The sequence below is a fragment of the Helianthus annuus genome, chromosome 4, assembly GCF_002127325.2.
Source record: "Helianthus annuus cultivar XRQ/B chromosome 4, HanXRQr2.0-SUNRISE, whole genome shotgun sequence".
In the NCBI taxonomy this organism is placed as follows: domain Eukaryota; kingdom Viridiplantae; phylum Streptophyta; class Magnoliopsida; order Asterales; family Asteraceae; genus Helianthus; species Helianthus annuus.
In genome coordinates this window covers 4,931,960-5,001,707 of record NC_035436.2, presented here as the reverse complement: position 1 = coordinate 5,001,707, position 69,748 = coordinate 4,931,960, and the positions used below count along the sequence as shown (strand labels likewise).

Sequence of the window (69,748 nt, the reverse complement as noted above, 5' to 3'; positions counted from 1 at the left end):
GATGAAGATGTACACAAGACTGCATTTAGGACTCGTTATGGTCATTACGAGTTCCTAGTGATGCCTTTTGGGCTCACAAATGCACCGGCTGCATTCATGGATCTCATGAACCGCGTTTGCAAGCCGTACTTGGACAAATTCGTCATAGTCTTCATAGACGATATCCTGATCTATTCTAAAAGCCAAGATGACCACGAGAAGCACCTTCGTTGCATTCTCGAATTATTACAGCGTGAGAAACTCTACGCCAAATTCTCAAAGTGTGAATTCTGGCTACGAGAGGTTCAGTTTTTAGGACACGTTGTGAGTGAGCGTGGTATCCAAGTGGATCCCGCTAAGGTAGAGGCGGTCATGAACTGGCAAGAGCCAAAGACGCCTACCGAAATCCGTAGCTTCCTGGGGTTAGCAGGATACTACCGGAGATTTATTGAAAATTTTTCGAGGATTGCTGCGCCCTTGACTTCTTTGACCAAGAAGAAAGAAAAGTACATTTGGGGCCCAAAGCAGCAAGAGTCCTTTGAAATACTGAAGCAGAAGCTGAGCAACGCACCTGTGTTAACCTTACCTGAGGGTACAGATGAATTCGTAGTTTACTGCGATGCATCACACACGGGCATGGGGTGTGTGCTTATGCAAAAGGGCAAGGTGATTGCCTATGCTTCAAGGCAATTAAAGGTGCATGAAAAGAATTACACCACCCATGATTTGGAGTTGGGTGCCGTTGTATTTGCACTAAAGTTGTGGAGGCATTACCTTTATGGTATTAAATTTGTGATTTATTCTGATCACAAAAGCCTCCAGCACCTGTTCAACCAGAAGGAGTTGAACATGAGACAGCGCCGTTGGATGGAAACCCTGAATGATTATGACTGCGAAATCAGGTACCATCCCGGCAAGGCGAATGTAGTCGCCGATGCCTTGAGCAGGAAAGAAAGGGTAAAACCCATTCGAATCAATGTCAAGAGCATTGAGGTTAAGAATAATTTAATTGAAAAGATATTAGCTGCACAGCGAGAGGCTGTGTTGGAAGCTAATTATCCTAATGAAAAGCTGGGAGTAACTGAGGAGCAGTTGACTCTTAGCAAGGATGGAATTCTTAGACTGAACGGACGTATATGGGTTCCGATATATGGAGGACTACGAGATATTGTTCTCCAGGAAGCCCATAGTTCCAAATACTCAGTCCATCCTGGTGCTGACAAGATGTACCAAGACTTAAAGGCAAATTATTGGTGGATAGGCTTGAAAAAGTCTGTAGCCGCCCACGTAGCAAAGTGCTTGACTTGTGCTCAGGTCAAAGCCGAGCACCAAAAGCCATCTGGCTTGCTACAACAGCCTGAACTTCCCGAGTGGAAGTGGGAATGTGTAACTATGGACTTCATAACCAAGTTACCCAAAACCAGGAAAGGAAACGATACAATATGGGTCATAGTCGATAGGCTGACTAAATCAGCTCATTTTCTACCCATCAAGGAGACATATAGCTCCGATATGTTAGCCCAACTTTATGTTGATAAGATTGTAGCCTTGCACGGCATACCTGTGTCTATTATCTCTGACAGGGATACTAGATACACATCTCACTTCTGGAAAAGTTTCCAGCAATCTTTGGGCACGCGTTTAAACTTTAGTACGGCTTACCATCCACAGACGGACGGTCAAAGTGAGCGTACTATCCAAACGCTAGAAGACATGCTTCGTGCATGTGCGATCGATTTAGGTGGTAACTGGGATAAAAACCTGCCCCTGATCGAATTCTCCTACAATAATAGCTACCACACCAGCATAAAGGCTGCGCCTTTTGAGGCATTATATGGTAGGAAATGTAGATCGCCTGTTTGTTGGGCGGAAGTAGGAGAGGTCCAATTATCAGGACCAGAGATTGTTTTCCAGACGACGGACAAGATTGTCCAGATCCGGGAACGTCTCAAGGCTGCCCGCGATAGGCAGAAGAGCTACGCTGATCCAAAGCGTAAGGATTTTCACTTCGAAGTGGGTGAAAAGGTATTACTTAAGGTGTCACCCTGGAAGGGAGTGATGCGTTTCGGCAAGAAAGGCAAACTGAGTCCGAGATACATAGGACCTTTTGAGGTCATTGAACGGGTCGGATCAGTTGCCTATAAACTAAACTTGCCTGAAGAGCTCAATGGAATTCACAATGTGTTCCACATCTGCAATCTCAAAAACTGCTTCGCCGATGAATCATTGGTGATTCCACACACAGATGTGCATATAGATGAGAGCTTAAAGTTCATAGAAAAACCTTTGTCGATTGAAGATCGACAGGTGAAGAAGCTTCGCAGAAAGCACGTACCGATTGTAAAAGTCAAATGGGATGCTCGTAGAGGTCCTGAATATACGTGGGAAGTCGAAGCTACAATGAAAGAAAAAATACCCCTATTTATTTGAGTAAATCTCGGGTCGAGATTTATTTTAAGGGGGTGAGGATGTAACACCTCGAATTTTTGTGTCCAATGATGTGTTAACACGTGTCATTTGTTTACACGTGGCATCTATAATAAATAAAGGACTAATTTTGACAAACCTTGAAAGTATATAAATTCGAGGGTTATAAATGTCAACAAGGGTAAATATACTGTATAGTATCCCTAAATAATGCTTAAAACCTTCAAACGAATAAATTATAGATCGTACAAAAACAAAACGCGAAAGAAAGTGAGAGATTACAAACTACAGGGGTTAACTGTGTCAACATGTTTAATAATACCTCTGAGTGACCCTTTAACGTTCCAAAGACTTTGTAACGGTATTATACCCTCACTAAAGTAATATATATGAATTTCGCGAAGTTTCGATATGAAACGAGAAAGTTACGATCGAATTCGTAGAAGAAGGGTTAAAAGCGTCAACAGTGAAAGTTAAGGCTTTCCAATATAATTAATAAATAAACCGGGGACTTAATAATGCGGGTAAATAACACAAGGCCCCTATCGGTAAATAACCGAGGGCCAAACCGCAAAGTTACCCCTTCAAACCCGAAAGGTCAGGTAAATCATTACGAAAGATTTCGTTATTAATGGCCAGATTCTGTAATCATAACAAAAGATTTAAAAATTCTGAAATCTTAACCTCTCGCGACCCGCGTGAAGGTTAGGCTTAAGTGTAAGCGGGCCGCGAGCCTCCTAAATAACACGCCTGATATTTGAACTTTAGGCGACCCGCATTATAGTGCATGGGAACTCCCATGCGGGCCGCGTAAAGTGCCCAGATGCAGAATTGTTGTAACTACTTGGCTTTTGGAGCTTTTGAACGATCATGAGCCAATAAATGAGGCATGGGCACCCTACATTTGACCCATACACCTTAGGGACACCTGCCCATGATCCATGATCAGTATAGGCCAATGTGGAATGATCTTGAGGTTCATTTTGCACTATAAATAGCAATGTTGTAGTTACAACATTCACACAACTCAAAACACAACTACTGATCATTCTAAGAAGCTCCAAGCATCTTTCTCTGCTCTATAAGCAAGAACACAACTTCTGTAAGTGATCCAACCCTTTGTGGTTTCACATTTCCTTAGTAAATGGCTAAGAACCAAACCGTCGTAACTACGGTTTGACTTTACAATAAATCAGTAATGGTTCAGTCTTATGACGAATCAAAAGTGGTTATGAGTTGGTATTTATGTGGGTAATAAACCTCTAAAATGGTTCCCCCTGATCACCACTCTAACTATGTCAAATGTCGAGTCAAACGTGCGGTTAAAAAGTCAACAGAAAGCTATTTTAGCGATTTATGCATAATCTGTAATATATATGTTATGGAACCTGTTTTGATAATCATAAAACATGATAATAAGTATATAAACATGTTTGCGCTCGTTTGAATCGATCATTTACTATATAGAACCGGTTCGGAGCCGAAAGTCGCAAAAGTTTGACTTTTGCTTTGACTTCAGTTCTGACCCGTTTTAGTGAGGTATAAATATACCTTAGGACTCTCTTAGGACCAGGTCACATGTTGGTATAAACCTCTGTGGTCGGTTCATGAGTTATCCGAGTCTTTTGCGCAATTCCGTCATTCGCCTAAAAGTTGACCGTAACGGCCTTTTAAAATTAAAACGAGTATTTCAGACACATGAACGGACCAAAACCTTGCTTATTAAATTATAAGCATGTCCCTAAAGTTTCACGTCAATCCGAGGCCTAGAATGAGAGTTATGCTAAAAGGCGCACTTTTAAGAAAGTTTTGTAATTAACGGCGCAATTAGCATAACGCCCATCTAACCCAAGTTTTCGTCACCAAAACTTTTACCCACTGTGGTAAAATAATATTTTGGGAATTTTAAAGATTTTTAATAATTTTTACCTTGCTCATAACCTGCGGTTATGGCTACGGTTCGGTAAATACCGAATATGCCCTTTTTGGCCAAAACGGGAGTTCTATAAGGTCTTTTGACCCGATTCCAATTGCCACTGGTTTTAAATAATAAATAAAGTATTTTAAGCTTTATAAGCTGTTCGGGAAACTCAGATTTCCTGTAGAACTCGAAAAGCCCTTTTAAAGTCTTTAAATGACCGAAAAGCCCCTACGGGGCATAATATTAACTTAAACTCGTTACGGGCATTACGGAAGGTATCTTACTGATACCAAAATACTTTTAAGGCATATTGACTTAGGAAATAAGCGTAGGACACTTATGGTTAACCGTTTCGCCTATTTGCGCACACGGTACGGCTCATGGAACTAGTTTTCGTGCAATAGCCGATATGGGTCAAATTATATTATTTGAACCCCAAAATCCAGAGTATGAACTATTAACCCATATAAAACAAGTCACTGAACTTGTTGGGTCCAAATCATACTCCACTCTCGGTTTTCGCCTTTTCGTGCGAATTAACCATATCTATGTATCGGAATCAACCGGTTTAAGCTACGGCTAATATAAGGACCGTTAGGATTCTAAGAGGTTAATTAAAACCTTCGTTCCAGATTAGGAGCCCCAGTAAAAGCTATCGGTGACTTGATCTAAATTAAGGATTTATACTTGCAAAGGTAAATACTTTAACTTATTTCCCCTATATGGGCTTGGGTTACGGTATACTAATACCGCTTGATTGAGCATTATATAATTCCATCGCTTAGGTGGTTAATTGATTAAATATGATTGGCTCATTTAAATAGTTTTGTTGCTTATAAGCCTTTGGGGGGTTTAATAACCGTTGTCCCGGATATCCTTGGCATCATTTTACGAAATGGCCACGACCATCGACATCCCGGTGTAGGCGTACACCCGGTATAAAGTGTCGACATTAAATTTAAAAGACGTAGCCGTTGGTTTTTATACTACGGTTTTACGCAAACGTGGTGTGTCTATAAATCTTTAACCCGGCACGACCCGGGCTACTGAACGCATAAAAGAACATGTAAAACGTTCACAAGATCATTATGAATTTTCCCAAGTTATAAAAGAGTTTGTGCCTTGTGCATTCAAATCAATTTTTAATAAACATTTTTAAATGTGTCAGTTGAACGTATTTACCAGTGTAAACTGACGTATTTTCCCCAAAAAGATTAAGTGCAGGTACCTAAACGTAATTGGCTGGTATTAGCTCCCTAGCGTCGGGATAAGTCTCGCAAGCTTGATTGCAGTATCTGATGGAACAATACTTTATATCTATTTACGATCCACTGTGGATATATCCAACCCCTGTAATACATTTTGATATTACGATCAGAGGTTGAAATTTATATATTTATCTTATGCTTCCGCTGTGCATTATATAATTGTGTGGTTTGACTATATTGTTGCCAACATCGTCACGGTAATCCCCCACCGGGCCCACCGGTGAGACACGTGGAAATCGGGGTGTGACAACTGGGTCAGGGTAACGTGGTATTGGTTCTCCGTAAGGGTATGGGTTATTCAATATTTCTTGAATTGGCCTATTGTCATCCCACCACGGGTCATAGTCTAAAGGGTTTTGTGCGGGAATTCTAGGGATCTCACTTGGGTCAAAGGCTGGGATTTGTAGCTGATTCTCCTGGTTCTGTTCTAGTTCCATGGGTTGGTTAGGGAATAGAGGTAAAAGTTGTGGGTCTGCTACTTGGTTGAGATTAATTTCTCCCTCTACTTTTCCAACCATGTGAAAATCAGCTAGTTGCCTATCCAACTTTTCCTCCCATAAAGGTCTAGCTTCCTGGTTTTGGGTATTTCTCTCTATATTCGCTATCCTTTGTTGTTGGAGTTTTCCTATTCTTTTCCTCCTTTCATAAGTTGGCCTACTAAACCAACCTCTCTTTTTAGGTGGAAATGGTTCTTTGGATTTTGCTTTGAAAACAAAGACATCCTCAGAATCAGCAGTATATCATGGGTTTGACTGGGAAGTTCCTTCATTCTTTGGAGAATGAGGTAATTGACGGTAGGCGTCAGAGGTACCTTAATCACTCATACTGTAAACTAGAAAATTGTCAAATAACACAAAACTAGGGTTAAGACCCGCCCGCGTTGCGGCACGGGTACATCGTAAACATTGAATAGATTAGTCCAAACGTTATATAATGTATTAACCATATGAAAACACACATTTCGACGTATCCAGTTGAACTCAATGTAACATGTATGAGCATTGTGATTGGATCAAATGTAAAGTAAAACAAATTCATATCGAACAATCACAACATATTATATGTGAACCAACTCATACATAGAAAACGTAACGGGTATGAAGGAAAATATGCACATGTAATCGAAAGGGCTTAATTAGAGCTTTCGAAAAAAGGGAAGAGAAAGAAACCATAATTTGACTCCACTCGGTTCGAAACAAACTTTACGAAACATACATAAAATAAGCACGAAAACATATTATATATGCGTGAACCATTTCCCAAAAAAGTTTACGTCGAAACGTATAACTTGAATTTATACCAAAACGTACATAAAAATATGCACATAAAATGGTCTCTTTAAACGAAAACGTATTGTATTTGACCTGACTCGTCTATAAAAAAAAGTTTACATCGGAATGTGACCCGCCGCAATGCGGTGGGGATTCTTTAGTTATAACTAAGTCAATCTAGGACCCACACGTTATGTTAAACCTGTCAAACGGAAAAAATAGACGATGTAAAGACGTTCACCCACACACGCACGCATGTTGCGTCGTATTAACTCGCAAAATTTAGAACGAAACGTAAAAATGTTAAACCAAAGACGCACGTTACGATGTGTTAAGTCACAAAATTTAGAACCAAGCATAAAGCGAAAAATTTGCGGAAAATGAAAACTATAAAGGACAAAAGTTGAAAGTAAAAAAAGTTGTGAGGATAGATTGCAAAAGATAAAAAGTTTTGGGTTAAAAGTAAAAAAACAAATAGTTTTGGGTTAAAAGTAAAAAAAACAAATAGTTTTGGGTTAAAAGTAATTTATGAACTACTTTTGGGTAAAAAGTAAAGAAAAATCCATTTTTTTTGGAAAACCCCCAAAGCAAAGATTACGACAACCATATGCATAACCATTTTTTCTTTGAAAACCCCCCAAAGCACACCTCGCGTTGCGGCGGAGCGTAAAACGGTGTCAAATAGTACTAATGTCACACAACCGTCATCACCACCAACACTGACTCGACCTAGGATCTGCGTGTTACGACGAACCTGTCAAACATGAAAAATAGAGGTAAAAACGTTGAACCACACATGCACGTTGTGCCGTGTTAACTTGCAAAATTTGAAACAAAACATAAAAAAGTTGAAGCACACTCGTAAGTTGCGTCGTGTTAACTCGAAAAATTTAGAACTATACGTAAAACGAAAATTTGCGAGAAAACTATAAGTGACAAAAGTTGTGATGTTGAATTGAAAATAATGAAAAATTTTGGCTTAAAGTTAAAAAAACAAATTATGTAGGGTTAAAATTGTAAAAAAGTAAAAGCTTTTGGTTTAAAAGTAAAAAATTAAGGTTTTTTTTTTTGAAAAATGCTCAAAGCACAAGTTACAAGTTATTATGCATAAAAAACTTGCTAAGTTATATATGGAATAATAATAATATACATATTTACACAGATTAACACATAAGTTATTTCCTAACACAATTTCTTAAAATTTAGGTATTAAGAAAACACCTAAATGGCTTAAATCAGTGGCTCTGATACCACCTTCTGTCACAGCCCTCGACCCCTACCCCGGAAGCGGGAGCCGCGAACCAGTCGAGTGGTATCGGTGTTTATTAATTTGGCAGCGGAAATGAGACATCAGGATCGTAGTTAGGAAATAAATTTCAGAGTTTCAAAACACCAAACTTTTATCATAAATAAACGGGATAAAACCCATGTTTCATTCGTAATACATTTATAGGGATAAACCCTAATTGTTGAAAACATAATCTCCTTTTATTTAGGTAACTTTTATAGCCACTTTCTTTAAGCCTTCAGTGCTCCATAGCTGGCTTCTTATAGCTTCACATTAAGTTACCTATAACGCGTTTTAAAAAGATTTTATCAGCAAGAAATACTGGCGAGTACATCCCAGTTTAATCAAAATAAGCTTTTACAACTTTACAGTATTGAGAGCGATTACAATGTTTATATCTACCCAATTACTCATTCAGTACTTGTCACTCGACCGGATCTGTGACTATGGTCATATCATACATTGGCTAACCCGTTGTCCAATGGCGACGCTTATCAAGTAGTGTATACAAAACCCCATAATACCGGCAGCAATTGTAGAATGCAAAGACTCAATCACTGTAAATATACTTGAAAATATTCTTCGTGTTTTGTAATACAGTTTGGTAGAAAAAGAGAATGACTCACAAACGGTGAGAAAAAGAGAATGAACTCACAAACGGTGAGAAAAAGATAATGAACTCACTTCGTAGACTTATGTATTTCTATAGCTTACTGTTGCTTTTCCTGATTATTTTCTATTAAAAATACACAATGCACACGTGTTAGTAAGATAACCCAAATCACATTAGCCATACAACACGAGACAGAACCCCAACGAACTGAGTCAGGCAGAGCCTCGACATGCGTTACGGGGCCCTAGATCAATCGGGTAGGGTAATGAATTAGTGATCGGGGTTAAAATACTTACAACGAGGCAGAGCTTCATGTTTTAGGGGTATAATACCGAGCTGTTATACTTGCTCTATAGGGACTGAGAGAGAATGAGATTTGAACGAGAATGAAAGGCAGTCTGAAGCTCAATTTATAGGCTGAATCAGGGGTCTCTCGCGCCCCGCGACCCACTGCCTTGGTTCTCTCACGCCCCGTGAGGAATACCTAGCTACGGCTAGGTGTGGCAGATCACCACCGTAGATTTGACACGATATGTGACACGTGTCACATTTGTGTGTCCGGCAAGTAAGGGCTCTCGCGCCCTGTGAGACACCTAGGTGCATCCGATCGCGGCCCGCGAGCACAATAAAAATCTTATTTTATTCGATTTTTGTTAAAATTAGGGTTACACAGGTCCGGTTTTCGTATACGCGTGTATTTAGGGCGTTTTCGAGGGTTGTTATAGCTTCGCTCAGTGTTTCCATCTTAGCTTCTAACCACACTTTTTTTCTCTAACTCCTCTACTTTCCTACCCGACTCATCCCTACACTTGGGTTTTGACATCCTCTCTAACCTAGGATCACTCAACCACCTCTCTTCATTTCTCTCTTCTTCGATTTTATTTTTTGTCCCCTCCTTCTTTTCACTCCTTCCCACCGACGCTACTGCCTCTACCGAGCACTCGAACCTCTCGTCTTAGTGACTTTAAAGACTACTATTTCCTCACCTGCCCTAAGTGTGATAGTGCCTAAAAAGACATCTATAAGGGCTTTGGCAGTGCATAAAAATGGACATCCTAATATCAAAGGTACATTCTCGTCAGCTTCCATATTCAACACTACAAAGTCCACCAAGAAGACAAATTTGTCAACTTTCACTAGCAGGTTCTCAACTATTCCTCGGGGATACTTAACAGTTTTGTCGGCTAAGGCTAATGTTACAACCCGTACTTTCAAGGTTAGCATCGTCTGATCTCAATTTTCTTTCACGTTCCACTATACATTGTAATTGGGTGTATGTTATGTTAAACTTGTTAAACGTGATTGATTATACTTGATTGTTTATAATTGAATGGTATGTTGTCTTCACATTAATTGTCATCCAAAGAGAATTCCTTTTCTTTTCGTTGTCGTGATATGGAAGTGATTTAATACAACTTTCATCCATTTGTGCATTTATGGTCCCTCGACTTTAGTCTCATGTCACAATGAACTTTTCACTTTCCATTTATTTCATTTCAGGTCCCTTACCTTTATTCCAAACTTCGTTCTTTGTTTAAGCTCGTTTTAGTACTCGATCAAGTATCTTCAATATTTCTCTATTTTAGCTCCACACTTCACGAACACCTATAAATTAGTAAAACCGAACAAAACCGACTCGAATACTAATAAAAATACACTAAAATATTATACAAAATACATAAGATAAATAGTATGGTTTACACCATATCAGTGGTAGAGCCGAAGAGTGACTCAAAAGGTTTTGCAATGTTATGGACTGAAATGACAGTTGGAAGTGGGTGGTGGTGGTGGTGGTGGAAGGTGGGTGGTGATGGGGGTTTTTGTTGTGTTTGAATTTTGGGGGTTTGGTATCTTCAATCCGGATTGGGGGTTTGAATCTGGTGCGTTTGTTTGAATAAGGATCGGGGTTTGTTTGGTAACAGTGGTGACATGTGGGTGGTGGTGGTGGCGGCGGTGATACAGTAGTTAGAGGGGGAGAAAGTGTTGACATAGAGTAATAGGGTTTATTGAGTAAATTACAAAAATCGTTCTTTTTTGTTGACACAACGGTAAAATGACCAAAATACCCTCGTCTTGGGTCCTATTGGTCAAATTCAACCATGAAGACTAACCGGGTTGGGACTAAGAAACATAATGTGCAAGGGTTTGCAAATATCGAGTAATTTTTTGTACTAGAACACACTTCACAATATACAATATAGTGGAAAGAGAATTTTTGTAATTTACTCTCTCATTTAAGCATTGTATTCATTATGGCCATGACACCAGAAAGGGTGAAAAAAGTAGATATGTATCAATTTATCATAATTCAAAAGAATCTTCAATCTTCAATGTTGAAACACACACGTGTTTATTACACTTATTATTTAATACTTTGCAACATATTTCCTTTTTTTTTTTCCTTCGATATTTTCTATTCTTACTATTTAACCTTTATCTTAAACAAATTTTGATTTATATGACAGTGGTATCGTATAATTAATAATTAACTAAAATGTTTATAATTAATAATTAAATATTTATAAGGTCTTTAAATTAAAAAAATTAAACACTATGTAGTGATTGTTAATGGGTTTATTCATTTTTAATATAACTTTAGTTAATGTAATATTTAAATTATATATACTGTGACGTACACATATAAAATACAAGATAAATAAGTAAAAATAGTGTGTCACAAAATTGATTTTTTTTTTCATATTTAATATTATTATATATACATACTTTTAGCTAACAATACATTTCTATTTTAGCACCAACATATTCAATGTTAGGATTGTTATTATTAATAAAAGTTACTTAAAACATTATTAGGGTGTAAGGGGTGCTCACCTAAGAGGTGAGTCCCCTCTCTTACGCCCAACCAATCCTCGTGTGCCACGTCAACTCCCTTCTTAAACTCCCCTAACACCCTAAATTGATGGCGACACTCCCCTCTTAGGTGAATTGGTTTTTTTTTTTAAAAAAAAAAAAGAAGAAGAAAAGCATTGATTGGTCAAGCTCTCCCTCTCTCCTCCCCTCTCTTCGGCATCTCCCCACCGGTTCTCTCTCCTCTCTCTAACTCACCTAAGTGTTGGCAACGCTCACCTAATAGGTGACTTGAGTCCCCTAAGGGGTCACCGAAGGGTGTCCCGGACACCCTTATTATTGTCTACTGAAAAACAGAAAATATAATTTTGTTTTATGAAATCAATATAAATAACACTATGTTACCAAACAAAATAGCATCCGACACCACTTGAGTTTCCGTACAATAGAATTTGTTTCCCTACAAAAGGTTACCACCATTCATTATAAACCCCATCAATGGCTGCCAAGCCTCAAACTTCCGACCAAGATGTCAAAACCGCCGTGCCGGAGAGATACAAACACCCAGTTTTCCGGGGAGTTCGAAAGCGGACTTGGGGAAAATGGGTGTCGGAAATCCGTCAACCGCGAAAGAAGACCCGCATTTGGCTCGGAACCTTTTCCACCCCGGAGATGGCCGCTAGAGCTCATGATGCAGCCGCCTTATCGATCAAAGGTAATAAAACTTCTTTCATCGGGTCATCACAAGGCTCTCTCTTCTGTACCTAATGTAACCCTAGAGTCTAAAATATGTTTTTTTTCTAGAAAAAACATGAGATTTTATGTATAATAATCCAACATATTAATATTGTGGTCAGGGTCAGCGAACCTTCTTTACCCCTCTGGTTCTGTCGATTTGACGAAATGTTGAATAGAGAGTTGACCCAACATCGGCTCTGACATGTTTACTTTTTTTTTTTTTTTTTTTTTGAAAATTCTTATATTTTACATATAAGAATCTAACAAATTTCTATAGCGAGGGTTAGCAAACCTTCTTGACCCCTTCTGATTCCACTCTGACAAAAGTTGAATAATGACTTGATCCAACATTGGCATAGAAATATTTATTTTTTGGTGAAAATTTTTTAACAGGTCCTTCCGCTATTCTTAATTTCCCCGAACTCAAAGACTCATTACCTCGTCCTGTTTCTCTCTCTCCTCGTCACGTCCAAGAAGCGGCTGCAAAAGCAGCCGCTATGTTCAAGTTTAGCGAACCTCCAACGTCGCCATTACAACAACCGTTGGCTGATTCCACTCAAGTGGAAAAACTCGATGAGATCATCGAGTTACCAAGTTTAAAAGGGTGTTTGGACTCACCATACGAGTTGGACGGGTTTGACTCGGTGGACCGGTGGGTGTATCCGTCGTGGTCGGTGGCCGACATGGATGGTTTTCTTGATTATATTTCCGATCAGGTGACGGAGAACAATGGCAGTATGTTCATGTGGGATTGTTAGTGGCTGTTGTACTTGAAGATATAGTTACAATATACACTTTTTTAAACGTACTGTCAAATATATACATATATTTTTACTTTATTTTGTTTATTGTTCATATTTATTTTTTCCGCATGTTGTATATAACTTGTTATACATAAATAAGTGGTCTGTATATTTTTTGACGTTTAATAATTGATTTTTGTAATATTATTAATGTGTAATGTAATAGCATGTTTAGCTATATATATACAATACAAACAACACACAATTTTTTAGGGTTTTAAAGAGTTCAAGCTCCAACTCCACTCTCATTCACCGTCGCTCCTTCAAATTTTTGACGACGACGTAGTTGGTGCACTGAAGAAGATGAACATCATCGGGGTGTGACGATGGTGTTTATGGTAGAAAATATGGCCAAAAGAAGCATGGCTTTGTAACGATAAATTTCCATTATTTTTAATTAAAGTTCATTGCATTTTTGTCATAATTTGCTAATAGTTATAAGATAATACTAGTATCAACTAAAACATAATACTAACAGAAGTTGGATACAATGGTACATTAAACTAAGTTTTCAATGGTAGTGTTAGGGGAAAATTCATTTTTGAGTAGAAAATTTAATTGAGAAGAAAAAGAATAAAGGGTAATTTTATAAAACATTAAATAGTTTTTCTTCACTTATTTCATTAATTATCATTTTTTATTAATTAATTAGTCATAAAGACTATTATCCTCCACACTAACTTTTTTTCGCCTACACATATCAAAAGTTTTCCTACATATTTCAAAATTCATCCTACACGTTGAAATGTATCCTACACAACTCGCAATTTATCCTACACTTTAAATTATTTTATTTTTATTTTTTCGAAAAAAAATATATTTTGAAGATAAGTTACAAATTATTTAATGTAGTTCGCTATTAAAGAGAAAGACTACAAATTAATGACCTATGTAGATTTACCAATGTATCCTTATAGTAACATTTAATACTTATATTAAATGAAGTAAATTAAAGCATTTTTATTTGTTGAAATTTCTTCTTTTTTCTTCTTATAAAAAATTTCTTCTCATTTGAACTCTCCACGGTAGTGTTATACATGTATATATAAATTTTGAGTTTGATAGTTAATCAAGATTGATATATTTTGATTTAATTAATCTTTTGCTTTTGATACTTTTGGTTTCTTTGCGTCAGAGGCTATGAACCTTACTTAGTCGAGTTCAGAGAGTTATACATAGTAATGTTTTGATCATGAGATCTATGAACGTAGTTTTTAAAAGATTTAGTTTGTCTATTCAAAAAAAGGAAAGCAACGCAGCTTATTGCCCATTTACCTTGTATCTCGATATAATTAATTCTTTGATTATTATTGAAAATAAAAGTGAGTGTTCCTTTTAAAGATAAATTATAAGCTATTATGCACAGGGGCACACTTTAAGTAGGGTGGGAGGGGGCGGCCAACCCTACGCATTTTTCGCTCAGTAGTGGAGAGTGTGTAGTTTTCGTATAGAAATTTTTTGGTATATACGTTTTCGACCCCCAGTTCTATAGAAATTTTTTGGTATATACGTTTTTGACATCTCGTAGAAAATCTCTAAGTTTCAGCACTGATTATCCATACACAAAGTAACCTTTTATTTGTGAACGTCATGTCATAGATTGATGATAAGAGTGTGAGAATTTAATGGGGTAGGTAACAAAGTAACAAAACCAACTTTTCTTTTAATTGTTGGTATTTTTGTCAAAACTCTTTTGACACTTTATATTTATTTAGTTTAAGTAATGATCTATGATGTATCAAACTTTAAAATTTCGATCTTGATGTATCAAACTTTCAAAACTTACCTTAAATGCATCTGGTAACGTTTATAACAAGTAATCAACAACTTCTTTTAATTTAATTAATGTTAATTCATATATCAGACTTTACATAACTGTTATTATACGTAGACTGTAATGAAATAGATGTCAGGTCACCAACTTATAAAGTTTAACACTTGTGATAAAAAGAATAGTAATTTCTAAAGTTTATTAAACACAAGATAATTTGTTAATTGCTACGTGAAACAAATTATGTTAGAAGTCGATGCAAAAGCAGTCAATCAGCCACTATAATAGAGTTCACCGGAACTCCAACACCACCATTACAACAACCGTTGACTAACTCTAGTCAAATGGAGGAACTCGGTGAGATTATGAGTTGGTGCTGGTTGTAATTAAACAACATCAAAATTAAGCAACATTAGGGATTAGGAATCATTGACTCACGACAAATTTGCTATTTCGTTACATTAAATAATGAGGCTTAGGGACCATTAGATCCTGGGTTCGATTCCCACTAGAGGTTTTTGCCCAGATTTATTAGGTGGCACAATAATACTTTCAGTGGTCCGTCAGTGATCCAAAATTGTCATTAAAAAATAAGTTTCATCTTTTTTATATAAGTTTAATATATTTTGACATTTTTCGTAATTCGCAAATAATTATAAAATTATATTATTATGTATTAGAAAATAATACTGATAGAAGTTGGATACAATAACTGATGCCATGATAGATTGAAAAGTAATTTTAAATGTTTGTTAAATCACAAGATAATTTTAATCACTACATACAATTACATTTCATATTATGTTTGATACTTTTTGTTATGGTACAATTATTGTTACCTTTCTAGTACAACCATTAAGTAATTAAAGGCATTAAACAACTTTTTGGTCGAGGTGTGATGATCGTGTTGATAGAGGAAAGACACTATTTTTACAAGTGAAATTATTTAAGCGTTTATAAACATGTGAATATATTTTAATTCTTTCACACCATTAACATCTTTGTTCTTAAAACTATAAACTATAAGAACTATAACTTAAATTCATACATATATTAGAATTACTACTCTACTGATAGTAATCGATGTTATGGGTGTTTAACGAATCGAATTCCGGATACTCGAATTAATCGTAACGAATTGTTTGAATCATGAAATTTTGTACTTGGACTCGAATTTGATTACTGAGTGAAAGTTTTTAGTTGGATTCGAATCAATTCGGAGTTTGATTATGAGGTCGGATAGAATTTCAAGTCCGATTCAAATACTGAACACACCTAATTAACAAATTGCTCTAGAAATCAAAATCAAATGACAACCTATTAAACGAAGTAGCAAACAAAATGAACTACAAACCAAACACAAAAACTTAAAGACGGTTACTAAATTCGAGATTTAGAACTTTAATCATTTAATGATTTCAGGATGATTGCTTATTTAGTTGAGCATTGGATTTAATATTTGGCTCCCTAGCACCAGCTATCCAATTTCACTAGGATCCAACGGGTCATCCACAACAATTTCTCAGCCTTGGGGGGACGAGGTTTTGTCTTTGGTAGATTAGGGTTTGCAATTCAGAAAGAGGTGGCGGCGCAGCTTGTTGCCCGTCTACCTTTTGTTTTGATGTAACTGGGCAAGTTTTAAATTTGAATGAATGTTTATTAAAAAAAATTAACGTTAGAATTTTAAGTTTTAGAAGTCCTTTGTAACTTTTTGTGTGTATATAGTTATGTTGCAAAAATCGCGATTACTCGGCGATTAATCGCCGACTAGTCGCTAGTCGGCCTCCTACTGAGTAATTTCCGATCCGATTAATCCCGAGTATTCCCGAGTAGTTGCTAGTCCCCACCTCACCGGCCGACTAGCGACTAGCGAGTTCTCCAACCTTAGTTATGAGTATGCTGTTTGTGTGTAGTGACGCATTTAAATTTCGCATCAAATTGAAAATTACAAAGTCATATTTTTTTCGAATTTCGAATACTGACTTCAAATTCGAATCGAACTGAATTCGAATATTCAAAAACCGAATTCAAATATAGAATTTGAATTTAATTTGAATCAAATATCAAGTTTTTCAAGACCTATTCCAACACTCGATATATATAAGCTTAAAATAGCTGTAAATAAGCGAAAAGTCAAGATTATTAAATATCATTATTCCAGACATGATTGTTTTTGTTTTCTTATTAAATGTTTCCATTTAATTGGTGGCAAAAATGGGCTCAACGTAATGAAATGATTCCTCTAGGGCCCAATGGATTAAATGAAGTAGCATGTGAAACATGTGCGAATTAATTAACAACCATATCTCGTCTAGTAATTTATACTATACAATATAAAAAAAACCAATTATAGGGGACACTTGTCATCATATTATGACATGTGTTATGGATAATTTTTATTTTTGTTTAATCTCTTCTAATTAATTATAAATAATCCTTCTACTAAATATTATTTTTACTAAATATTATTTGATCAAATTATTACTTTTATATTTATCTATGTACTTCAAATTCAAACTTACTTAATTAATATGATCGGTTCGTGATTTCTATTTTGTCAAATCGTGTTTCTGAAATTTTAAACTTGTATATTATTGTTTCAAAGCTTCTTTGTTTATATATTAATATATTAATACACGTGTATTACACAATAATATTTAGTAGAATAGAATACACTAAATAATAAATATTAATATCAAGAGTAAATTACGATTTTGACCCCTATAGTTATATTACTTTTACCTTTTTAACCAAAAAATAATCTTTTAACATATGGGCCCTGAACGTCTTTTTTCTTACCCTTTTGGCCCCTAACACTAACCCCATCCATTTACTTTTAGGGGCCAAAGGGTTAGAAAAAAATACGTTGAGGACCAAAGGGGTTAAAAAAAAGACGTTAAGTGCTCAGATGTTAAAAAATTCCTTTTTGGGCCAAAAGAGTAAAAGTGATATAACCACAGTGGCCAAAATCGTAATTTACTCTAATATCAAATAAAAACTATCCATAAGACATGGCGTATCAAATAGATTTTACGAAACTCAAAATAAAATTAACTAATATTATTTATCATTTCTACATTTACAAGTTTTAAATAAAGGGTAAATTTATTGAGACTTCGTTACATTTACAAGTTTTAAATAAAGGGTTAAATTTACTAAGACTTCGTTAACAAATTTTAACTAGAATAGAATAATTTATTTATATCAATCTAAATATATATCTATACTATACTATATAATAAAACATTAATGTGTGACGCCTATCATTCATTGTACGCATTTATTTTATGATTTTTCTCGCCACACTTCCAAACTTTTCTTATATTAATTAAATAAATGAATAATGAGCTATATAAAGTTCATTTATTTCACTCGTGTAATACACGGGGTTATAACCTAGTTAAAGTATAAAACTACTGTATTCTTTTTAAAAAAGAGTAAACTTCCGTTTTACTCCCTGTGATTTGATCACTTTAACGGTTTTGCCCCAAACCTTTCAAAATAGCCATTTTACTCCCTGATCTTTGGAGGCCTTCGTGATTTTGCTCCCCGGCTCTTAACGTCATCCATTTAAACAGTTAAAGCATGTCACATGCAAAACACCTGAGGGGCAATTATGTCTTTTCCCAACCCTATTTAATGAGTAACATTTAAAACCCACCTATTATCTGCATCCCCATTTCATCTTCTTCCTCATCACATTCAAAACCCTAACTTTCAAAACTAATTAATTAAACTTTAAACATTATTTCATAATACAAACCACCATTATTCTCTGTTTTGTCTTCTAGTCCAAAACTAATAATCCAAAACAATCACATAAACTAATAATCTCACGGCAGTGGCACATAATCAATTCTTTAATGTCTTCCTTAAAATCTTAAGAATCAAAGGAACAAATTGATGGATTCAGACACGGACCAGAAATTCAGGTTCGATCTTCATTCATCATCTTCACATTTGTTTTTTCTTTGTCAGACACACAGGTATGTATGAGAGAGTAGAGTGAGAAACACGGGTTGAATTCCAGATCTGAAACTTAAATCTGTGTTAGATGTCTGAATTTGATGAGGAATGTCTAATATTGTCGATGATGAGATATATCGGAATCGTTGTTGGATCTGTTGGTTGTTGGTGGATTTCAGCAACCGGATGAAGGTGGTGGTGAATTTGGGTCTGTGATTTCAGATCTGAGAGAGAGAGAGAAAGAGATCAAGAGATGGGACCTGATGACGTGGTAGAGAGATAAAGTGTGTGAAAATAAATAGGGAAATATGTTTGAGTGGGAAAAGACTAAAATGCCCCTCATGTGAGGGGCATGTGACTAGGATTTAACAGTTGAATTGGATGACGTTAGGGGCGGGGAGTGAAATAAAGATAAACTTTATAGTTCAGGGAGTAAAATGACTATTTTTAAAGGTTTAAGGCAAAACCGTTAAAGTGACCAAACCACAGGGAGTAAAACGGAAGTTTACTCTAAAAAAAGAGTTGTTTTTGTTTTGATCCATCTATGATTTAGTTAAACTTTTTACTAAAAAATCATAAGCATATTAAACTCTAAATTGTGTTTAATCACTATCGTCTAAGAGATTTGAATTTAAGACCTCCCCCCTGATGTAGCGCGTGATACGGAAACGAAGATCAAACACGTTGATTCAAAGAATACCCGTGTAGTTCTTCCCCAACCCCAAGGTTCCACCCAAAAGGCACGGAATTTGAAGTGAAAAATGAGTTATGTCAAAATTCGAGTCTGCTTCTTCACATTACTAGAGGAACATATAAATAGAAACCGAAATTCGAAATGGCCCTCAAAAAGACTACGGGCCAAACATAAGCCCAAAAACAAAATGCCCAAAACACTTCAAAAAAACATAAAAATGCAAATAACTAATAGAAATAAGCGTTTTTTGGCCCGGACGATGACCTAAACCGCTGTAGGCTGTTTGCAGCAAGATGGAGCTCGTTCTCACGTTCGTTTTGCCTGGTCGCACGCCCAAAACGGACCCCCGTAACCCAAGTTAGAGCCATTTTATTGAAGCCCCTTTTGTTACGCGGTCTTGGGCCTCCAAATACGAGATAGCCCGCTCCTCCACACTTGGGCCTGCATCACCCCTCCCCTTTCAAACCAAGATGCTACCAAGATGCTTAAAGATTATGCCTTTACCAATGGACATTATTCACAACATATGTAACTCGTAAAGATGAATTAATCCATATACTTAAAATCACACAAATCAGTTTAGACTCAAATCGAACCCATTTGTTTCTATGTCGTGCCGGAAAGCTTATAAAGATCTCTTGATTTAGGCTTTTTGCATCTTCACAATCCTAAATTATCACATGTAGATTTACAAGTGATGAAATGGGTTAATGATCATACTAGTTGGTCAGCATTTAAAATTGTTATTTTCATCCTTTTTTGAGAAACTTTATTAATAATTAATAACTATGTAAATAAAGGAAATGCTAACAAGAGGTTAGGGTTTATTAAACTTATCTCTATCATAATTTCAAGATATAATTTAATTAGGTTTGTATTTGTAATTATCCTTATTGTATTTTAATTATGTTATTGAATCTCTATATATAGTATATAGTTGATATAGTTGATTAATAATACATAATATTTTATGAGGTTTATATTATTATGGTATCAGATTATTAGGGGTTTTGTCACCAAATATTGGTTGGACGATGATCCTCTTCACCCCGCTCATTGTGTGACAACTTTAGTTCTCTTCATCTCCTTATCGTCATGCCCAAGGGACACAATATACAAATATATTGATTAGGGTTTATATATTTTTCTTTTGTCATCGGCGTGGCATCACAATCATAACTTATGTCATCATAGCTTCCCTCAACGCCTCGTCGTAGCGACTATGTATAGTTTATTAGTTATAAATAATACTTAGGGGTGTCAATCACAACCCGAACTCTCGTTTCTGGGTTAGTTTGGGTTAAAATTATTTGTCTTTGGGTGTATCAAATGTAAATGACGGGTCAAAGTGGGCATCTAAAAAATTCAAGATCTGGAAGAGTGGGTGAAAACGGGTTGAGGCAAGTGACCAACGGGTCGGAATGGGTCAAGGCGGGTTATAAACGGGTTATTCGTTATTCATCTTGAAGACTAAAGAGTAGCTTCATTCATCTACCACCTTTGTCTTCCACCGTCATCCACCGCGGTCAACCACCGTCGTCCACCGCGGCCAACCACCGTCGTCCACCGCGGCCAAACACCGTCATTCACAGCGTTCGCTAGCCTGGGCAAAGAAAGGTCGCAAAATCGATTCTGAAACTGGAATAACCCATATGAAAAAACCAATTGAACTGAACACACATTCAGTTCTCTCATTGTTACTGAATGAATCACCAGCAAGAATTAACATCTTAAATAATTTTTAGAGTAAACTTTCATTTTGCTCCCTGTGGTTGGGTTACTTTAACGGTTTTGCCCCAAACCGTTAAAAATAGCCGTTTTGCTCCCTAATGTTTTGGTTTTGTTGCCAGTTTGCTCCCTGCTGGGAGCAAAATGGAAAAACAAACAATTTGGATGGAGTTAGAGGCGGGGAGCAAACTGGCAAAAAAAACCGAAACATCAGAGAGTAAAATGGCTATTTTTGAAGGTTTGGAGCAAAATCGTTAAAGTGACCAAACCATAGGGAGCAAAACGGAAGTCTACTCTAATTTTTTTATTCTTCACGATTTCTATATGTGAGACACCCAGGTTGAACCCTTTAGAAAGAAGTTAAGACTACGGGGTATGGTGGGGCTTGGGTTGGGCGTGGGTTGGGGCAATTGCTGACACGTGGATGTTAACCCAAACCCAAGTTTTAATGGGGTATGGTGGGGCTTGGGTTGGGCGTGGGTTGGGCCGGCGTGGCCTAGCCACATCACCATTTTTTTTAATATATATTTAAATTAATTAAAAACATAAAAAACATATTTTTTTTAAATACATAAACAAACATAATAATTATTAAAATAAAAAACAATCATTCTTCGTCGTCTTCGTCGGTTTCGAACCCAGGAATCGTTGAAACATGTTCCACCAAATCAGATCGAAGGTTGTGATGTACATCCCTTGACTTGATCCAAAATTCATTAACCGCTTTATCTTGGTCTGTTACGTTACCTGGTTGGGAATCATCGTCATCATAGTGGGTAACGACCGCTCTACCTTCGTCCTCCAAAATCATGTTGTGAAGAATGATACATGTGTACATCACGTTTCCAATCTGATCCTTGTCCAATAGTCGACAAGGCATTTGTAATATTCGCCACCTTTTCTTCAAAACACCGAATGCTCGCTCGACGTCTTTACGTGCAGCCATCTGTACCCTGTTAAACTTTAATCTCTTTGGATCTGTCGTACCGTGTTTTGTGAATGATTTTACAAAAACCCCCCACTCTGGGTAAATCCCATCAACTAGGTAGTACCCATACACGTACTCAACCCCGTTTACAAAGAAAGTTCATTTGGGTCCTATAACATTTATTCGATCATTGAAAAGGGGCGAGTGGTTTATGATGGTAATATCATTATGTGAACCTGGCATACCGAAGAACGCATGCCATAACCAAAGATCTTGGGACGCAACCGCTTCAAGCATGATGGCTGGACTCCCGTGAAATCCACTCGTGTGAGCGCCTTGCCATTGGGTAGGACAAAGTTCCCAAGCCCATTTCATACAATCTAAACTACCTAGCATCCTGGGTAGCCCATGATAATCTGCGTGATGTTCCAATAATTGTTGCATGTCACTGAACGAGGGCTTTCTCAAATATCTTTTCCTATAGAGTTCTAGAATACACGAACAAAAGTTGTGAAGACTATCTCTAGCTACACGTGCAGACATTTTTAAATAGTCATCCATAATGTCCGAACTATTACCGTACGCTAACTGCCTAAGTGCAGCCGTGACCTTTTGCCACGTAGTAAATCCTAATTGCCCGGTTACATCGGGTTTTTGTTGAAAATAAACATACTTCTCCTCAAGATCTCTAGATATCCTTAAAAATAAGTTTCTACTCATACGAAAACGACGCCTAAACATTTTTTCATCATACTTAGGTTCAGCTGAGAAGTAATTGCTTACCAACTAATCGTTAGCGGTAACCCGTTCACGAGCGATGTACCTTCTTCTGCGTTTAGGTTGTTGACTCTCTTCCTCCTCCTCTTCGTTTTCAACGATAACTTTCACCACCGTCGCGATCGTTTGTTGAAATATTTTCGCCCCATCGTCAGATGATGATGACGATTCAGTATAACTTGAAGAACTCATGGCGAGATTGTGTTTTATGTGTTTGATTTTGTGTGAGAAAAATGATAAATATTGTAAAGTATTTATAAAGGAAGAAAATTTTCTTTTTTTTTAAATAGACCAACGGCTAGCCTGGTTTGGCCATTCACAACCCGCCATGTCAGCTTGGCCAGACCGCCCCACGCCCGGCTTGAAACCCATGCCCCAAGGGCCACGCCGAAACCCATTCCCACCCGAGGTGGTGGCTTGGGCGTTTTCCCCCTACCCACGCCCAAACTCCCGCCCCATACCCCGCAGTCTAAGGAGGTGGCTGAGTATAAAGAAAACCTAAAAGGAATGAAAATATAATTCTTATTAATTTATAGTTTATTAAAATATTAAATAAGGTTTTTCAGATTTTCACTTTTATGCTGGATGTTTAGTGCTAATCGTTTCACATTCAAAATTTTATTTTCAATTTGCCTAACTCCTTATTTAAATAGGATATATTTTTGAACAACCCGTTTTTAACCCGTACTTCTAACCTGAAGTCCTGAACCAACAAAAACCTTTTTTGAATCCAATGGATTGCAATCTCTCTTTTTTCTAAAGAAAAATAAACGTTTTTAAACCAACGCGACCCGAAACGTGTTCCGATCCGAACCCGAATCCGTTCCGACCCGAGTTAAAACAACTCCTTTTTTTAGTTGACCTATTTTTACCCAAACCCGTTTCAACCCGAATCCGTTTTGAAATGCCACCGACCTAACCCGACCCACCCATTTTGCAAGGTATAATAATGATTAACAAGGTTTTCATTATTCAACACTTGGCAATTATCAACGGGAAGCATCACACACGCATTGTGTTGGAAAATATTTGAAAGAAGCAAGGTTTCACTTACTTTGAATCAAATAATTATATACATTAATTATTATATATTGGGTTTGAGGTCTCTTTGAAGATTTGAAGAGAGGTTCACAACAAGTTAAATAGTGTTCAAAATTGAGCTAAGATAAAACTAAGCGGTATGGGGGTTGGCTATGGCCCGGCGAGACCCGGCGTCGGTCCCCCACACCCCCCCCCCATCCCGTTCCGGCTAAACCAGCAGCCCACAGACGAAGTTGCCGTGCCTCTCTCCTATCTCCTTCTCTCACATATACCTACCTACCCATACATACATACATACATACATACATACATACATACATACATACATACATACATACATACATACATACATACATACATACATACCTACATACATACATACCTACATACATACATACATATATATATATATATATATATATATATATATATATATATATATATAAAGAGCTTCATCCCCTACCCCCTAGGTCCATCACCCTCAAGCCCTTCCTACGTGACGGTGACGTGACGGCCCATCCTCTTGAGGATGAGGCTCTCTATACCCTCTAGTCTAAATAGGTAATCAATGCTTAAAGTAGTGTATTTAAAATGAATGTTGTTTAAGAAATGGGACGGAAATTTGTTCTACATAGTGGGATGAATAAAGCCTGACGTGGTTCATACGTAAGGAGCAAACATGTTAGGATTTTTTTTTTAATTATTTTTACGAAAGAAACATATTGTCTTTAATTACATCGAAATAGAAGGTAAACGGGCAACAAGCTGCACCATCACTTTTTTTAATAGCAAAACTAACTGTTTTAAAAACTACATTTATAGATCTCGAGATCATAACATTACTATGCTGAAAATCTTTCGAAAGTTTGAATGAACATCTAAGCGGACCAAAAATCCTCCGGTTCACGCAGTCAAGTTTCAAATTGTAATTTTCCATGAACAAGCTTCTTCTCATTGTAACTAAGTTAAGTTTGGAAGCATTTAGAAGTAGAGGTTTTTGATTTAGAACCACTTACTGGGGGCAATCAGAAACATTCAACGTGAGTTCCTTCTAACTTGAGCTAGTGTTTAACTTTTTACGTGTAATGCACTATTTTTTATAATGTTTTTATATAATTGTAAAACTACGGTTTATACCTTAGTTGAGACATACAAAATACATACCAAGAAAATACCAACGACGATCGAAAGTTATGTGCAGCCACAAGTTTCAGTGTGATGTACATACCACTTCGACTAGTGTATCGTGAAAGACATACATGTTTTCTTAGAGGAGACGCACGATCTAATTTAAGACGCGCACGATCTAATTTAAGACGCGCCCATTAGTTATGACATATGACATGTATTGTGATGTGTTTTCATTTCGTACTTTCATACTAGATTCATTAATTATTATGAACTATATTCTTATACACATCAATCATACAACCATCTACATGCTACATCTACATCTCTATCATAATCTCCCACTCACATGTAAACATCTCTAGGCATGCCTTTCCCTTGGTTATGTTTTTCTCATGGACATATTAATATTATTCCTTTACAATCCTTTCCTCTAGCGGTCTAATCTCCCTTGGTCCCATGCCTACATGACTAATGGCCTAATCCCCTTGGTCCAAAAATGTTGGGAAACTTAGAGTGTTTAGCATAAGCACAATCAAACATCAAATAATTGTCTTTCTGCCGATCGCTTTATAGCCTAGTGGCATTTTGAGGATGGGATAAAGCTTTGCGACCAATAGGTCCTGGGTTCGATTCCCACAGGGGGTTTTCCCATATTTATTGGGTTTCCTTCTGAATTGGTGTATAGGCATTGCCTAGTGGAGATGGATATGATCAGGTGGTTCTGCTGGTGACACGATGATTCTCAAATGGTCCGTCAGTGATCCAGATTTACCGTTCAAAAAAAAAAATTGTCTTTTCTTAAGATCAAATTAATTCCTAACCAATTACAACAATAATAATCATCTTTCTCCTCCTAATTGACATTATACAATAATCAATGTATCTATAAAGTCAAGATCAAATTACTTCTTAACCAAGTATCTATCAAAGACAATTATGAGGATTTGACATATAAACAAATTTATAAAAACTTTCCTCATTATAAGTACACGGTCCGTATATGAGGATCCGGGATCCTTATTATTACTTATGTTATTTTGAAAACAATAATTTAACATTGATCGAAATTAAGGAATAAATCCCAAACAAGTTTTAAACCATAGTGAACATTGGTGTAACTAATCACATATAAGGATGGAGGGAGTGGGTTTGGCATCACCCCATCGGCATAAATGAAAAGTATCGGCATCATCAGCACTAACGCATGCGGAATGGTGTTTGCTTAATTTGCTGATTGGAATCGGCATGTATGTGTGTGATTTCCTTTGTCGTTTGCAGCATTGGGGTTTAAGATCTTATCCCTCTTGCCCGTGAGGGTGTGATTTCCTCATTCACTCTTCATTTGCCACCTAGACGCTGATGGCCATTTGCGGCAAGCACACCGTCCGGCCTAAGGAACATTTTTGTAATTTTTAGCAAATCACAATGACCATCTAGGTAGTTTAATATTTAAGTTAAGTCTTTATATCAGACCTTACGCAAATGTATACAAAATGTTAGTTTTAACCGATTCGATTTGTTAAATATGATGATATTCATTCGTTTTATTACGTTGTAGGTCAAGTATAGCGTTACAACACAAATCTATTTATCTACATATAAATAGATGGTAACTAAATCAAAATATAGTATAGATAAAATAATAAGATATAGTAGGTATAATAATATAATAATTGATACCAAATTTTGTCGATGAATGGATGATGGATTGCTGAATTTGTAACCCTTCACTCATATAAATAATGTGACAAAAGGGCGACAAGATGCCGATGGGTGCATCTAAAGAAGCATTCATATTATAACCATCATCGTCAATGAAATAGGAAACTTCATAGGAAACTTCTATAATAAAACAAAAGATATATCAATCAATCATACCCAGTAAAATCTTATCAATAGCTAAGCTATTAGTAGGGTCTAGGAAGAGTGGGATGTAGGCGAACCTTACGTCTATCTATGGAATAAAGAGGCTATTTCAGGGAGACCCCCGGCTCAACTTAAACAACAGACAAAACAAACAAACAACTAAATATAAGGATCAACGTACTAGTAAGAACATGAACAAAACCAACTTTAATAGAAGAGTAACAAAGAATAAGGAGCATAATATGACATTATAAATACGACTATACAATAACATGTAAAGTACATATAAATTATAGGAATATCAGAGTCCCTACTATAGAGCTAAGACATCACTATATAACCCCTCCTACTTATCCTTAACCTTAATCAAACGCCTCCACAAACTCCTATCCTGGATCATGTCCTCATAGAGGTGCAACTCCAGTAAATCTTATCTAATCCGCTCATCCAATGTAACTTTAGGCCTGCCTCTACTCCGCTTCCCTTCCCTTCCCTTCCCTTCCACCGTGAGGATTTCCACAGCTCTAACTGGTGTCGTCATCTGCCTCCTCTTCACACATCCAAATCATCTCAATCTTCCCTCCCTTATCTTATCTGATATACTAGCTGTTTTGGTCAAAAAAATCTGATTAAGGATAATGTAACCAAATTTGTAAAGTGAGGTAGAGTGCTTAGGTGATGAACAATGAAAAATATGAATGTTTGATGTATGAAACGATGAACACAATGATTTGTACGAGGAAAAGCCCTTGATCACTAGTAGATCGCCGACGTAAAAACCTCGGATAGTGAAAACTATCACTATCAACTATATTGAACAATAAAAATTACAACTCCGGATGTTAATCAAGTGTGGTACAATGATTGTTTGCTAAAGTGTTCATAAGCTTCTGATTGTAGTGTGTGTATGCGAAAGTGAGAATGTGCCTAGAAACAATTGATCAACACCTTTTCAAATAAGCTAACAACTAAGTTCGATTTTCTAGGAAGACCATGTCCAAGCTCCATGAACGTTAGTGGAATTCATCACGTACATCATCTCAAACGAATCATGACCGAGATTCCATCTAAGACTCAGTCCACGTCATCCATAACATGCATACAAACATTAGAAAACATAGAGAACATGTGTTAGATAACATAAGTAATAATAAGGATCCTTGATCCTTAGGCTCCCGTCACCATCCGCTAAGGATAAGTGATCCACGCAACATCTCAGGATACATGATCAACAATTAGTAAAACCTATGCCCTAACACTAGCCACTCCCAACCTTTTCTAAAAACCTTATTTCTTATTCGGTTTAAACGTGTGTGCTCACACATCCACCTAAGCATCCTCATCTTCACTACCTCCATCTTGCGCGCCTGTGTCTTTTTGATTACCCAACAATCTGTCCCCTACAACATAGCCGGTCTAACTGATATATATGTAGCCTTAATATAAAAGGCTAATATATAGGATTTTCAAATTCACATATATTCGGGTCGAATCATTTCAAACCCACACATTCAAATTCAACTCCAAAACTAAATTCAAATATATATATATATATAGAGGAAGGTTAACGTACATTATGGCTTAACGTACATCACGTACGACAGGTAATTACGCACGTTCATTTTAAAACCACGCACGTCATAACTCAAAAATCCAAAATCACGCATGTTAAAACACAATAATCACGCATATTGAAAACATTAATCACACATGTTATATAACAAATCACGCACGTTGTTATACGTGAAGTACGTTAAGCCGTAATGTACGATATACTTTTTCTATATATATATATATATATATATATATATATATATATATATATATATATAGAGAGAGAGAGAGAGAGAGAGAGACCGGTTAACGTACAATGTTCCTTAACGTACGAGCATACGCTGTGAAATTACGCACGTTGTAGAACTCAATACCCTAATCACGCATGTTAAAAAGACATAATCACGCATGTTGAAAACCATAACATGTTTCATTACATAATTATAACAAGCTTCATTACATAAGTATAACATGCGTGATTATTGTTTTTCAACATGCGTGATTAGGGTTTTGAATTTTACAACATGCGTAATTTTACAGCGTACGCTTGTACGTTAAGCAATATTGTATTTTACACTTTCACTACTATATATATATATATATATATGGTAACCTCATTCAAAAATCCATGAACCAAATTCCACTTCAATTGGATTAAAATTTCATTTTTGTCGGTCCAATTCTTAGGATTATTAAGACTATATTGACTTTCTTAAAATCCTTATAACTTTTGACTTTTTTAAGATAGCATGTTTTTGTAAAATCCGACTTTTTTAAGATAGCATGTTTTTATAAAATCCGAGTATATCGTTGCAACACATCTATTTTTATCTAAGTATTGATTAAAAACATCAAAATCGGGCTGTAAGGACTTTTGGGCATGTTACGACTACATTCTTTGGGTTTCTATTCCCATTTATACATTTTGAAAGTACATTTCTTGACCCACTTGCTATTTTCGTTGTTATTACGACATTTTTTAGAATCCATGAGTTTTTTGTTAGTACAAATGAACATGGTTTGCAAATTCGAATACATACTCATGGTTCGTTAAATTAACGTGAAAACACATAACTTTTTTGTAATATCTATAGAGGCAAAAGTTGATGTAACCTAAACAATAACATGATTTATATGTTACAACAAAAGGACAATAGCACTAATAGACCATTCGTGGGGTGTCTTGCTTTAGGAAGTTCATCTATCAAACAAGACTTTATCAAAGCTATATGAAGACATGTTATGAGAAAAGTTACAAATCAATAAAGTTAAAGGAATTAAATATATATAATGGTTGTTAGAAAAAGCAATTGAATCTGATTCGTTTGGGCCCTTTTGAGTAGGTCTTGTCCCCTTTGCTATTTAAAGTGTGTACATCTTTTTTTGGCAAAGAGTGAAATAATCATACAATAATTGAATAAGTTGAAGTTCCAATTTCAATTACTATTGAAGAACCTCCATGCAAAACGTGTCCGTGGTCCAATTTTACAATCGACCCGGTACTTTATGAACTATATGTGTCGGGTGATAAAGACAAAAGTCTTTAACTTTTAATTGTCTGTGAATACGTGAAATGCAAAACTACGCACAATAATATCTACAACACGTCTAATGAACTTGATCATAGATGATTGTGAACGGCAAGGTTCGTACTTGAAAATGTATGTGACCAAACGGGTGGATGAAATCTTCATCAGGTAGTGTAAATGTGTAATACGTTAAAATTAGATAAGTTGTTAAGAGGGGTGATGACATGCAAACGTGTTTGGGGACCAATTTTACAATGACCTAGTACTTTATGGACTATATGGTTTGTACTAACAACATGTGTCGGTGACGAAACAAAAGTCTTTAACTTTTAATTGTGTGTGAATACTTGAAATGCAAAACTATGCACAGTATCTACAACACGTCTAATGAACTTGGTCATGGGTGATTGTGAACGACAAGGTTGGTACTTGAAAATGTATGTGACCAAACGGGCAGATGAAATCTTCATCGGATACTCTAAATGTATAATACGTTAAAATTAGATAAATCGTTAAGAGGGACGATGACATGCAAACGTGTTTGGGGACCAATTTTACAATGACCCAGTACTTTATGGACTGTATAGTTTGTACTAACAACATGTGTCGGTGACGAAAACAAAAGTCTTTAACTTTTATTGTGTGTGAATACGTGAAATGACAAGGTTGGTACTTGAAAATGTACGTAGCCAAACAAGCGGATCGAGATGTATAAGTACAGATTTATTAGCTAGAGTATGACATGCTTGCTTACAAACCAGTTAATTATCCTATTGATCAAAGTCATGTTTTGTCTACACTAATTGAAAGTAATACCAAATGTTACGAGTTATCAAAACTTAATAGCTAAACTGGTCTATTTAGCTCAGACACAACCAGATATATCTTATGTTGTACATTTCCTTGGTCAACATATGCATAGTCCAACTGAGGGACATTTGAAAATAGCTTTTATATGCCAAAGTTCTAGCTAAACATTTAAGACAACAAATTGATCCCCCTGAACTCTCTTGATACAATAATTAAGGGGTATTGGATTTTAATAACCCCAAGTTTTACTGATTGGCCGGTAATAATTCCAACTTCAAAAATTGCCTACAACAGTCCCAACTTGTAAGATTTTGGCCACCAATGATCCTTGTCTAACTGGGTTATAACCCAGTTAGTTTTTTGAAGTTTTGAGCGGCGGAGAAGGTCACTAGAGGTTGGAGATGACAAGTGGTGGTCTCCTTTGGTAGTTTCAGGGGTAAAGAAGGTCGTCGGAATAAGTTGCAGGTCACCGTAGTTGCGTAGATGGTGGAAATTTTAAACTTTTGAGAAGCGGAGAAGATTACAGGAGGTCGGAGATGATTGGTGGTGGTCTCGTTTGGTGGTTTCAGGGGTAAAACGGGTCGCCGGAATAAGTTGCAGGTCACCAGCCCAACAAGGTTATAACCCAGTTAGACAAGGATCATTGGTGGCCAAAATCTTACAAGTTGGGACTGTTGTAAGCAATTTTTGAAGTTGGGATTATTACCGACCAATTAGTGAAACTTGGGATTATTAAAATCCAATACCCCAATAATTAACACCCTTAACTTTATAACATGAAACTCTTCACATCAAGTCCTTTACAAGACCTTCACAAAGTTCAAACCAAATTGTTTAACTAATACCAATGTTAAAATGATAACTTTAAAACGATGATCAAAGGTGGGTGGTGGTGATGATCGGAGGTGGCAGTGGCAACGGTGGTGGCGATGACGGTGGGGGCGAGGATGGAGGTGGGTGGCGGCGGTGGAGGTGGGTGACGGCGGCGGATGACGATGGTGGTGGTGTGTGTGGTAGTAACGGTGGTGGGTTGTGGTGTTGTTAATGAAGGGTGAAAAGGGAATAGAATGGAAAAAAACAGGGGGCGGATGGAATGATTTTAAGAGAATAGAATGCATTTTGAAAGGGACGATTACATTCGACCAACCAAACATTTTTTTTTCATTCCCTCACAATAGACCGTTCCATTATAATTTTTATTCCTGCATATCAAACGCTACATTAACTTTATTACATGAAACTCTTCACGTCAAGTCATTTTCACAAAGTTCAAACCAAATTGTTTAACTAATACCAATGTTAAAATGATAACTTTAAAACATTTGTATATTTTAAAAAACCGTCTAAAAGTTTAATAGATTCCGTATTCAAAATACTTTTGTCAACATGAAAAAATACTTATGATAAAAAACACACACTTGTTTAATAATAATAATAATAATAATAATAATAATAATAATAATAATAATAATAATAATAATAATAATAATAATAATAATAATAATAATAATAATAATAATAATAATAATTTAACACGTTTAACATGATAAATTTAACTTTCAAAAGATTGGGTACAAGTTGTTGCACGATTTAAAATATTCATCTTGTTTTTGGGGTGCAAATGAGCCGAGCTTAAACGGGCTCGAGCCTAAAATAAGCTCGTTTAATGAACGAGTCTGAGCCCAAGCTTCGCATATCGAGCTCGAGACGGTTTGCGAGCCTAAACGAACCTTCTGTTTATATATTTTTTTATTAATATATTAAATATATATTTAGATATTAATAATAAAAAAATTATGAAATAATAATTAAATTATATATAAAATAATAATTATAATTAATAAATATTAATTTATAAATAATAAACGAGCCGAGCTCGAGCTTTCAAATTACAGGAGCTCGAGCTCGAGGCTAGTCGAGCTCGGGCTCGGCTCGTTTCCACCCAAATGTTTTTCTTTAATTTTAGAGTAAACTGCCATTTTGGTCCCTGTGGTTTGGTCACTTTTGTCACTTTAGTCCAAACTCAAACCTTTTGCATCTGGGTCCCTGTAGTTTCAGTTTTATTGCCATTTTGGTCCAAAAATAAAATCAGGTCATATTTGTCTTATAAAATCCTACTATTTTGTCCTTTTCCTCAGGGGCAAAATGGTCATTTCTTTTTTATAAATAAATACCAGATTTTATAAGACAAACATGACCTGATTTGCCCCTGAGGAAAAAGACAAAATTGCAGGATTTTATAAGACAAATATGACAAGATTTCATTTTTGGACAAAAATGGCAATAAAACTGAAACCACAGGGACCCAGATGCAAAAGGTTTGAGTTTTAGACTAAAGTGATAAAAGTGACTAAACCTCAGGGACCAAAATGGCAGTTTACTCTTAATTTTATATTCGGAAAAAAAAGTTTATAATCAGAAATCAGAATATGAGTTAACCAAATATGTACCCCATCGGCCCATCTTGCCATTTGGTATTTTCATAATAGAGCCATAGAGGCCTGGACCCGGTTTATTATATCTAACAAAATCCAACACCCTAGGCAGATTGGGCCCATACTGTTGGGTCAAATTACTGGACCTGGGGTTTTTGTTTTCTATCTACTCATCTACATTTAACATTCATGATCATCATTATCATCAGACGCTCCGCTTGCGGTATACGCATATAATGTATAAAAATGTGTAGGCGTTAGGGGGCAAAATTGAAAGTGCACTAATTTTCACGTTATTTTACTAATTTCGTGAAAATAACGTTAAAAGAGTGGGGCGGTTAATCATGCATCATGTGGTGGCGTTGATAGCCGAAAGAAAAGGGGGTACATGCACTAATCGGTAGTTGTCTGAATTGTTGAGTGTTATGTGTCTTATGTCCAAGGCTTGATGCAAAACTACTATCGAGCCGGAGGTCTCACTGGAAGCAGTCTCTCTATTCCTACGGGATAGAGGTAAGGTTGTCTACATCTTACCCTCCTCAGACCGTACCTTAGCTTTGCTATTGGTGGAAAATCATCAAGAAAATTCAAATGTATAAAAAGAATGTATTCATCAATGATTCAAAGAAAATTCAAGGAATATATTAACATTTTTGGAAAATATAAAAAGTGTACCATAGAGTTCAAATTCATATAATGTTATAATATACAACACAAATAAACAATTATACAAAATTATCCTAACTACATGTACGTGAATTATTATCATACCTTTAGAAAAAAAAAAAAAACAGTCAAATGGCTAAAAGAACAAGTTTATGTTTGTAACAAATAGAGTTTTTGAAACCATAATGAATACATATAGTCTGGCACATTATACAATGGATTAGACACACTATTGTGAAGATAAAAGAAACTTGTAGCTAATGGTGTATCAAAAGTCGTTACAAAGAAACAAATAAAAAATGAAGAGTCACATGCACCATTGTAATGCATTAAACTCATCACTCTAAGGCTCATCACTCTAAGGGTCTGTTTGGTATGGCGTAATGAAATAGATGAGGGAATGGAATGGACGATGTAATGGAATGGACAAAGGAATGAAATGGATCATTACATTCCATAGTCTTGTTTGGTTACCATGCAGGAAAGAAATAAATCATCACCTTGTGTTGTTTGATAGGTAAGAAAAGAGGAATGAACTAAATCGGCGATGGGTGGTGGCGGTGATCGGTGGCGGCTAGTGGCGGTGGCAGCGATGGGTGGCGGTGGTCGGTGGTAGCAGCGGTGGGTGGGGGTGGTCGGTGGGTGACGGTTGTTAGCGGTGGCGGCGGCGATGGCTGGGTTGGCGATGGTCTGCGGTGGCGGGTGGCGGCGATGGTGGTGGCGACGGGTGGTGGTCGTGGTAGTCAATGGCGGTGGCGGCAGAGGACGGTGGTGGTGGTCGGCGGAGGTTGGTGGCGGGTGGTGACGATGGCAAGTGGTGGTGGTGATGGGCGGTGTTTGTGACGTAGGGTGAGAGAGTGAATGGAATGGAAAAAAAACAAGGGGAGTGGATGGAATGAATTTGAGGGAATGCAATGACTTATGGAATAGGTGATTCCATTACGTTGACCAAGCAAAACACCTTTTTTTTCATTCCCAAGCTCGCAATAGTTTATTCCATTCCACCTCTCATTACTGCATACCAAACACTATCTAATGGTTTAGACGTAAGATCTTAATCACTCATACACATTATTTTAATGGTTTAGAGGAATCTTTATAATAGAGTTAAATGCATTGTTGTAATAATAGTGCATCCAATGTTTTTTTAATCTCTTAAAAAGAATTGTAGAAAGGCTAAGGTTAAATTTAAAACAACAATACTCTTGATTGCATGGTACAGCTTATTAATTACAATATTATCACTTCATAATCTAAATCATTAAACTGATTTGATTAATGAACTAAAACCTTTTATGAACTTTAGAAAAATATTTTTATGCACTATTCGGGAAGGGGACAACATTTTATTTTAGGTGGCAATCTTAGCATACAATTAGGCTATAAGATGTGGCGATAGTCCTAAATCACCATTACCACTCTCCATGCATGGGCCAAGCTTTTAAGGGGCGGGAGAGGGCGGCCGTCCCCCGAACTTTTCGCTCAGTAATGGAGAGTATTTAGTTTTCGTATAGAACTTTTTGGCTATCCACGTTTTCAATCTCCCGGTTTTATAGAAATTTTTAGGTCCGGTGATTTCTGCCTCCCGGTCAGAAATCTCAAACTTCGCCACTATCTCCATGTCATCACCACATCATTCCTTCTCCGTCACCATCCTCTATCACCAACCTATATAGTGTGGTGATAGCTCCTTTTTTGTTAAACAATTAAATTGTATTACTCTCATTACTCATATGAGTTGTATTTAAATCCATATATTTAGGAAACCTTAACAAGCCCCTTAGCCCACTTCCTTTTAGTCCAAACCTTATATTTTTAATTGATTTGTCAAATTTTATATTTGGCAAATTTAAAAATAATAATCTCATCTTTCTGAAATTGACCGATAATAATCCCAAGTCAGTTATTAGCCAATAATAATCCGACATCGTCCGATTTTTTTGTAAAATAGTCTGCCGTTAAAATAAGCTTAACGGAGTTAAGTGTTTTTCCGAATTACAAACCAATGTTTTAGGGCTTTTGATCAGAACGAGGATATGAGTCGATTGATGTAAAACTTACCTCGAAATTGTGTTCGAAATGGCTTGAGTTTTGTTAATTGGAAGTTAACACCCAAATTGAAGCACCGTTTTCGTGGGTTGGAGGCAGTATTTCGAGTTAAGTTTTACATCAATCGACTCGTATCCTCGTTCTGATCAAGATCACTAAAACATCGGTTTGTAATTCGGAAAAACACTTAACTCCGTTAAATTATTTTAACGGCAGACTATTTTACAAAAATTTTGGACGAGGTCGGATTATTTTTGGCTAATAACTGACCTAGGATTATTATCGGCCAATTTCATAAACATGAGATTATTATTTTCCAGTTTGCTTTATATTTTTATTGATTCGAGTTGTTCACAAAGATTAGCTGTTAATATTTCAATTGAATGTTTCCAAAAGATGTAAGCACGTAAAAGAAAATTGTCTAGTGGTCAAGAGAAATTATCTCTTGTGAGAAGACCAAGATTCAATCCTTTGGATGTGTAAACATTTAAGGGGAATAAAATTAGTCGTTCTACAAAAACATAAAAGAAAATTGTAATATAAATTTTAATGACCCTTATTGTTTAATTTTTATTAAATTTTATTTTACATATGTTTTAATTCGCCTCGTGAGTAAAAATTCATCGTAAATTCTATCGTTTCCGTTCCGTGTCATATCCATATGTAGTTGTCTTCATCATCCTCATGAACTCCTCTAAGTTTACCTCTCCATCATCTAACCAATAAATTTGTAATAGTAGATCAAATTAAAACCACAAATTAATTTGTTATTTAACATGAAGTAAATAGATCGACTCAGGTATTTTATATCAAACTAATATTCAAGTCCAGCGCTTTATTAAATCAAACGAAAAGTAGACGCAAAAACGTTGAATCACGCACGTCTGTTGCGGCATGTTGACGTACAAAAATTAGACCGAAATGTAAAACATAGAGAACAACAAATAAATAGACCTACGAACCGTGCGTTTGCAACGGGGTTATTTAACAGGAAAAAATAGACGTAAAAACGTTGAACCCAAGCTAAAGCTAGGTTGACTCGAGCATACCCTAGATAAAAGCATATTCCAATTAAAATTTTCCACTTTTCACAAGTATAATATTGTTTCAACATCTAGGGGTGCAAACGAGCTGAGCGGCTCGCGAGCGACTCGAGATCAGCTTAAGAAAAAACTCGAAACTATCCGAGCCTTTTTGAGCCTGAGCGAGCCGAGTTTGAGCCTAAAATAAAGCTCGTTTATTTATTGAGCCTGAGCTCGAGCCTGGCATGGCTCGTCGAGCCTTATCGAGCCTAAGTGTAAACGAGCCGAGCTTATTTAAACTTGTTTATGAGCTGAGTTCAAACCTGAAAATAAGTTTGTTTAGTAAATGAGCCCGAGCTTCACTTATCGAGAGCTCGCGAACCTAAAAAAGTTTATTATTTATATTATTTTTATTTAATATATTAATTAATAGATAGTAAACGAGCCGAACTCGAACTTGAGAAAAAACCCAACGAGCCGAGCTCTTATAAGTTAATCGAGCCCGAGCCTAGTCGAGCTTGGCTCAGCTCGACTCGACTCGTTTGTACCCTACTTGAAATATCTACCAGACTCCCACTCATAACATGCTTTGAGAAAAAAATGAAGAAACTCACCATCTCTATCAGCTTCTTCCACCATTGATTGGATCTCTACATCTGTTAAATGCTCACCCAACTCCCTAGCAATGTTCTTTATGTCTAAAATTGATATCTTCCCCTATTTTCATCATCAAACAAGCACACATGCATTCGTTTATAACTTAGTATAATTCTAATTATATAAATAAAATGATTTAATTTGTACAAAAATGTTACATTTTTATCATGATCAATGATGTTAAAAGCTTTTGTAAGCTCCTGTTTGTTGTTCCTCTCACAAATTTTGCTAGTCATCATGTACACAAATTCATCAAAATCAATTGCACCACTCTCATCTTTGTCTACTTCTACCATCATTTCATCAATTTGCTGAAAAGTTTATAAATATTATGGAATTAAATCTTTTAGTAACATCAAGACATGCAAATTAATGGGCTAATGAATCTTACCTCTTTGGTCATTTCAAAACCAAGCGCCCTGAAACGAAACATAATCAAGAAATAATCGTATGTATAATTTCATAGGGCTTCACTATACGAACAACACTAACACACCATCCAAACACCACTAGTGTGTCATGTAGGTTGTATGATAACCTGATAGTGGTGAAATGTGGTTAAACGGGTCGTGTGACCGTGTAAAAAATAGTCATATGGTTGTCGTATAAAAAAAATGATGTGATCAGCAGTAAAGTCACGCAGACCCGTATAACATTTTTTGTCCTATCATACGACTCATATGATATGACGAGTGACGTGATGTACACTTTTAGAAACGACGTCTCTTTAACAACAACCTCTCAAATCTTAAGATTTCAATCAAGTTCATACCTCGTTGCAGCATTTAATTCCTTGGCGTCAATGATACCTATATTTGTAACATAACACACAAAAAAAAAGTGAATTTTAGTTATATTTGTTGAAATATCTTTTCATGGTTCACAATAGAGTGTTTATAATATGGTTCTAAGTTAAACCCTAAGTCAAACTATTAGTTACAATATTTTGTTACGATAAAATTAAACCAAATTAACACTGAAAATTAAAACCATAATAAACTGTTAGTAACAATTTGCCCCCTATTTGATATTTCAATCCGGACTTATTAGCCTTCATATATAAAAAAAAAACAAAAAAAAAATAAAATAAAAATCATAAGAGAAGTGATTATGTTCCATTAGTTAAAATTTAAAGAATGTTTTTTTTATATTGTTTTGTTAAGCAAAAGACTATTCGTGAACTTAGAATAATTAAAGAGACAAATAAAAATAAAGAACAGAGTTGCTTGATTAAGTTTTATCCTATCGAATATAAGCAATGTTTTCAGAACTGGACCGGAAGTTGAATCGGTCTTCTTGCCGGTTCAATGGTCGGACCGGACGTAAAAAACGGAAGGTATCATAAATATTATAAAAATTAATAGGGTTAAATTTGAAAAAAAATATATATATAAAAAAACCGGTCCAACCCTTCAAAAAACCGGCCCCACCTACAACAAACCGTAAAACAAACCTACATAACCTACATAACGAAGTTTTGGAAATCCCAGTAACAAAACAAAATCGATTACGGTTTCAAACAGAACCGTGAACACCTCTACACTATATACCAATATACCATTGCCATCGGCATCAAATAGGTCAAAAGCTTCTCTCAACTCGTGTTTCATCTGTGTCGTTAATCTATGACGACTTCCGCTAGGTTTATTTCTCCTTGATGATCCAGAAAACTCCTGATAAGTGATAACTCAATTGTAAACATGAAACTAAACATGATGTATGAAAAGTGAATGTCAAAACAATATTATTTAACATGAAGACGCACCATTGTATCGGAATGTTGAAGTCGAAAACAACTTTTATAATTTCTGTGTTAACTACAAGAATGAATTCCCTCATATCATTTATATGCAAGTTTTGGGATGGGGTATATTTAGACGGGCGGACCCACATTGGTGCCACCGGGGTCCCCGGACCCCGATCTTTTTAAAAAAAATAGTAGATTCGGTATTTAAAATTGTATATGTACCCCATAAATAGAATTAGGTGGACACTATAGAAATAAAAAGAAAGTTGGTGTAGTGGTAAATCTTCCTCTTTTCCACCAAGAGGTCATGGGTTCAATCCTTGATAAGCCCATTTTTCTTATTTTTTTTTAAATCTAGTTCAAACCTCACTTTAACTCGACCCGAACGAGGACCGACCCGAAAATGGACCCCATTGAAGTAAAATCCTGGGTCCGCTACTGTATTTAGATGTTTTAAATCTTGTTAAAGATCTTTATTTGCATATATATATTGTTTGTTGCATAATAAGACCTTGGTTACTCAAATATATATTTTATAATTTTGTTAGAGATCTCATTTACATACACACATATAGCTTACGTGATATAAAACTCATACTATAGGTTTTCTTAGATATCTACATTTACTTAAATAATTTATTGAATAATAAAACAAAATAAATTTATATGACATGTAACCATGTATATAGTCTGGTTTGTGTAGAAAATGGTTTTACATGTGAAATACATTAAGCGTTCAGGTTGCGACACGTGTATTTTATGGTGAGAGTATATGGACATTTTAAATTAAATATGGTTGTAGATGCATTGTTGTAATGTTTTGGAGATGTCATTATATTCGTATAGTCGGTTCATGTGTTACACATAGACGACTTGAACATACAGTTATAATCAACAATGCGTTAACATTTAAAACGTCATTTTTTATAAAATATTTTAATAGCATGCTCAAATAAAAGATAATAAAATCGATGGTTTTATGATATAGTTTTCTTTTAGTAATAAAGTCTATAAAAGTTATTTTAAGTTGTAAAATACTGGTAGAACTACATATAAACTAAATAAGTCAACAAGCAACGTGGTTTTTTTATTTAAAAAACTTATATTGTAAAATACTAATTTTCTTTATAAAGAACTTATTATATTATATATTATATTGTAAAATCATAGTTTTCTTTTTTCTTTTTAAATTCATGCTTATGCAATCATGTTAACCATTTTATTGTAAAATGCTAGATCTGCATATACACCTAATGAATTATCCGTAATATTTTAACCATTTTATTTTAAAATTATTTTTTACTTTATATAGATAAAAATGAAAAACATGAATTACAAATTAAGAGCTTACAATATAAATTTAAGGTGAACTCACTATATTATTAGATTATTATTCGTGAATGTTTTTAAATGCAATATATTTGTAAATTTAATTGGAAAATTAAATGGGGAATCTTTGGTTTAAAATCATAAATTATTTGATTATTATTCTGCACGTTATATGTAATTTTTATTTTTATTTAAAATTAAATGGGGAATATTTGGTGATGAATTGAAACCAACACTAAACCACCTGTGTGGAAGATAATCAAACGACTATTGTTGCCATTCTGATATTTTTCACATTTTTTTTAATTTCTCACTTTCAAAATAAATAAAAAATATGGGAATTTTTTTAACAGTTTTGCACTTTAAAAAAAAAATTGCACTTCTTTAATCAATGTTAACATTTTTAAGCCATGTCGTCATGTTATAATTAAATAAAAATTATATAAATGTCATGTATAATTGATAACCTAATTATTTGAACGTAAATTTTTATAAATGGCTTAATTGAAACACTCATAACACTGAATTACTATTAGGTGGTATATTCTTTTGTGTTGGTATCAGGGCCGACTATAGAGGGAGGGTGAGGCAAATTCCCGAATGAGGTCCGTTTTTCCCAAAGATTTATTGGGCCCTCTTTTCAAACATTAAAGCCTATAACTAATTAGTTAGGCACAAATAAAAATGATTGGTATATTAACCAAATACATAATAATAAGAATAACAACAACATTAAACATAATTAATTTTTAAAAACAACAAATGCGACGACAACAACAGACACAACCCAGGGTCTGCCGACCAGCCACCACTACTGACAGCCGTCCACCACCATCCACCCACCACCATGAACCTTCGTCGACCACCACGAACCTCACAATATGTTTTTTTTTTTTTGTTCCGCTTCTTTGATTCCTACGATTTAGTCATAAATGATAATTATTAATTGATAGAACTAAGTATTTTTGTTAAGTCCTAAGCTGGGTGTGTTGTTGAGTGATGAGCCCTAAGTTGTGTGCTTTTTTGAATGTTGAGCCCTAATTTATTAACTATAATTTGTTAATTGTTATACATGTGTCTTTTCTTGAGCCATATATTGTGTGTTTTGTTGAATGTTGAGTCATAATTGAGTAATTGTGAATTGTTAGAATTGAGTAATTGTTAATGGTTTTGGCTTTTGAACTTTGATTTGATTTTCATAAATTATGCCTCCTAAACAACTATTCGGTGCTAAAAAAAATGTAAAAAGAGAAAACGAGATCAATAAATGAGAGCATCACGAATCACCGGTTTAGTTATTACGGTATGTCATTCTAATACTATGATTTTGCTATGTTTATTGTTATAACGTTAATCGCCGTTAAAAAATTTGTTTATATAATTCGTTAGGGCCTAAGATTCTTTCTTCTTTCAGCTTGTACGTGGCACTTGAATAATCTGGACCAACCGAATCTGATTGATATACCGATTTTAGTTCATGTATATCATGTTGTACGAGGTAATTTTTTTCGATTACAAAGTTAACTCCATTTATTACTCGAACCGATCTTTCACTCATCTAATATCTAAAGAATGTGTTTTTCGTAAACCATTTCGTGTAAACTAAATGTAATTTTTTTAATAATAAATTAATAATTATTAAAATGAAAGTGCATTTAACTTAAAGGATAAAGGGTTAAGTCCAATTGTGAAAATTAGTGCTCTAAACGAACTGAATATTTAGCAAACAATTCGTGAATTGTTTAGTGGGAAGTTCGTTTACGTTCGTTTGTTCAAGAAATAAACGAACATGAACAAAAAATTTCGTTCGATTAGTTAAATGAATGAACATGAACATAGGTCTCGTTTGTTCAGTTGTGTTCGTGAACGTTTGGTAACATGTTCGTGAGCATTCGTTCGCCTTCGTTTGTTAGTATTGTTCATGAGAGTTTTGTATTTTAATTTATTTTATCTAAACTTTTCATATTCTTTAACTTTTATTTATTTTATTATCCAAAAAATTATAAAAGAAGTCATATTCCATTTCCCATCGTGTTTATTCATTGTTCCCTTTTCCTTCCTCAATATTCTCTCATATCCTTTGTTCCGTGATTGTCTTCAAGTTCCAGTTGCTCCCTCTGCCATCCACCTCCAGCCTCTGTTACTTTCGTCGATTTTATTTGTGTTTGTGAACACGTTCATTTCCTTAGCAAACGGACACGGTATAAAATCTTGTTCGATATATGTTCATAAACCGTTCGTAAACACCTTTATTTCTTTACAAATGAACGTGAACAAAATCTTGCTCTGTATTTTCAGTTCGTTTACATCGCTAGCAGGTGTTGTTGGTATAATGTTACTTTCCTTAAAAGAGTTCAAATTTGTGACGTTGGCAAACCATTAATTTGGTTGGGATCATGTATATAGTGACGTGGCATAAACACATGCACAATAGTTATTTATTTTCTTCTCGAGTTCTAACAGTGAGGAGGCGCACACAGAGTCCCATCCCTTGTTCTAAAACTTGATAATGGTCACGTGTCAAATCACTGTCAAAGGAGTATGGTTATGTTACCCTACACCTCCTTTGGTACACAATTTATTAAAATTTATAATCTTTTTCTTGAACATCCTCAACATATTATCCTCATCGACCTAGGGATAGGATTGGTATTATACACGTACTCGTATCAGTATTGAAAATTTTGGTATTGAATTTGAACAAAATTGGGTTGCAAATGCCAAAGCAAATATATTAGTAGAGTGAATTTCAAGGAATTGTCTTTTATCTTTATACCATTTTCAGGCGCTATCCTTTATGTTCAAAATTGACGAGTTTTTTACTTTATGTTTTCAAATCATACACGTTTTGTCCTTTAGGCCTAACCCAGTTAGTTTTTCAGTTAAATTGGTTTAGGCCTAAAGGATAAAACGTGTATGATTTGAAAACATAAAGGACAAAACTCGTCAATTTTGAACATAAAGGACAACGCCTGAAAATGAGTATAAAGATAAAGGACAATCCTTGAAATTCACTCTATATTAGTACGATACGGGTATGAGCATTTCGGTATGGTACCCGTTTTGGTACCATTTTGTTTTTATTTTATTTTTTGAGCACTCGTACAAGTACAAAATAGTTAAAACGGCACGAGTACCAATACAATACGAGTACCAAATAGTTAATTAAATTGTTACGGGTACTAATACGATACGGTTACCAAATAGGTAGAATCGATACGAATACTATAAATACCATGAAATAAAATATAATATAATATAAAAAATTAAGTTTTATATAAAATTCGGTAGTAGTATCAGTTTTTACCCGTACATGTATCGATAACAAAAGTACCGAATACAGAGTCAATAAAACTAAGTACCGATACATGTATCAAATACCTAAAATCGATACAAGTGAATAGATACAAGTATTTGGGAAAAAAAACTCATCCCTACATGGGCCTCATCTCATTCTTGTTTTTTTTTTTTTTTTGGAAAGTTTCACATTATGTCTCTATAATCAACCTAAAAACTAAAAAAACTAGCTTTTACATTAGAATGTATTACGACTGTATAATCGTAGGAAGGACAAGTATACTTTTAGCATTATGAGTTGGCTAAAAAGTTCAAATTTATTAAAAAATGCTAAATATTATAAAACATCAAAATGTCAACCATAAAATACACGTGAAATCCAAAAATTGGTTGTGTTTTAGATGACAAGGCTCTAATTATCGAATGCCAAACATTATTATGTTTTATGTTAATTATCATGTTGTGTTTTATGTTCACAATTTTACGATTATGTATTTGAAGTTTTATGGACTATTATGGTTTGAATATAGTGTTTTAGTAATATTCACTCTGTTATTGTGGGTTTTATATGTGTTTTATGACTTTTTACACTTTTTGAACTTTGTAACCGAACCCTACCCTACTTTAAGTAATGAAAATCCTTAAGAAAATCCGTACTATGCTACCTTTCGTGATGTTAAGTATTTTTATTAGAAAGTACAATGCATGATATATTATTGTATTTTTCTTTAAGTGGGAAGACATGAGAAAAAAAAGGACAAGAAAGAAGAATGGTAAAATGTTTTATGTTTGATCGGTCGACCCCTCAATGGTTTGGTTCGCTTGAGATGAACTATCGCTGGTTGGACATGACGTTTTTGGCGAGTGGCGGTTCAACCAGTGATTGGTCTAATTTGTAAATTAGCAGCGCGGTATGACTGGTTCAGTTTTCAAAAGATTTAAATTACAGAATTTTACAAGTTTCTTTTATTCAAAAAATAAGAATCTATATCTATATATATATATATAAATGAGATGGATTTGGGCTATGTGTCCTTTGTCTTTGGCCATCTAGGCTGATGTGGCAATTTGGTTTAGGAGGGAAATCCCAATTAGCTTTCAACAATCACGATTCCAAGGAAAAAAGGCGGGATCCGAGTTGAGTTGGGTCGGGTCAACAGAAAATGGATCCTATATGTTATTTTCCAAAACCCTAGACACCACATTCATCTCCATTTTCCTTTCATCTCCCTTCTGGTTCAAGCATACGATTCAAGCATTGCCATTCCGAGTCAATAATCTTCATTCTCCTTCATCTTTATTATAAGGTATCTTCGATTTCCCTAAAATAATACCCGCAAAAATGGCCAAAATTGTTCACCGAAATCATACCTACCGAATCTCCCTTCTCTATCTTCTTTTTCTTCTACAATTGTTCATCGTCTCATCGGATCTTCAAGATTTTATCAAGATCAAAGGTAAATATACCTAATCGAACCTAGATCTGCGTTGTTTATGTTATTGTATATACAAAGTTGTTCTTATAAAGATTCTTTCGATTGCTAAAAACCATTTGTTTTCTCATTTCTATAGACCCGATAAAAGAAATTAAAGGTGTGTTGTTATTTATGTTATTCGATTGTATTATACAAAGTTGTTTTTATGAATATTGTTTTGATTGCTAAAAACCATTTTTGTTCTGATTTCTGTAGATCTGATTAAAGAAATTAAAGGTATGTTGTTATTTATGTTGTTCAATTGTATATAAAGTTCATTTTATAAAGATTCTTTCGATTTCTAATAACGTTTTCTTTGTTCTGATTTCAGTAGATCCGATCAAACTTTATCTTTTTCTTTCTTTGGATTTCTAATAATCTTTGTTCTGATTTGTAATAACTTTTTCTTTGTTCTGATTTCTGTAGATCTGATTTCGGACTCCGATAATTCGTCAATCAAAAGAGGTTAGTTAAGTGTTATAGTTGTTTTATCTTTTTTAAGTTTGTAATATGTAATTTTATATCCTTTCTGTTCATTATTTTTTTTACTTATTAATATATGTTCTGAATGATTTATGGTTTGTATTTTCTCATGGTGAACCCTCAATCTTTTTTGAAATTCGGACTCGGATTGTTAGTCTACCAAAATAAGTTATGTTGTTCTGAATTTTGTAGATCCGATCATAAAATTGAAGGTATGTTGTTTTAGTTTGTTGTTTATCTACTGTGCATCTTTAATCTAAGCGATTGAACATTTATATTTTTTTGCAAACAATATCAAGATCAGAGGTTTTGTTATCATCATCTACATACTCTGATTTATGTAGTGTCTATGAACGTTAATCATGTATTGGACATTTATCAAAGTCATGTATTGGACATTTATCAAACTTACTGATTTTTGTTTATTTTGATTTTCATGTGAATCCCTAAATCTTGGATAACAATCGGACTCCGATCATTCAACAAGCAACAGAGGTTAATTGAATGTTATAGTTGTTTTCTCTTTTTTAAGTTTGTAATATTGTTTTGTCAGAATCTTTGCTCCACGTTTCTATTGTTTTGTTTGAAGCTTGATTGAATATCATATTTGTTCTTGGAGTTTAATGGTTTGATCCTTGATGTTTGACAATTGAATTTCGGATCATGATAACGGTTCGGTGCTATCCATCCGTTTGTTCCAAAATTATTATTGTTAATTTTTATTTCCTTATTTAGAGGATATATAATAACTTCATTTTAAATTCAAATTTTTGATTTGGAGTATAATATGTGTGACAACCCTAAATCTCAAGGTTTTATTCCAGGTATAACTTGTTGTCACGATTCGTTTTGTGGCGTATCATGAGTGCGATATGTGAATGATTGAAATAGTTATTGTGTTTGGACTGCTTAGTGAGTTGTTAGATGATTAGTAGTAACATTTACTCGCAGCATGGCCCTGACAATGATGATTAATCAATAAAGTCTCATTGGACCGTTTTAATGTTATGATTCTCACATGGTGAACCACTAACTATTATTCACATGCAAACACTGAATTAATGCAATAGATGAGTTCTTGAGTTGATTAATGAGCCGTCAATACGAAATCTTCATGGGGTGATCTATGGTTAAATGGTGCCAAGATGTTCGACTAAAATAGAGTTATACCAAATGCTAGTGAACCGATAACTCTCGAATGATTATTATTTCGAGCCGCGAACATAAACTACTTGGTCAAAGGGCCCCTCGTATGTCGGCCACACACTCTCACACCTTAGATGTTTATTTGGACTCATGGCCGATCTCGTGCAGCCCAAATGGAATGCGGCCCACCTCCTTTTAGTTTTGTTTACGAGTTGCATGGGAAATGCACACTCAGTCTTTACAAATGAAAACCCTAAATCCACTTGTCCCTTTTCAGCCGACAACAACAACCCTTTTTATTCCTCCAGCCAACGATGGGATTCCGACGCGAAACCTACAAGCTTTTGCTCCCTGTTTCTCCTTCACGTTTGGTGATAGGAGACTCCGGCACACCTCGCTCCGACCACCACACACCCACTTCGATCTTTTCTCCACGACCTCGACGACAGTACTAGCAGAAGAAGGAAGACGATGATGGCGGGGTTAGGGAGCAGGGATATAGGCCGACGGAGGAGCTGCCAAAACCGAAAACCGAAGTCGGGATGCAGGTGGCGGCGGAGCCGACAACTGCCGGAGCGGCAGCTCGTGCGAAGCAGCAGCAACATCGGGCAGTGTTCTTCTTGTTGCCCTCAACATTCCTCGGTCAGTTGTTTACATTCAGTATGTTGATCTTGTAAATCGGGAATATCGTGGGTGATGCGATTAAACGGTTTCTATCGATATTGAACAGAATATATATGGAAGGAGATTGCATGCTAATAGGTTTGTGGGATAGAGTTATATAAGTGCAAGACTTGTGTGATGATAAAGATCTGATGTATTATGAATTGCTTGTATTACTGTTAATGCAAAACATAGATGAGATTTATGCTTGATGAAACCGAGTGGTTAGAAGTCATAGGGTTCTGTTGAGGTATTGAAATGATTAAACTACTTACATGAATATGGAACCTTCATAAAGTCGAACCAATAAGATAGGTCATTTAGTGATGATAAGGCTATGGTATGTTGTGATTAATTAATCAGATGGAATATTGTATTCGTTAAACAATTATATAAAAATAATATCTTGGGGCATGTGGTCCTCATCTACATGTTGATTTTACTAACTGTCAGTAGATAAATTAGTGAATTGCTAAAGTATATATGGTTATATGTTAGTGGGCAGGGGTGGGTTTGGTTGCATTGGGTTTTATGTGTTCAGCTGGGCCGTAGGCTCACAGATTGAGATCGGGCCGTACATATCTAAATAATAAACTGGGCCGCACCCTTTTTATGGAGCATACGATGTTGGTAGGCTGTCACAAAATACGACTCACTATAGAGACTCGTGTGAATGTCGATACGTGTTTCCTTATGAGTTATCTGTTTAAATGTGTGTTAAATACGTGATTACTTGTGCGCATGACTAATTGTTACTGTTAACTATATTAGGACTTGGTTGTGCAACATTGAGTACGTAACTAGTCCTACCGAGCAAATCGAGGTGAGTTCACTACATTCGAGCATGCGTCCCAGTGGTTGGGGACAGTCAGTGGGTATCCCATGGGAGGGGATGAGTCTTTGGGTAAAAACGGGTATATTGGTTAATGATCTCACCTATCATCTTTTGTAAGTCCCTCATCGGGTATTAGTTAGTAGCGCTACTTAGGTTTGGCACCCTCACCCCGTGCCTGTAGAGGACGGAGGTGAACTAATGACCCAGTCTGGCCCAGTACTAGATAGGAGTACGTGGGAAGGGCAGTCCGTGAGCCGTCATTGTTCGGAAATGAGATATTAACAATATTACTTGCAGGGGTTATTGAACGGTTTTACACACAACGGGTAATAAACATTTTCTAAAACTGTGAACTCGCCAGCTTTGTCTGATACACGTGTTACATGCTCGCAGGTCGTAGGTATCTTGGAATTGGGAAGCTTGCTATCTGGGAGTGCTGGAGTGGTCATGGATCGAGGCTCTTGGTTTAAATTACATTTGATACTTTGGTTTTAAACGTTATTATGGAACAATTGCTAAACAATTTATTACATGCTTCCGCTACACAACTTTTGAGAATTAATATTATGTTGACAACTTATGGGAGTAAATTAATGCCATGATTTATTTAAATATTTACTATTGGTTCAATGTGACTGGTGGCTCGAACTCTGATGCGTAACACGCCTCGCGGGGTTTCCGAAGGTGGAATTTTTGGGGGTGTTACAGTTGGTATCAGAGCCACAGGTTATAGTGAACTAGGTTTTAAAACGTTTTATAAAACCAGACTATAACCGAACAACTTCGAAAATCGATCATGACACTCAGCTCCAGATTGCAAGGTTCGTTTCCCTCTCACCTTATACATTACTTGTTTAACAGTCACACACTCACAACGTACATGAACTGAGACAATTAGCACCATAGTGACTTGATAGCGTGACCCCACACATCGACTCATGCGAGCCATAGACTTGTGATATCATATGTTGTGTTGTTTGAACGGGGGAAACTTTGAGCGCGAGCTAAGAAGCACTGAGATAAGCATGCAAATTGCCTTATTATTATGGGTGCACACTTAATAATAACGCGGGGTGCATGCAAGTCCCAGTGAGACTTATCGAGCGTGAGGAGGGTTCTGCCCTACTATGTGTGAACTTGGTAGTACGTAAATATCAGTATGATACTTGACTCTCATCTCGTTCGACCTCTAAATCGGTTTATTTCCCAACTATAGAAACATGAGTGGACGAGGATACGGACGTGGCAACATCACCATGACTCAGGCTGAGTTGACCGACCTAATCAACCCCCGCGTGGCTGAGGCTTTAGCAGCCTATCAAGATAGTACGGAATGTACCAAGTATTCTTACCCTCATATTGTGTACACGGCTTTTCACTTCTATAATGCGAGTCCCAGCGAGGCTTTTCACTTATAATGTGTACACGGCTTTTCACTTCTATTACTTGATTAATGTGACACACAACAGCCTATAGGAGGCATAGCAGTGAGTGACTCTTACATGAACACAAATTTTTGAAACACGAACTTTTCACTTCTCATCAAACTTTACGAACCTCAATGTTAGCAAACATTGCCTGAACACTCATCAGAATGCCTAGCGAACCATGTAGAACGCTAGGTGCTTGTACGAACGTCCCTGAGTGGATGTTGCAGTGTCAATGATTGGTCTATATCCCCTCATTCCTCTTGGTTGTTGGAACTCAATGTACTAACGTCTTAGACCCCGAAGTGTGATCACCTGCAACACTCTGGAAACCTACCACACACTACTTAGTTAACTTGCAAAAACGATGAACAAGAGGATGAGCGTAGAGTCTCACCAACCTTAGTGTTAGAACGACCTTGATTACCGGCAGTGAACATCAGCAATTTGACTTCAACCGAGTTCCAAGCGACTTATGAGAGTCAACTCTTACGAATCACCAGGGACAGCGGCGATGACAATCGACTGTAGTATGGAATGTGTGACTGCCAGCACAATGAGTAGTGCCTTAGGACGTGACACGGAATCTGAAAAGATGGACCTTATTGGTGAAAGGACGCTGGACCCCTTAAGCGGGTGGACTGTGATATCCCACGTCGGCTGTGAAGGGGAACGAAGGCTTCCTTAATAGGGGCTTGATACCTTCACCACCATGAGGCGTTTTTAAAACCGTGAGGGGCTGACGCTGAGGGCGTGCTGGCTGCCAAAGCGGACAATATCATGGTGCGGTTACGCTGGGCTGTTACACCGTTACAGGAAACAATGTTAGAGGCAACAGTCGCGGCAGCATCAAGGTACTCGTGATCGTAGCTCGCAGTATGGAAACGAAGGTGACCTCGACGAGGATTAACAGTGTTAAGTCAAGGTGACGATAACCAAGGGAACGACGGCAGTACAGGAAATTCTCATGATGAAAACAACACCGGAAATGAAGCTCATGGAAGGACATTTCGTATTGGTATAGGCTATACCAGGCGTAATAGCAACACGATAGCTTGGATGGTTAGCTATTCGCTTCATCTCTGTTCTGTTTAACCCTGATGCTTCTTGAAACCGAACCTGTTGTGGAGTCGGCTGACGCAAGTCAAGTGAAGCCTTATATGTTTGTTGGGATGCAAACTTGACCTTGGGGGACAGGCGTTTGACATCGACCTTCCTTCAACTACCCCTGATGGTTACAATGGAGTAGTTAGTGTGGATTGGTTATTCAGAAATCGCGCAGACATACCTTGTGAGGAGAAAAATTTTGTGTGGAGAATCGTTATTTGTTCTAAAGCGTCTGAGTGGTGCAAAGGTTAGCGCTATTTCAGCTATGAAGGCCAGAAGTGTCTACAGAGGAATTACTCCACTATACTAGCAACCGTTACCAATGTTAGGGCTAAGGAAACATAGGATCGAGGATCCACCAATCATTGGTGATTTCCTTCGGTGTGCTGCCCAAGGAACTTTCGGGTTTACTCCCACAACTGTTAGGCGAAATCTCAGTCTGATCTCGCGCCAGAGGCAGCTCTGACTACACGCACCCTTACCGTCTTGCACCGGGAGGGTTGCAAGAGCTGTCTAATCAACTGCAGGAACTGTTGGACAAGAGTTTCGTTGGACCTAGCTTTTCGCTTTGGGGAGCCCCGGTTATATCCGTGAAGATAAGCCTTTTCGTATGTGTACTAATTTTCAAGAACTCAATAAGGTGACAGTTAAGAACCGTTTGCCACGACCATATATTGCCAACCTGACGACCAGTTATGGGGGTTGAGCTTCCATTTGAGGGTTGAATATCAAACAAGCTATTGTCGATGTGGTATTCCAAGACTTTCGAGCTAACCACCACACCAGTAGCGGTATGGATCACATGAATCAACCCTGCTTATTGGCGACATGTTGAATCATCTCCAGGAGAAAGGAACATCATGGGCAGCTTTGTATCTTATTAGAGAACTCTTGAAGAAGGAGCCACACCACGCGAAGTCTTGATAAATGTAACTTCTGGATGCGAGGGATACCGTTTTGGTCATATAATCAACGAAGTGGGAATACACGAGGATCTCGCTAAGACCCGTTTTGGTTATGAACAAATCGACACTAGAGATCCCTTAGAGGATGTAGCAATTTCTTGGTCTTACTAGATGCTATCGCAGACTCATCCTGGATTTTCGAAGATGGCGCAACTTCAACCTCCGTAGCGCAGCGAGGAGCTGTGAATTCATGGGAAGTAGAACAGGGGAACGTCTTTTCAGCTTTTGAAACCCAACCCTGCAACGCACAGGGCATCACTCCTATTCGAGGGTACCAATGATCTGCAGGTATATCATGATGGTTCGAATTAGAGTCCCCGTTACACATAGATGCAATATGAGGAGGGGATGGCCCACGTGGTGAACTTACAGGAAGAACTACACAAGCCACGATCTGCGATGGAAACCATAGTCCTTGGATTTAAATTGGAGGCATTACTTGGACGGTACCAAAATGCATTACTTCGACCGATCACAAGGGTCTCCCGTATACCCCTGTTTCGAAGGAGCTAAACGTGTAACAACATCGCTGGATGGAGCTATTGGACAATTACGACCGTGAAACCTGGACGTACACGAGCTTTGCAGCCTACTATCGACTCTAACACACCTGATCAGACCTGCCTTGCCCAAACGGAAGAACTGAAGGAATATAATTCTCAAGATTAACCCATGCGGGGCATGGGGGAGCAACCTTTGGCAGGTGGGGCGATGTTTGCTACTTCCTGGAACGAATAGGGATCTCACTATACAGCAGCATTAGGGAACTGGTGCAGGCGAAGCACACGGACCTCGATATCCTAACCATCTGAGTTTTAATTACTGGTCTGGGACTAGTACTCGAAACCCTTGGGGAGGTTGTTTGGAGTGGGAGACGATTGGCGGCCACGCGCGACTATCAGGAAAGCTGATAAACTCGGGAAGCGCTGGAAGATCGTTGTAGGCGGTCGTATCACGTTGAAAGTCTCACCCTGGGAGGGTGTGGAATGCTTGAGAAGCATGGCAAGCTTAACTGACGTCGCGATGGACCATCCAACAGTCTGGGAAGAATCGGTAGCGTAACCTACAAACTCGAGCTACCTGACGAATCGGGTAATATAAGTAATGTCAATTATGTTTTGTATCTAAGGCAATGGCTGTCTGATAAAGAACGTGTGATACCGTTACTGGAGGAATTTATCGAACACAGGGACCCGGAAGCCAGGGTTCGTTAACATAGTCGTATCATGACTGTGAGAGTTCGTCGAAACTCAAGACGTGGGCCGGAGTTCACGTGGGAACGCGAGGATCGGATGAAGCTCAAATATCCTCAACTCCATCCTAATGACCGATCTAATGCTGGTAAAACTAGTGAATTTCGGGACGAAATTCCTCTTCAAGTTGGGGATGATGTGGCACCTGAGGAAAATCTGCAATAATCTTGATTTGTCACTTCACTTCTTTGAGTTGCTTATAAAATTTCGGGACGAAATTTCTTTCAAGTTGGGGATGATGTGACAACCCTAAATCTCAAGGTTTTATTCCAGGTATAACTTGTTGTCACGATTCGTTTTGTGGCGTATCATGAGTGCGATATGTGAATGATTGAAATAGTTATTGTGTTTGGACTGCTTAGTGAGTTGTTAGATGATTAGTAGTAACATTTACTCGCAGCATGGCCCTGACAATGATGATTAATCAATAAAGTCTCATTGGACCGTTTTAATGTTATGATTCTCACATGGTGAACCACTAACTATTATTCACATGCAAACACTGAATTAATGCAATAGATGAGTTCTTGAGTTGATTAATGAGCCGTCAATACGAAATCTTCATGGGGTGATCTATGGTTAAATGGTGCCAAGATGTTCGACTAAAATAGAGTTATACCAAATGCTAGTGAACCGATAACTCTCGAATGATTATTATTTCGAGCCGCGAACATAAACTACTTGGTCAAAGGGCCCCTCGTATGTCGGCCACACACTCTCACACCTTAGATGTTTATTTGGACTCATGGCCGATCTCGTGCAGCCCAAATGGAATGCGGCCCACCTCCTTTTAGTTTTGTTTACGAGTTGCATGGGAAATGCACACTCAGTCTTTACAAATGAAAACCCTAAATCCACTTGTCCCTTTTCAGCCGACAACAACAACCCTTTTTATTCCTCCAGCCAACGATGGGATTCCGACGCGAAACCTACAAGCTTTTGCTCCCTGTTTCTCCTTCACGTTTGGTGATAGGAGACTCCGGCACACCTCGCTCCGACCACCACACACCCACTTCGATCTTTTCTCCACGACCTCGACGACAGTACTAGCAGAAGAAGGAAGACGATGATGGCGGGGTTAGGGAGCAGGGATATAGGCCGACGGAGGAGCTGCCAAAACCGAAAACCGAAGCCGGGATGCAGGTGGCGGCGGAGCCGACAACTGCCGGAGCGGCAGCTCGTGCGAAGCAGCAGCAACATCGGGCAGTGTTCTTCTTGTTGCCCTCAACATTCCTCGGTCAGTTGTTTACATTCAGTATGTTGATCTTGTAAATCGGGAATATCGTGGGTGATGCGATTAAACGGTTTCTATCGATATTGAACAGAATATATATGGAAGGAGATTGCATGCTAATAGGTTTGTGGGATAGAGTTATATAAGTGCAAGACTTGTGTGATGATAAAGATCTGATGTATTATGAATTGCTTGTATTACTGTTAATGCAAAACATAGATGAGATTTATGCTTGATGAAACCGAGTGGTTAGAAGTCATAGGGTTCTGTTGAGGTATTGAAATGATTAAACTACTTACATGAATATGGAACCTTCATAAAGTCGAACCAATAAGATAGGTCATTTAGTGATGATAAGGCTATGGTATGTTGTGATTAATTAATCAGATGGAATATTGTATTCGTTAAACAATTATATAAAAATAATATCTTGGGGCATGTGGTCCTCATCTACATGTTGATTTTACTAACTGTCAGTAGATAAATTAGTGAATTGCTAAAGTATATATGGTTATATGTTAGTGGGCAGGGGTGGGTTTGGTTGCATTGGGTTTTATGTGTTCAGCTGGGCCGTAGGCTCACAGATTGAGATCGGGCCGTACATATCTAAATAATAAACTGGGCCGCACCCTTTTTATGGAGCATACGATGTTGGTAGGCTGTCACAAAATACGACTCACTATAGAGACTCGTGTGAATGTCGATACGTGTTTCCTTATGAGTTATCTGTTTAAATGTGTGTTAAATACGTGATTACTTGTGCGCATGACTAATTGTTACTGTTAACTATATTAGGACTTGGTTGTGCAACATTGAGTACGTAACTAGTCCTACCGAGCAAATCGAGGTGAGTTCACTACATTCGAGCATGCGTCCCAGTGGTTGGGGACAGTCAGTGGGTATCCCATGGGAGGGGATGAGTCTTTGGGTAAAAACGGGTATATTGGTTAATGATCTCACCTATCATCTTTTGTAAGTCCCTCATCGGGTATTAGTTAGTAGCGCTACTTAGGTTTGGCACCCTCACCCCGTGCCTGTAGAGGACGGAGGTGAACTAATGACCCAGTCTGGCCCAGTACTAGATAGGAGTACGTGGGAAGGGCAGTCCGTGAGCCGTCATTGTTCGGAAATGAGATATTAACAATATTACTTGCAGGGGTTATTGAACGGTTTTACACACAACGGGTAATAAACATTTTCTAAAACTGTGAACTCGCCAGCTTTGTCTGATACACGTGTTACATGCTCGCAGGTCGTAGGTATCTTGGAATTGGGAAGCTTGCTATCTGGGAGTGCTGGAGTGGTCATGGATCGAGGCTCTTGGTTTAAATTACATTTGATACTTTGGTTTTAAACGTTATTATGGAACAATTGCTAAACAATTTATTACATGCTTCCGCTACACAACTTTTGAGAATTAATATTATGTTGACAACTTATGGGAGTAAATTAATGCCATGATTTATTTAAATATTTACTATTGGTTCAATGTGACTGGTGGCTCGAACTCTGATGCGTAACACGCCTCGCGGGGTTTCCGAAGGTGGAATTTTTGGGGGTGTTACAATATGGAAGTAAACGATTTGGAGTTAATAACATTAATTGGATTTCCTTTTTAGGTGAGTTCAATGTACCTAGACATGTTAATGGTTTAAAATTTAGAGTTTTATATATAATTTTGATTAAATTCTTCCAACATATTATAGTAATTTTAAATTTAAATTATATTTGATTTATTTTTAAATAAAGTTACCTGAAATAGAAGTTGACTACATTCATTTTTTATAATTGCTAATTATCCTAATTTTTAATAACCTCTAATCGACAATTATTGGTTTCTATATAACTAATTAGATTCAAATTATTCAACAATCATATTAAAAAAATTATTGGTTTTTACCGTATATGCTTTAAATCATTAAAATAATAGATACGGAATTGAGTTTTGAACTTTCACTGTATTTTAGATGATTATGTCCTTCAAGATGCTAACATTTGTATGTTTTCTAATATCGTTTTAATTATTAGAAGCCTGTTTTAAGAATATATTAATATTTTTTAAAAACGTCAACAAATGTGTTTTTAGTATATTTGGCTGATAATTTCCTTATTTAGATGATAGATAATAACTTGATTTAAAATTCAAAATTTTGATTTGGAGGATATTATGGAAGTAAACGATTTGGAGTTAATAGCATTAATTGAATTTCCTTTTTAAGTGGGTTCAATGTACAAAGACATGTTAGTGGTTTAAAATTTAAAATTCTATATATAATTTTGATTAAATCTTCCAACATATTATAGTAATTTTAAATTTAAATTATATTTGGCTTATTTTTAAATAAAGTTACCTAAAATAGAAGTTGACTATATTCATTTTGTATAATTGTTAATTATCCTAATTTTTAATAAACTTTAATCAACAATTATTGGTTTCTATATAGCTAATTAGATTCAAATTATTCAAAATCATATTAAAAATATTTATTGGTTGTTACATATAAGTTTTACATCATTAAAATTAAATTTTAAGCTTATATGTTTTTTGTTTCGATTCATAGGAAATACCGTATGATTTTGCAAGCTTATTGTGGGAAGGAAAAGTTCCATATGGTCAATGTCTTGAACTTATTGATGATGACTTATGCAACTGCATGAGTCTGAATCTTTTTCGAACACAAGAGGTAAGTTTAATTTTATCGTTTTTTGGTGTTTTTTGATCCGGTATAATGATAGTCAATTATTATTTTAAATTTATATTTTGAAGTAAACCATTATTGTGTGTGATTTTAAATTTTTAATTTCGAAGTCAATCATTATCTTAAATTTAAATTTTGAAGTTTGCCATTAATGTGTTTGATTTTAAATTTGGAGGTCAATCATTTTTTAAATTTAAATTTGGAAGTAAACCATTAATGTGTTTCATCCATTTAGCCATTCCTTTTTCAATTAACTTAATTCATCTTTAATGTGACAGAATTGATGGAGTAACATAAGAAGGTTTCTTTGTTAATTGATTATTCTCTTCCGCTTACAGGGGATAGCGCTAAGGTAATTAACATCAAAATTCAATATTTCTATTACTTGAATTCTCTTGCTTTATAATTTCTTTCAATGTATTATTTTGTGTTTTGACTTGGATATAAAACATAATGTGAAGGTATATTTTAAACTTATTTTACCGAGTTTTTTTATTTGGATTGCAGAATAAGTGCTTTGATGAACTAATAGGTGTTTGAATTTTGTGTTTACTTTGCTCTGCATAGGGCTCCTTCAGTTTTTTGTATTCTTTTACTTCGCTCAGTAATTATTCTATTTTCAAGATAAGAATACAAGTTGCATCTGCATTGGCTACCCTACCAACAATAGTGGGTGAATCAGTAATAACAAAACTATTGAGATAAGTTTTAAAGCTTATTGAGAAATATTGATTGTGTTTCTATAAATACTTTAACGTTTAATTTTGTAAAAAAACCTTCATATTTAATTTTCAGATATGGATCCAATGAACAATAGTCCTTCATTTTTAAAGCTTATTCAGGAAGATGACCAGATATTTTTGGTACGGTTATTGGTATTCTAAATACTAATCATATTTTTAGTAAACTGATGTTTGTCTTTTTTTTTTTTATTTTTTTTAAACTCATAGCAAATACCTAATGACTTTGCTTCAATGATTTGGGGAGACCAACCACCTTACAAAGATTCAGTTAAGATTGTTGATGGCAACAAGTTATGGTTTGTAAGACTGAAAAAACTGATGTTGGCCATGTTCTTGCTGATGGCTTCACCAAAGTTGTTCGGGATAGTTGTATAAGAAAAAAATAACTATCTTATGTTTCAGTCATTTGGACAATCATCATTCTTTCTAATGGTGTTTAAATCATTTGTTCATCAATACTGCTTTATATCCAAAATCACACCTGACAAAGACGTTATTGTAAGTAGTATATTATACAATCAGTATGATGAATAATGTTTTCTTTCTGTATATTGGTTTTTAAATTAATTTTTAACTATCACTGCCTATGCAGGTCATGGCTGATGAATTTTGGAGGCAATTTTATGGGAAAAATTTCAAAGGTGGTCAATCAACTCTTTATTTAGGAGATAGATTTTGGAACGTTAAGATGGACGGATTAACTGACAGCTGTGTTTTTACTCATGGATGTTCTAAGATGGTAAACAATCTTGCCTTAGACAACCGATCTATCTTTGTCTTTTCAATGGTTGGAAATAAAATTTTCGAGCTTTCAGTCTTTAATCATCAAACCAGTACTCAAATTCAGAACAACAAGGTTGAGTTAGTTGTTTTGGATGACTCCATCTATGGTGATGATGGTGATGATTTGGTTATTGCGGTTAGAATTATACATCTATACTATTATTTAGTTATTAACGCGAGCTTACAAGTAGATCTTGAATTTCACACATTGTTATTTTTTATCTTTTTTTGTAGTCCGAACATAAGGAGAAGTGTAGTACTGCCGAAACTGACTTTCAGGAAAGTGTTGTTGTGGAATGTGAAGACGACAAATTTCAGTTGGCAAGTTTTGAGTCTGTGTTCAATGTAAACCCCTATATTTTAATCTAATTTATTAAAACTTATCATAAATATTTTTTTTGTATTTATACATTTGTTTATTGTTAATTGTGTAGGATATTGATGATTCGAAGTTTGATAACTTTTTCTCATCTCTACTTGAAATGGAAGACCTTAAGAAGAATGTAATTTTTTGTCATTGTTTTTTTCTTCGTATTTTATTAAATTTAATTATTATTCTTATTATATTGTTAAACACTTTTCCCTTATATGTAGTTCAAAGATGATTGAGATAAAAAAACCGATCCGATATGCAAAGCAAGTGTTGTTTGTGATAAAAATCAAAGTTTAAAAGTTTGTGTTCATTTATAGGAGTTTGTAATTAACTGAATTGTTTTACCTATATTTTTTTCATTTTAAACCGTTAATGTTTTATGTTTCTTACGATGATCCGAAGGGGAAAACAAATGTTGTTGTTGATGAAAATCTAAGTTTAAAGGTTTTGGTTCAGTTACTTAATTATATTTTTATGAATTTAAGTTGATTACTTTACATTTTTTTTATTTATACGTTTACCTTTTTTCAGGACAAAAGCAACTTTGAGATGGACCTGGACAAATTTTTGATACCGAAGAATAACTCCCATATATATCTGATTACTTAAGTATTATATAATTCAATGTATTAATTCATTCTATATTAATAATTTTTATACTCTTTTGTTTTATAGGTTGATCCTACACGAAAAACAAATATTTTTATTTCTGAACCGAGTCTGTCCTCCATAGTTGTTTCTGATGTGAGTATTTCTGATTCGATATTTTGTTCGAATTATGATAGTTACTTATGTATTTATTTACCTGTTTTAGACCATTCCGAAATATAAAGTTGATGTTGGTCAAATTGTTTTGCCGATAAAGAGGAAGGTATAGTATCTTATATAACTTTTTTACTTTTAATTTTATTTCTTAAAAAAGAACTAATTATTATTTTATTTGAACTTATTAGGCCACTCAGAAATGTAAAGCAGTTATGTTGGTGTCCGATGAGTCTCTTATCGCTCATCGTACACGTTCAAAGTTTAGAAACAAAAACGAATCTGTGGTTGTTGATAAGTTTATGGTTGCTGAAACCACACCTGTTAGCCGTAAACGTTCTACATTGAAAAGGTCGAAAACAATTTCAATCATTGAGTTCACCAAAGTCGCCGAGAACAGAATGGTATGTGTTTTCATATTATTAAAATTTATATATTTTATTCAAGTAATAAGCATATGTTTTAGATTACTTTGACAATTTTTTGTTTTGTGACTTTCAGCGTTTACCGTCTGCTATTTCCGATGAGTTGTCTCTTTCTTTTCACAACCTCCGTGATGTTTCAGTCCAAAACATTAGATGTGAGGTAACAAACATGAAGACGATAGCGGAAAAGAATGGAGATGGTTACAGGTATGGTTTTTCCAAGTGGTCGGCTTTCTTGAAATCAAATCAAATACACATGGCACTACTCTTTTCTTTAAATATGTCAAGTCTTCGCAGCTTTTGATTTTGACCAAATTTGTACACAAGACGACAAAGAAAAGAGGCCGTCCGTGACTGTTTGCATTTGTGGTTGTTAGTTGGTTTTGTATATGTTTTCGTGAACTGGTAATTATTAGTTGATGGTGGGTTTACAGTTGTTTGCATAGTTTCTACTTGATCTTCGTATGGCCCAAGTGTGATGTCAGTTATGTTTTCTGTTTAGACAATTAGTACTTAAACATGCCCTCTTTTGTAAGAAAGTTTACAAGTTAATTTTTGTTTTAATTTAGAACATAATTTTGGTACTACTCTTTTTTCCAATTTTATTATTAGCTTTGCACAACCAATCATATTACTTTTTTAATATCCAAGTATCCAACGCAAACATCCGAACCTCTACATATATTATTTTAATACGAATATATAATTTTTTTCAATACGAATGTTAGTTTTATATATTTTTATTAAAAACTATAACAATTGAATATATCTTACACACGATAAAACATAACAGTCAAATTACCAAATAAGTTGATGTTTGAATTTGTATGTTGACTTATTTCTAGATGTATATCTTATATTTTTATTAACTTATTATTTATTTTAGGAAACTTATAAATATTTATAATAATTAACAAAACAATGATAATTTATTTATGTTAAATTATTTGGTCGATTTTGTCTATTCGTAATTTCCAAAGTTTTGTAAATTAATATTTCCATTTATAATGCAATAACATATCCAAATTAATTTTAGATAAATTTGTTTCTTTATTAATTGACAATCATTTTTAAGTAAAATGGAAACTACAATAGAATGACAAATAATTTTGATGTAGATATTTTATTTTTTATCAAAATAAATATAATATTTGTTTTGTTCTATGGTATTACACTTTTAATTAATTATTTAACGATCATTTGTTGAGTACTAATAAAAAAATCCTTATTTTTATTGTCACAGTTTTCTATTTGAAAATGAGGTTTTGTTTTGATCAAAGTTGGGTTATGCAGGTAAGTGTTAAATCTCATGTTAATTTGAAAACGCCTCAATCTTAAGCTTCAAGATCTCGAGTAATACAATTTACATTTTTTTTTCTTTATATTTTATAAATATTACCTAATTTTGTTAATCTGAAATTAATTGCCTATATTCTTTTTTTAGAGATGTTGAGGTTGATTTAACTCTTTGGGATGATTATGCGAAGGACATGTGTTCGTACATGCTTAGTCAAGATCTTGAAGCCCATGTTGTCAAATCTGTTCATTTTGGTGCTGTTAAAACCTAAAAAAGTATCTTATTAAGTCTAGGATTTAAAAATGTATCTTATTAAATTTCTCATCATAAAAGAACATTCCATTTATAATATCATTTTATATAAATTACAACATACATCTCCATTACATATCAACTTTCAATCTATTCTTTGGTTTCTTCAACCAGGTACTTTGCAAAATTTTTAAGTAATACACAATCTCTTTTTCATGTATCAATACAAACTAATATCATTTATGTTTTATTATACGTTTCCATTTTACTAGGTGTTTCGTATAATGGATCAAATTCCGTTTGATGTTGTGATCATGGAAATTTTTGTATCAATACAAACTAATATCATTTATGTTTTATTATACAAAAACAAGTCATTTGGATACAACGTTTTATTTGATCAATACATGAATATTTTTTTACACAAACAATTTGAATTTCCAAATTAATTTATTTTTAAAAACAAACAAATTGAATTTAAAACCATCAATAACGTAACCGTGAGTACTTTCTTATATTTTTAAAATCAAAGTAGGTAAAAATTTAAGGTTTCGAATTTGTTAATAAACTAAACATTAATAATTTATATTTTATCTTTATTTTTTCCCATTTGTTAATATCAATTTATAAAATATTTTGCAAATCAAACAAACTATTGAAATTTGTCTCTGTAATTTTGAGAATGTCGTGTATGTTTACCAATGCATACTCCATAGATAGATTTATTCTACAATTTTGAGTTAATAATTTTGTTTACAAATTGACAATCTATTATTATGAAGTAAGATTTTACCTCATATGTTTAACTTTTAAAGTTTCAAAAACCACTTTTAGTATGTTTTGTAAATAATAATTAATAGGTCAAATATAGTTACGTAAATAATATTATAACAATAATAAATACATTTGAAAACTATGCATTTGAAATTTGGATTGCACTACACTCAACTTTCAACCTGTTTGGCCTATATGTGTGGTACTCAACCAATGTGATTGTGCATATAAAAAGATATTGTGTTTGTGTGTTTCAAAGGTTGGTGACAATGTGGTGTTAAAGGCTTGGAGAATTCATTATAGTTTTTTTTTATTTTTTTGTACATGTTAAGTGTTATAATAAAGAACGGACAAAATATTAATAAAGTTCTAATAATCTGTTATAATAAATAAAAGTTTTTTTTTTTGTCGTGGGTCATTCAGTGAGGCAAATTTCTGCCTCCGGTTCTTGCCCAAAGTTTCTAACCTTACTCGCAACCCTAACGACTACAACTTTCAATTCAAAACAATTAAAAAACAAGTTTGTTCGCAACCCTAATGACTACAACTTTCAATTCAAAACAATTATAAAACAACTTTCTGACATAGTTTGATTAATATAAAGTAAATTTTCCTACCCGCGAAGTTCGCGGGTGATAATCTAGTATATTATATATTTATCATCATAAACTATTAAATACATTTGTTAATTAAAAGTTATTTTTTTTTCTTAAAAAGAATATTATGGTGTAGTTTATGTGACATTTGTGCTTGTAATCTTTGTGAACAATTCAGTTATCAATGAAATAAAGTTATTTGATCTCAATGTTTGTTTATTTATGTTTGATGTTTTTCATGTTTTGACTTTTATTAAATTTCAATTCTATATCGCTTTCTGGAGAATTATACGCAAACTGGTGCGTAAACGTAATCAGTTAAACACGACAAATACTCCGGGACATCAATATATGCTTAACATACCTTAAATAACCTTTACATAACTTATAAATAAGTTTCGAAGGCTTTGGTATGGCAAAATCAAGTTTATTCGCTTACAGGGACTAAAATTGACAAACTGTGAAAGTATGCCAATCTGAACTGTAACGAACATTCCGGAACATGGCCATAAGTTAAACACACCTTAAATATCCTTTACATAGCTTAGAAATAGGCTTTGAGGGGTTCGGTGTGCTAAAATAAACTTTATGCTCATTCAGGGGCTAAAAGCATCAAAAAGTGCATAAGTTTGCATTTTCGCGCATAACTTACGTTCTGAATACATCCGGACATCCAAAAATTTATTCAAGCATTAAAATATTTTATTTTAGTGTTTGGCATGAGAAAAATCCATTCGTCGAGCAATTTGGATCGCTTTTCGCGCTTATGCGCATTCCGTCGTAATTAAGCGAACATCGCGATTGTATGACCAAACGAACCGACAGCCGGCATATTTTTGAGCATGTTTCATGTCCACAATGTTTAAGCATCGTTTTAGGGCCTTAAAGTTGGCTTAACGGGCCTTAAACATGTCAGAAATGGCTTTAAACACCAACAGGGACTGAAACTGTCATTTTTCAAACTTGTTTGCAGATCAGAAGGCTCAGGCGGCCCGCGTAAGCCCCCATAAAACCTTACGCGGCCCGCGAGAGCATGTCTGATATGCAATTTTGTTGCAAACAACTGTTTACAGCTGTTTATCACCCAAAAACCCATTGCCAATGGTTTTTCTCAAACCATGGGCTGAATCTATGGGCTCTAATGGTTTTGCAAAACTAGGGGTACACATGGACGACCTAGATCAAAGCACGTTTCTCGACGAATGATCCTAACGGTTGTGCCATGCCTATATAAACCCAACCCCATTTCATTCATCCCTCACATTTGATCTGATTCAAAGCTTTCTAAGTGGAAGTATATGCTTCCTACCTGAGAGCGAATCGGGTCAAATCTTGCGGCGACCTTCTGTAAGTATTCTTTCGCGTTTTGCATTCGTTTTAGCGTTAAAGTCAAACTGTGTTTGACTTTCTGCATTGACCAGTTTATGGTCAACGTGAAGTTCGTTTGAACTTCATAATGTGAGCGTAATCACGATGGTTATAGTCCCTAGTGACTATACCTACTGATTACCACGTTATCTAGGCTTAGTGACGAGTCGTAGTTTCGGCCAAAATGCGTTTTCTCGCGTATTTTGTAACCAAACTACTCTAGGGTATTAAAACCGTTTGTTTTAATACCAAACCTGTTTCTAAACTTTACTAAACATGATCTAGCATGTTTAGCTCGTCGCTTTTAGAATTGTGCTTGTCTAGGGTCGTAAAGGTAAGCGATCTAAACCATCGCTTATGCTTTCGAACCTGACCCATTTGGTCGATCTTTAGGATCCGACCAAACACTTTAGGTGACCATAGTTGTTTAGGGAATAACCTTCCGAGGTTATACCTTATGGTCACGTCGTTTAAGTAGTTGTATGATAAGTAGTTCCTATGCCTTAGGAAAATTACCAAAATACCCTTTTCACGCCAAAATCCATTTTAAACCTATGTAACATAATTTTTGACATATAAACTGATTTGACAACAATATTAAAGATGTTAAGGCATATCTTGCTTGTCATAGGGCTAGTTAGGCGGTCCAAACGCGTTTTACGCGAATGACACGTTAAAGTAGCATAAGCTATCCAAACGGGTCGTAGCGGGTTAGAAGCACTTAGGATAAGTTTCGTTTTAGTATGTAGGCTTTGTCAAACCATATTACATGGGTTCCCACACTCATTTGGTTTACGAACCCTCGTACTACCCGATCCTCCGATAGGTCCGTTTATTAATATAGATGCCTATGTTAGGTGCCGTTTGAATCCGTGATCTTCTAGCTTGCTTGGTGGATATCTAAAGTCTATTGAGCAATCTCAAGTGAGTACATAGACCCCTCTTTTACTGTTTTCCAAACATTTTGGGGTGAAACACATGTGCCTACTTGTTACTTTCGTGCTTTCTTGTTTTCACATCATATGCTTGCTATGTTCCTTAGTACACTATTAGTACATGTTTTCATTATATTTTTCTATGTATGTTAACTTGACGTGCTAGCACATTGATTTACATTACATTTTCTTTTGCTATGTATGTTGACTGAGCATGCTAGCACATTGTTTTACATTACATTTTCTTTTGCTATGTATGTTGACTGAGCATGCTAGCACATTGATTTACATGACTTTTCTGCTTTGTATGTTTACTTAGCATACTTAGTACATTGTTTTACATTGCATCTCTGTTGCATATGTTCTAGTAACATATGGAGACATTGTTTTACATCTCTACCTTGTATGTTTACTTAGCATACTAGGTACATTATTTTCATAAAACATGCTTATATTTGGTATATCATTTGGTTTGTTTAACAGGACTAAATTACATTCATTAACACCGATCATGCCGCTCGGTAGTAGGTGGTGGTACCATAGGACTTGACAAATCCCGTTCCTGACATCCTAGGTTTGTTTGGATGAAATGAATGACTGAATCCGAAAACATTTCTTTTGATAACCTTTACTTAGGGTTATCTGTCTGTCTCAAGGCTTGAATGTATGCGTTAACTTACCACATAAATGTTTGTATCATTTAAAACATGCTTTTACTTTGCAAAACATAACTTTTTGATATTCTCAAAATACATTGTTTTGTACATTTTTACATTTGGTTTAAGTGAATACATTTTACTTAACATACATAACATTTGTTACACATACATGACTACATTTTTGGACTTTTAAACATTTGACATTGGTTTATACATGAACATTGAATGATTGGACTAAACATGGACATTATACTTTGGTGGTTTGTTTGAGTAACTTAAGTACGGAACGTGTGTGGTATGATACAGGCATGGTGGATACGCCGCTGGTACTTCCTATATATAAGTGCTTGTATTATACTACATGTCGTAGCGTTACTTAAATCATTTAGTTTGGACTTATACATTTTAAGCAAATAACATATTTCTCACAAGACTTTGTTTTACAAAACATTTTATTTTATACAACCTATTTTACTTGGTCATTCATTTAACCATACATTATTCTCTATTTATACATATCATTTGTATCGCTTTTCAAATGATTTACAAAACAAAACATTTTTACAAGGTTCATGACTAACTTTTATTCAACATTTTCTTAAACTTAAGTCATGAATCTTATTTTCACAAAACCTATGTTACTCACAAGCATTTTTATGCTGACGTACCTATTTTCACATGTGTTTTCAGGAGCTGTTGCTTAGGATGTTGATCGTGACACTAGGGCGGACCTGTGCCTTAGAGACTTAAAATGAAGATAGACTTAGTTTAAATTTATGTGATGTACTTTTGTGTCTTTTGTTTAAGACAATGAAACTCGTTTGTTTGATAAATAAAATATAAATTTTTATGCCATGGTTGTGAAACAATAATTCTGTTACAACACTCCCCGACGTTTCCGCCATGTTTTGTTGTTTTATGTGGTCGGGGTGTGACAGAAGAGTTGGTATCAGAGCCAATGGTTATAGAGAATTAGGTTATTAGTAATGCTTTGACCTAGACTATAACCTTTCTAGGACCCCCAACACAAGTTGTCTTGTGTTTAGATCTTAAAACATGCACTTCACCTATCCTTAGGTGATCACCAAAACGTGAACCCAGTTTTCTAAAATGATTTTTGAAAAACAATCTTCGATTTTTAAATGATTTCGTATATGGTTTTGAACCCTTTTTGATTTTTCAAATTGATTTTGAAATTTTATCATTTGTTTTTGAATGATTCTCTGGCCTTGTGCCTTCCAAGTTTTCAAAATCTCGTCAAAGTTTTGGGTCCTAAATAGTGTGAACACGTGCAAACTGGAAGGGTGAATGCCTGTACCCTAGGTTTTCTGTCTAAGGCTAGAGTGTTCATACAAATCCACATAATCAGACCAGTCACTCTTACCTGGGAACTCCTGGGGTGAGTGTTCACTTATAGGCGAGCATGTCTTCGCTAAACATTATTTTTGGACCCATTTACTTTGATTAGTCACTGTGTGTCGTTTGTTTGCTTTGTGATACAGACAAATGACCACCATCTTTGTTTTTGTTGATTTTGTTTCCTCTCGTTCTTTTCATCTAATCATCTCACTCGTTTCCTCTCATGTTTCCTCTTTTTAGCATGCCTCCTCGACGTGAAAACCCGTTAACAAATGCCGAAATGGCAGAAATTCTGGCACAGCACATGGCTGCCGCACTCCCGAACATTATTGCTCAAGTGAACCAAGCCAATAACAATCAGAATGCTCCTTGTAACTTCAAAAGTTTCAATTCGGCTAAACCACTTAAGTTCGGTGGTACCGAAGGGGCAATTGGGCTCCTTCAATGGTTCGAGAGCATTGAGAGTACTTTCCGCCACGTTCTGTGTCCTGAAAATAGGAAGGTCGAGTTTGCTTCGAGCGTGTTTCAGAAAAGGGTGCTTACATGGTGGAACGGGGTTATGAGAGACCGTGGTGCTGAGGTTGCTTTGGCACAAACATGGGCTGAACTAAGAACTCTTATGATGAGGGAGTTTTGTCCTCGTCATGAGCTGCGAGCGTTGGAGAGGGAGTATGATGATTTGAAACAGGTTAGTGGTGAGCACAGGGCGTATATTGACAGGTACGAGGAATTAAGCTTGCTATGCCCAACAATGGTTACCCCACTCGATAAGGCTATCGAGAGGTACATCGATAGTCTACCTGACTCCGTGCAAGACATCGTTACTGGTAGTAATCCTACCACTGTCCGTCAGGCGATCGAGTTATCTGCGACATTGACTGAGTCGCAAATTCGAAAGGGTAAGTTACATAGAAAGGGGGACAAGAAGGGTAAGAAGCAGGAGTCTGACAAGAAGGATAGCAAGAAAGGTAAAACAAGAAGGGAAATGATGCGGGTTCCTCAAAGGGTTCTAGAAAGCGAAAGGCTTCCAAAAACTACGCCGTTACTGCACAGGCTCAAGCTGCACAAAATCAGCCTACGCAACAACCTGCCAAGAGGCCTTATCTTGACAATGCACCTTTGTGCAACAGGTGTAACGGTCATCATCAGCCACACCTCCAATGTCGTCAATGCACCAACTGTGGCAGACCTGGTCATCTTGCTGCCACCTGCCGTATTCCTTCCAATCAGAATCGGGCAGCTCAGAACCCGGCCCAACAAGTTGCTCAGCCTCTTGCTCAGCAACAAGGTCAAGCAGCACGACCTCACTTCCCACCAGGTTCTTGTTACAACTGTGGGGATCTGACCCACTACCGTAATCAGTGTCCAAGATTGGTGAATGCGAATCCAGTTCAGGCTCAGGCTCGTGGGCGAGCTTTCAACATAAATGCACAAGAGGCGCAAGCAGACAATGATGTGGTGAACGGTACGTTCTTTGTTAATAATCAACATGCGTCTGTTCTTTTTGATTCAGGGGCCGATAAGAGTTTTGTGTCGTTATCTTTTGAGCCCTTGCTTCGCGTGTCTAGAACGAAACTAGGTAAACCTTTGACAGTCGAAGTTGCGAATGGTGAACCCGTTGTTCTTGATTATGTTCTTCGTAACTGCCAGTTGAACCTTAACGACCATCTCTTTCCTATTGACCTCACGCCTATGCAACTTGGAAGCTTCAGCATTATTGTGGGTATGGATTGGTTAGCCAAGCATCGCACAGAGGTAGTTTGCTTTGAGAAGATCGTTCGTGTGCCGCTTTCGTCAGGCATGATACTACAGGTTCGTGGTGAGAAACCTGCTAGTAGCCTCAAGCTTATGTCTTGTTTTCAAGCTCGGAAGTATTTGCGAAAGAACTATGTGGCCTTCTTGGCACATGTTAGAGCATATAAGGGCCAAGGTAAGTCTATGCAAGATATTCCTGTCGTTCGGGATTATCCGGAGTTGTTTCCTGAAGAATTGCCTGGTCTACCCCCAGCACGCCAAGTCGAG

At 35.8% G+C, this 69,748-nt stretch overlaps 3 protein-coding genes and 1 long non-coding RNA gene across 4 annotated transcripts; 3 read left to right on the top strand and 1 right to left on the bottom strand.

Moving 5' to 3' along the window:
* The first annotated feature begins 11,990 nt into the window (after positions 1-11,990).
* Positions 11,991-13,296, top strand: LOC110934306 (ethylene-responsive transcription factor TINY). The gene is made up of 2 exons (XM_022177453.2): positions 11,991-12,290; positions 12,707-13,296. Exons 1-2 carry the CDS (start codon positions 12,074-12,076, stop codon positions 13,069-13,071), a joined length of 582 nt encoding a protein of 193 aa, XP_022033145.1. The 5' UTR covers positions 11,991-12,073; the 3' UTR covers positions 13,072-13,296.
* Positions 13,297-36,693: 23,397 nt separating this feature from the next.
* On the bottom strand, positions 36,694-41,096 carry LOC110932782 (probable calcium-binding protein CML20). Its single transcript, XM_022176038.1, has 7 exons — positions 41,085-41,096; positions 39,299-39,410; positions 38,513-38,549; positions 38,132-38,159; positions 37,899-38,051; positions 37,698-37,800; positions 36,694-36,776 (listed from the first exon to the last, which is right to left on the bottom strand). Exons 1-7 carry the CDS (start codon positions 41,094-41,096, stop codon positions 36,694-36,696), a joined length of 528 nt encoding a protein of 175 aa, XP_022031730.1.
* A 17,476-nt stretch (positions 41,097-58,572) lies between these two features.
* LOC118491408 lies at positions 58,573-59,535 on the top strand. Its single transcript, XM_035989178.1, has 5 exons — positions 58,573-58,641; positions 58,736-59,062; positions 59,161-59,271; positions 59,361-59,429; positions 59,521-59,535. Exons 1-5 carry the CDS (start codon positions 58,573-58,575, stop codon positions 59,533-59,535), a joined length of 591 nt encoding a protein of 196 aa, XP_035845071.1.
* Positions 59,536-59,903: 368 nt separating this feature from the next.
* On the top strand, positions 59,904-60,337 carry LOC110934307. The gene is made up of 3 exons (XR_002588220.2): positions 59,904-60,043; positions 60,114-60,170; positions 60,253-60,337. It is a non-coding gene; the product is annotated as an uncharacterized LOC110934307 (long non-coding RNA).
* Positions 60,338-69,748: the final 9,411 nt, after the last annotated feature.

Coding starts and splice junctions, on each gene's coding strand:
- LOC118491408 (XM_035989178.1), top strand. CDS start 58,573: ATGGTGTTTAAATCATTTGTTCATCAATACTGCTTTATATCCAAAATC. Junction 59,063..59,160: donor GTGATGATTTGGTTATTGCG/GTTAGAATTATA, acceptor CTTTTTTTGTAG/TCCGAACATAAGGAGAAGTG. Junction 59,272..59,360: donor GTTTTGAGTCTGTGTTCAAT/GTAAACCCCTAT, acceptor TTAATTGTGTAG/GATATTGATGATTCGAAGTT.
- LOC110934306 (XM_022177453.2), top strand. CDS start 12,074: ATGGCTGCCAAGCCTCAAACTTCCGACCAAGATGTCAAAACCGCCGTG. Junction 12,291..12,706: donor AGCCGCCTTATCGATCAAAG/GTAATAAAACTT, acceptor ATTTTTTAACAG/GTCCTTCCGCTATTCTTAAT.
- LOC110932782 (XM_022176038.1), bottom strand. Junction 38,550..39,298: donor ATTTGATGCCGATGGCAATG/GTATATTGGTAT, acceptor TTACAAATATAG/GTATCATTGACGCCAAGGAA. Junction 37,801..37,898: donor TCATTGATCATGATAAAAAT/GTAACATTTTTG, acceptor TGATGAAAATAG/GGGAAGATATCAATTTTAGA.